The 72089-nt window shown below is 41.5% G+C and overlaps 1 protein-coding gene across 1 annotated transcript; it reads left to right on the top strand.

Annotated features, from left to right (window-relative positions):
- Positions 1-23125: 23125 nt before the first annotated feature.
- On the top strand, positions 23126-69463 carry LOC145036063 (AT-hook motif nuclear-localized protein 10-like). The gene is made up of 8 exons (XM_078984543.1): positions 23126-23245; positions 67634-67721; positions 67819-67927; positions 68041-68117; positions 68474-68526; positions 68602-68733; positions 68811-68972; positions 69095-69463. Exons 1-8 carry the CDS (start codon positions 23126-23128, stop codon positions 69275-69277), a joined length of 924 nt encoding a protein of 307 aa, XP_078840669.1. The 3' UTR covers positions 69278-69463.
- The last annotated feature ends 2626 nt before the right edge of the window (positions 69464-72089 follow it).

Raw genomic sequence — 72089 nt, 5'->3', positions numbered from 1 at the left:
TCATAAGCGGCTTAGTTTTTGAAAAGAATGAGTTCCCTTTTTGGTTTTCTGAAAAAGTTGTTATCCAAGAAAATCCCATATTTTCTTATGTAAAAATAGTTTAGTTATCATTTGTTACTAATTCGATTACGATTTATATGTTACCCCAGGAACATCCCATATTTTCCTAATAGTTTAATTAGCCTTTCGTTACTTAATTCGTAGTTTAGATTTCGATGTACTAGAAACTACCACACTTAGAGTATTAGTTAAGTATTCTGATATCTATCCTACATTCGAATGTTGATTATCTATTATACTTAGAAGTATTTTCGAATATTTGGATTCACTCAGAAAAGTATATTCACAGTATTTTCGAAGTTCTGGTGTTTTCCAACAGAGTACATTAGACTTATCTTCGAATCTCTATCGACATCCTAAGGCGTATGTATTTAAAACTCAGTCGATGTCCAGAGGCGTACTTTAAAATTTATTTTGAAACTCTGGTGACACTCAAGGCGTAGACTAGTTGTATATTCGAAGTCTTGGCATCATCCAAAGGCGTGCTTTTGTATTCGTATTCGTATACCTATTCGTATTCGTATTCGTATTCTTATTCATATTCGTATTCGTATTCATATTCGTATTCGTATTCGTATATCTATTCTATTCCTATTCATATTCGTATTCGTATTCATATTCGTATTCGTATTCGCATTCGTATTCGTATTCGTATTCGTATTTGTATTCGTATTCATATTCGTATTGGTATTGGTATTCGTATTCGTATTCATTCCTAGGTGTAATTTCGTATTATTATCTGATTCTAACTGTCCTTTCGTATCTACGGGAAGTTATATCAAGAACACTTTAATACTTTAAGATTCATGCTTTTAACAATAATGATATGGAACTTCATTTGTGAATTATAACATTTTAAAACGAGTTTCACAAATAACATGAAGGTTTACTCTGCATATTGAATGATCGGTTAATACAGTTTTCCATGTTAAAAGCATACGAAATATGAAATGGATCAAGTAAAATCATAGGTTTGAGTACAAGATTTCCTTGTACTTTTGCTTGTATTCCCCCCCCCCCCCCCTGAAAACATTGAAAAACATTGAAAAATGGTAGGGGTATGAACTCACCAGTCGAGAAGCGTGTCGGATTGGATGCTAAGTGTCGGTTCGGGGCTTGATAACGTGTGTGGTTCCTATATAATGTGAAATGATATACAATGGTATCTAATTAGACTTTAAATCACTAATTAAATATGATTATACACTCCAAGATGGGAAAACACTTCGAATCAAGTGTTTGGAGTGACCCGGGTCACATCTAGGGACGTATAAGGTTTGGATATGGAGTTTACTCCTCAAGAGTAAACACATAAGAGGGTTTACGGCCCTAATGACCCATTCCCCATGAGTTTATGGCCGTAAACTCATGGTGGGGTGATCTATGGTGCTAAATGGTCTTATTTCACTTGGAAACATTGGCTAGGATCAAATCTAGGGCATAGAAATGGATTAAACTCACATATGGACCATTTAATGGAGTTTACAGCCTAAGAAGATGTTCTTGGGAGGTTTACGGCCGTAAACATCCATGAAGGTGGTTTTGGCATGATTTAAGGTCCTTAACTTGATTGTGGTTGCTTCTAGACTCATTTCTAAGGCTTATGGTGTGTTTAAGTGGCATCTTAACACATAAAAATGAGTTTAAGGTCTAAGAAGATGAGTTTACGGTCCAAGAATGTTCTTGGGCCATAAACTCAAGCTTGTCCCCTTTGAGTAATTTTTGGAGCATTTCTTGAAGGGTTATCATGTTCTATACTCTCATGGAAGCTTGTTGGAGGTGTTTAGGGGCAAACTAACACATTAAAATGAGTTTACTCCTCATGCATTGGTGTTTACGGTCAAAGCATGTTCTTGGGCCGTAAACTCATGTTCATGCCCCAAATGATGAGTTTAAAGTGTTCTAAGTACATGCAACTAGGTCTTTAAGTCATATCTAAGCTCCAAATGAGGTTTGGAAGGGTTTTATGGCACAAAACCCCCCTTTTTCATGTGTTCACGGTCTAAGGAGGGTCCAAGACCGTAAACACTTGTTTATGGTCCCAATCCTCATATATTTCACGAATTTGAAGGCCAAAGGTGTTATACTAGGAGCTAGGATAGTTACCTTGATGTTTTGAAGCTTGATTTGGATGTTTTTGGCTCAAAATCGGATTTTAGAGAGAGAGTGGAGAGAGAAAGTAGAGAGAGAGTGGAAAAAAGCTTCAAATGAGGCTCTCTCAACTTTATATATGCTGAAAGTTTGGGACACGGTGGAATTCTACCCGATACTGTTGTCAAATGAGGCTTTTGGTCGTACCCGATTTAATTATTTTATAACTTGACGGAAATAAAACTAAAAATTTTCTAAATAAAATTTGGAAAGTTTCCACGAGTTTCTAATGCGTTTGGAAAATTATTAAATCATTTTAACAAACTCAAATAAATGACTTAATTTTTGAAACGAACGGAAACAATTCAAGACAAAGAATTTTTAACGATGGAACGGGTTACGACAACGGAACAAACTTCGGGTTGTCTCATGGGTTATCTTCTTGTTTTTGGTCATTCTTGAATTTGGTTCAAGACTTATAACTCTCCACATTGTTTGTTCAAGAACACTGACTTTTACCTGGTTTAGATTTCGATTGTACCATCAAAATACTTCAATTTGAAATTCGATCACAACTCTTAGTGAATCCAAGCAATCGAAACACCCAAATTTCTAACAAAGATCGAAACATTCTATGAAAATGGCAAACAAAAAATTCGTGAAGTATATGAATAGTAATTTCAATAATTTGATCAAGTTTGGAGGTTAAGATTTTCATAGATGGACGAAGAAAAGGAGTTTTCGTCTTACTACCATGAAAGTGGTGTACGTTCTGGATACCTATGCCTGAATACTAGCAGTGTTCATAACCAGATATCCAAAAATTCAGATATTCGAATTTCGGATATCCAAAATGTCAGACAGTTTGTTTTTGGTATCCCATTTCGTATCCTAAATTTCGAATATCCGAAATTTCGGATACATATTCGGGTATCAAAATTGGATATCCGAAGATTTGAAATGTTGATTAAAATGGAAAGGATTATGAATTTTTTAAATTGGAAAGACATATTTTTAAATTAGAAAGGCATATGAAGTAATATAGGTATTTAATTAAGGGTATTAGGAATACGTTTTAGTTACTAACATTCGTATCATAAGACATATGCAATTAAAATAACAAATAATGTATGAACTAAAATCAAAATTTCCTGATATCAGATATCTGAATTATCCGAAAAATCATAAAAACACTATCCAATTCTGATTCCAAAAAATTGGATATCCAAAAATTCAAATATCCAATTTTTTGGATAATTCAGATTCAGAATTTCAGATACAGATATTTTTGAACACCTCTACTGAATATACTGAATATCAAACCTTGGAAGTCTCTAGAAGGAGATCAAAATGGGAGAACTATGAACGCATATGCCGTGGCCACATCTTAAACAATTTGTTCGATTCTTTATTTGATGTTTACCAAAATGTCGAATCTACAAAGGAACCATGAGATTCACTGAAATCCAAGTTGGAAGATGGTACCCATAGCCACAAGTCGGTAATATTATTATAATAGAAGTGTCCTTTTAGTTTACACACAAGAACATATATAAGAAGCAGAAGAGAAAGATTAAATTATGGGGGTCAGTTTCTAAATTAATTAAATGAAACTTGGAGATTATGAAATGTTCCAAATAAAGGATTTAAATATCAAACAATAATCACTGTTAGAGATAATTATTTTGAGCCCTGATATTTATCTGTTTGGGTTTGAATCATTTCCCCACAAATGGAGAGGCATATACATGGTGTTAAGAGTTAGAGAAATCAGTTAAAAACCTAAGAAATCAAGTAGTAATTTTGGAGATCCTAAAAACCCTAACATTCGTCTGACGTGTTGGGTAGAGGGTTCTACATCTTGTGTTGATACAATCCATATTCAGAACAATCTGGTTTCAGGTTGCTTTCTGTTTGGGTGATTTCTATTCTTTTATTTGCTTCTTGGGTGGGATCACTAAAGGAGGATTCTATGTTGGATCCTCTAATTCCAATCAGCTGAAGAAATCAAAGAAACTGAAGAACGCAAATGTATGTTTTGCTATTCTTCTTGTTTTGTTATATATTAGTTACCTAGATCTGGTTGAACATAGTTACTATTTTGAGATATGAGTTTTTTCTTGTCTGTTTTATTTTACTGTCTCTTTTGTTTCCTAAAAGACTCTCTTAACCCAACGCAAGTATATGCTAGAATGTCACACCCCAAAACCGAGAATGGCGGAAACGTTCTGGGTGGAGGACTTCATGTAAAGTATCACAACACAGTATAACAGTAAATAAGAAAACAACATCATCCATTGCATTAAATATATAATTTTAATACAAGCGTGTTCTGTACAGTTACATACACCAAAAATAATGTAAATCAAAATAATAAGATGAGTCTTGGAAGCGCTCCATCTTCTCAAAAGCTGGTCTCGGTACCTGTCTACTGATGACCCGAGAATACAAGTTATTTTGAAAGCGTTTATCAGCATAAAGCTTGTGAGTTCATAAGTATTTTAGTGTCGGTGTTTATTATCAAAACGTTTGAACATGTCTCAAGTGTAAGTTTGTAAAATGTATGTAAATGTTTGTAAGTGTTTGTAAAAGTTTGAATCTCTCATAAAAACCTATATTTTCTATTAAAGTAGCCTTCTACTAAGGCTTAACTGTTTTGTATGATCGTTTGTTGTAAAAGTGTGTAATTTCCCCCAAGTGTAACTATCATTAACAAAATATAGTTTGTACGTTATTGTTTAAGTGAAATACTCACTAAGTATATGTAATGGGTAAATTATTGTAGTACTATAGTGTTGTATTATACGAACTATTGTTGTACTAACTACCTTAAACCGGATTTATATTAAGGTATCCTGTGATTAATTGGACCATACTATTGACTGGTAACAACGACATACGAATGGTCGTAAAACGGAATGACGTTTGGCACCCGCAGACCTGCAGGTCCAGCTGTAGCTAGCAACAAGGTGTAGGATAGTCAATCCAGTATAGATCTATACGCAAGCTCATGCTCTCCCTCCAAGAGAATTATGGCTACAACTCGGGCCATGACATTTAAGGCATGCTCTAATACCGTGGATCACAATTGTTAATGTATTCATGTATATGTAATGTAATGTTACTTGTTCTAGTAACGTTGTATATGTTATCTTCCTAGTATAGTTGTATATGTGCTTCTCTAGTATAGTTGTATATGTACTCATAGTAATAATTATTGACTCATGAATGAACTGACACATTGATCTAGAAATTGTAGTAGTATGAAACTGTGTTACCCCGATGGTAACTTAATAATGATGTAACTAATACGCATGAATATGGAAGTACTTTTATGTCTATATATGCATATATGATATATAATTAATATTGAAACGACCCTCGGATGGCTACCCGACATCCCACCAGACCACATCCAAATCGAGGAAAAGGAAATAGGGCGGATGGCCTTCCTAAGCCCTTTAAACACTTCTTATATATCTATACATATATGGGCATGCAATTTATAAGAAGTATAACAAAGTTTAAATAAAAGTATTTAGTAAGAAAAGAGTTTGTAAAACATTTTGAAGTAAAGCAGTTTGATAAATAGTTTGAACAGTGATAAAATCATTGGTTTTATAGTTATTAATCACATGTGATTGATGTAATAACAATAAGTATTTAACTTGTATTCCCCCCCCCCCCCCCAATAAAAGTATTTAAAACATTTAAAAGTATTTCAAAGGTTAATTAACAGGGGTATGAACTCACTTGTGGTGAGCAGATTGGATTGAAATTTCGGCTACTGTGCTAGGTGGAAAACGGAGACTTGTTCACACGCACGAGCCTAGTTATCATATAATGAGCATATATATAACTAATTAGCCAAATAATAACTAATGAAATAAGTTGGGACACTCTAGAACATGTAAACACTTTGTATAAGTGTTATAAGTCCTAATGGTTGCATCTAAGTGGTTGTGGGACAAGGCTAAAGGGGTTTAAAGTTCCAAAGGACCTTGTATGAGTGTTTACTCTTCAAATACCAACACACATGGAGTTTACGATTGTAAACTCTAGATTTTACGGCCGCAAACTCCCAACCATGGGGTTATTGTGTGTTTTGAAGTTCCAAATGATTCCTAGAATTATTTCAACTTGGTGGTTAAATTCTTGGAAGGGTTTAAGACCTAGAAACACTCCTTTGAGGAGTTTACGGCCTCAAGACCAATTCCCTTAGAGTTTACGGCTGTAAACTCTTAAGGGTGTTTGTTTTTGATGTTTACAAGTCTCATGCACAAGTGGGATAGCTTCTAGTCATTTGTTTTAAGCTAATGAAGGTCCTAGGCACACTCTGGTGCCCTTGTTTCTTGTTCACGGCCCAAGAACATTACCAAGGCCCTAAACTCACTTTGGGGAGGTGTATTTGATGTTTTAAAGTCCACAATTTAGCTAGGAACAAGTAGGGTTAAATGTCCAAGGCCTTAGGAGTGCTAAAAACACATTTTGGCCCTTGATTTTGGAGTTCACGGTCCAAGAACTTCTTGGGCCGTGAACAACCTAATCTTGGTGTTTTTGGATTGTTTTCTAGCCTAAATACACATACAATTAAGCCTAAGTCCATCACTTATCATGGGGAAAAGACTAGGCTTCGTTTCGGGAGTCTACCACCCAAGAACACCTTGGGGAGTAAACTCCTAAATCTAGTGATTTAGCCACCTAAATCATGTTATAACTACATATTAAGCATTATAAGACAACTAGAGAAGTGTACTCACGATTTGGGATGAAAACCCGAAGATCCGTGAGAGAGAAAATGGCTTTTCTCTCTAGCTGGAAATGTGAATAATGAATGAATTTGGTTCAGAAATCTATTTATAGTCCTGAGATATTTTTGACAGGAAATATTTTTATTCCTGAAATGATTTCTAATATAACCGAGTGTTGGAATAACAGTGTTGCACAAAACTGTAGTGCATCCACTCTCCTGATATTTACTGAAGTGTAAACCCTGAATTACTCCAACTTATACGAAAAAGTCTGAAAATTAACTATGACTGTTATAACTTCTATTGAAGTGGTATTATTTGTATAGAATGTAAATTTTGGGTTGTCACATCATCCCCCCATTAGAAGGAATTTCGTCCCAAAATTAGAATTTAAGCAAATAAGAAGTTACAAATAACTAAGCGAAAAGATGAGGGTATTTCAGTTTCATCTGATCCTCGCGTTCCCAAGTGAATTCCGGTCCTCGCTTGGCGTTCCAGCGAACCTTCACAATCGGGATACGGCTTTGCTTCGTCTGCTTGACCTCACGGTCCATGATCTCTACTGGTTCTTCCACGAAGTTGAGGCTCTCGTTGATCTCGATCTCATCGAGTGGAATTACAAGAGTCTCGTCAGAAAGACACTTTTTCAAGTTAGATACGTGGAATGTAGAATGTACGTTACGAAGTGTGTCGGTTAGGTCGAGTTTGTAAGATACGGGGCCGACTCTTGCGAGAATCTCGAAAGGCCTTATGTACCTTGGATTAAGCTTCTCACGCTTACCGAAGCGTATTAAGACTTTCCAGGGTGAGACTTTGAGAAGGACTCGGTCTCCCACCTGAAATTCCAAAGGTTTTCTTCGCTTATCAGTGTAGCTCTTCTGTCGGTCTCTAGAGGCTTTCAATCGTTCACGGATTTGAATGATGTTCTCTGTCGTTTCCCAAATTATCTCCGGACCGGTGAGAGTAATGTCAGAAGCCTGCCCCCTGGCTAATTGAGTATCACCCACCTCAGCCCAGCACAGAGGGGATCTGCACTTTCGGCCGTAGAGGGATTCAAATGGAGCAGCCTTGATGCTCGTGTGATAACTGTTATTATAAGAAAACTCGACAAGGGGTAAATGAGTATCCCATGCCTTTCCAAAGTCAATCACACAGGCTCTCAACATATCTTCCAGTGTTTGGATGGTGCTCTCACTTTGTCCGTCGGTCTGTGGATGGTAGGCTGTGCTCATGTCCAGCCTTGTTCCCAGGGAATGTTGTAGTGATTGCCAGAATCTCGAGGTGAACCTGCTATCTCTATCAGAGATAATGGATATAGGCACACCATGTAGCCGTACGATTTCCCTAATGTACGTTCTCGTAAGTTTCTCCATCTTGTCGGTTTCTTTGATAGGCAGGAAGTGTGCAGACTTGGTCAATCTATCAACGATGACCCATATGGTATCAAGTCCACCCGTTGTCTTGGGTAACTTGGTTATGAAATCCATAGTGATCCGCTCCCACTTCCATTCTGGAATCTCTGGTTGTTGCAGTAAACCGGAGGGCTTCTGGTACTCGACCTTAACCTTTGCGCAAGTAAGGCATTTACTTACGAAGGTAGCAATCTCTGCTTTCATATTAGGCCACCAGTATAGCTTTTTAAGATCCAGATACATCTTATCTGAACCTGGGTGGACGGAATACCGAGTGTTGTGCGCCTCGGTCATGACCAAGTCTCGGAAACCACCGTTTTTCGGTGTCTAGATCCGGTCTATGAAATATAGGACTCCATCACCGTTGGCTTCTAAATTCTTGTCCGTTCCTCTAAGGGATTCGCTTGTCACATTTTCAGGTTTCATGGCTTCAAGTTGGGCCGCCTGAATTTGTTTGGACAAGTGTGAATGGATGGTTATTGACAATGACTTGACCCTGCGACCAGAATATTCCTTCCGACTTAGAGCGTCTGCTACTACGTTGGCTTTACCCGGATGATAAGGAATATCACATTCGTAGTCACTGAGTAGCTTGACCCACCGTCGTTGTCTCATGTTGAGCTCCTTCTGATCGAATATGTGTTTTAAACTCTTGTGGTCGGTAAAGATAGTGCTTTTCGTCTTGTACAAGTAATGTCTCCAGATCTTCAGAGCAAACACCACTGCTCCTAGTTCTAGATCGTCGGTCATGTAGTTAACTTCGTGTGTCTTCAACTGTCTGGAGGCGTAGGCGATGACCTTACCTCGCTGCATCAGAACACACCCGAGTCCTTGGTTCGATGCATCGCAATATACTACGAAGTCTTCTATCCCTTCGGGGAGAGATAGTATTGGTGCAGTGCACAAGGCTTGCTTGAGCGTTTGGAACGCTCTTTCTTGTTTCTCTTCCCAGTTAAAGGCCACGCCTTTCTGGGTCAGGGTTGTAAGAGGTTTCGCTATTCGGGAGAAATTCTGTATGATTCTGCGGTAGTAGCCAGCGAGGCCTAGAAATTGACGAATTTCAGTAGGCGTCTTCAGTGCTGACCAGTTCTCAATGGCTTTAGTTTTGGATGGGTCCACGTGGATTCCCTCTTCGCTTACCACGTGTCCTAAGAATTCGACTCTTCGGATCCAAAATTCACATTTCGAGAACTTCGCATAGAGTTTCTCCGTTCGTAAAGTTCCTAGAACTTGTCGCAGGTGATCGCCATGCTCTTCCTTACTTCGGGAGTAGATTAGTATGTCATCCATGAAAACAATGACGAACTGATCCAAGTAAGGTCGGCATACTCTGTTCATCAGATCCATGAAAACTGCGGGCGCATTGGTTAATCCGAATGGCATCACCAGAAACTCGTAGTGTCCGTAACGAGTTCGGAAGGCTGTCTTTGGAACATCCTCCTCTAGTACTCGTAACTGGTGATATCCGGATCACAGATAAATTTTGGAGAAGTAACTCGCCCCTTGCAGTTGCTCAAATAGATCGTCTATGCGAGAAGCTTGGTCTTATGAAGCCCTTGTTGAGCAGTTCATTAAGTTGACCAGATAGTTCCTGCATCTCTGCTGGTACTAATCGGTAGGGTGACTTGGCTATTGGGACAGCTTCTGGGACTAAGTCGATTCTGAAATCGACCTGTCGTTGCGGAGGTAATCCTGGTAGCTCTTCTGGGAAAATGTCGGGGAAGTCGCTCACTACTGGAATGTTCTTTAGTTCTTTCGTTTCGAGGTTCGTGTCGACGATGTGAGCAAGGAATGCATGGTATTCTTTGCACAGATACTTCTATGCTTGAATACTCGATATAATACGAAGACTCGCACCGGGTTTGTCGCCGTAGATGATGAGAGTTTCATTAGACGGGAGGTTTAGACGGACTTCTTTCTCGTAGCACATGATGTAGGCGCAATGAAGAGTCAACCAATCCATGCCGATGATAATGTCGAAGCTTTTAATCGAGACCGACATAAGGTCGATTGGGAATGAATGTTTATCTAGAGTTAGGGTACATCCTAAGTATATGCTATTGGTGTTTTCTTTTTTTCCATTAGCCATTTCTACTGTGAATTGTTCTTTAAGTGCGTGTGGTTGTTGTTTAAGCATGCGAGCAAATTTATGGTTCACGAAGCTTCGCTCCGCTCCACTATCGAACAGAATGCATGCATAGGAGTTATCGAGGAGGAACGTACCAGTTACCACCGTTGGGTCAGCAACTGCTTCCCGATGGCCTGTTGCCAGTACCCTCCCTGCTCCGCCCACATTCTTCGCTTTGGGGTAGTCCCTCTTATAGTGGCCTGTTTCACCACATCCATAGCAGGTCGGGCTCACGCCAGAGCCGGGGACTTGGGTGATCGGTTGTGCCGGAGATTTACAGAAACAGACTGTGTGTCCCTTCCTGTTGCAGTTAGAGCACTGCATCTCACGGCAGGGGCTGTTGTGGTGGAAGTTGCATTTGTTGCACTTGGGAAAACTTCCAGCATACTGCCTCACCGGAGTAGCATCAGCAACAGGGGTTATCGCGGCATGAACAGCCACAACTCGCTGCTTTTTAGCAGCTCGCTATTTCTTCTTGTCTTCCCAGAACTTCCGCTTAGTGTCAGCGGGTTTGGAGGGTTCCGGGATGATTAGGGTGGTAGTTGTTGCAGGGGTTTTGACTCCATGGTCAATGAATCGTTGTGCCAATCGCTTGGCACTGTCGAAGGTAGCGGGGTTTGATAATAGGACATTCCCCTAATATGGAGGCACTAGTCCCCATATGTACCCTTCGATCTTTTTCCCTTCAGTGGGAACCATATTAGGGCAAAGGGCCACCAGTTTGCTGAATCTGGCGGTATAAGCGACAATGTTGGTGCCCTTCATGGTTAGGCTCCAAAGCTCTTGCTCCAATTTTTGGATTTCGCCCCTTGGGCAGTATTCCTCAATCATGAGGTCTTTCATCGTCTCCCAGCCTATGTCGTTGGCTATGGCGAGGGTTAGAGCTTTAACGTGGCCGTTCCACCACGTCAGGGCCTTTCCTTTAAAGGTGCATGCGGCATATTTGACTTTGCTCGCAGCAGGGCATGAAAAAATTTCGAAGACTGATTCAGTCTTCTCGAACTATTGCGAGAGGGCAATGACTCCGCCGGCCCCATGAAAGGACTTCGGCTTGCAGTTGGTGAAATCCTTGTAGGAGCACTCTCTCGAGCGCACAGGAGATTCCACTGGAATAGAGTTAACAGTGGTTCCACCTCTGCTAGCATCAGTAGAGTGATATTGTGCCATGGCAGTTGCCACTGCTGCAGCTACGGCAGCATTTAGGGCAGCATTTGCGAGGAGGCATCTTTCAGCTATAAGTTTATAAAGATAAGCAAAGTGGTAAGAATCAATTTGTAAGTAAGGTGAGAGTGACTCATGGACTAACTAACCATAGCCCAACAATTGAATGAGTGTTTGAGATCATAACAAGGAAGATTAGTAGGAAAACAAGAGTGTAAAGATTTTTCCCACAGATTAGATAGATGTCAATAATACTGGTATTACCGATGTAATAGGTTCAGGGAAAATCGACCTAACAGTAGGTCTTACATCATACCAGACGGAAAAGTTTGATAGTTCTTAGAATCCTAATTAGAGTACTGAAAGTTAGGAATATTTTATAGACAAGTGCTACTTAGAGCACATATGTTCAAGGCTAATCCTTAACCCAAAAGATAAAGATGTACTAGACATCTTCTAACGGCGATGAGTATTCCTCGGGAGAACCCTGAGGTCTCTCATTTGACGGATCACCTCTTGAAGGTGTCGTTCATGAGCCATTTGACGAGCTCGAAGTTCCATGACTTCGGCTTGAGAGGCAACCAGATGTTGCTGCAGGGTTTCATTGGTTCTCTGGGTCCGTTCCATGTCTTCTTCGAGACAGCGGATGCGGACTGTGTTGACACCAGAGTTGGAATCAATCTCCATGACTCGGTCGATGGCTGCTCGATCCTGCTCAACATTACGAGCTATTCTGCGGATAATGACGGGTAGAGCTCGATCAGCAGAACCACCTTCGCTGACGTTGTAAAAGCTTCAGTCCCCAAAGTATGGTAAGGGTTGACCCTGTTCGTCACTCTAGCGATTCAAGTTATTTACCCACAAGGGAGTGGGACCCGGAAAAGCTGGTCGAGGGTTGTTGTTCGGGGCTTGACCTACTGGAGGTAGGTTGTTGACTTCGGGCTCAGAGTCCGATCCATCCGAGAAGCCTTCAGCTTGATGATCATCCAATGGAATTTGGTGCTCATCATCGAACTCTGTTTCGAGCCATCCTGCGTTGCCTTCATTTGGAAAGTACGGGTCGCCGTGATGGAATCCATCCATTTAAATCTACGCGAGAAGAGAGGTATAAGGATATAGTATATATGCAGCTAGTACTACAAAATAAACCTATAGTATTTTAAGTTTCGGTTCTACTAGTCTTCTTGTGGTATTGTTGGTAAGTTTTTAGACTTGTTAACATATCACAACCATTCTAGGGCATATGCTAATCACTCCTCGGACCAGCATAGTTGATCAGGCTATGCCATTCCCAGGACTGACCATACATCCCCGAGCTTACCTGTGATATTTAACAATCGTAATACTTTTGTTCTTGTCATTGTGACACTGATTTTAGTATGAATGCAGACTAGTATACTTAATTAAATATCTTAGTATTTAAAGTATAGACTCTTGGTCAGAGTGTTTTAATCCCAAATGGGTTTATATATTAGTATATCTTTTATGGGTTGATATACTTGATTCACTATAAACAATGCTCTGATACCAATCTGTCACACCCCAAAACCGAGAATGGCGGAAACGTTCTTGGGTAGAGGACGTCATGTAAAGTATCACAACACAGTATAACAGTAAATAAGCAAACAACATCATCCATTGCATTAAATACATAATTTTAATACAAGCGTATTCTGTATAGTTACAAACACCAAAAATAATGTAAATCCACAAGGGCTTCATAATATAAAAGATGCCGTCTCGCAAGCATCCAAACAGAAACCCACCCGTAAATAAAACTCCACCACCACCACCTCCTCCGTAGTTCGATGCGGTGATGTTCCAAGCTGATGTGACTGCAGCTGTAACCGCAACCATGATGCAGGTGAATTCTGGTGGCGCCAGTGGAGCTGGAATAGATGCCAACTCTAATCATGGTGATAGCCAAACACGTACACGAGAGTGTACCTATAAAGACTTCATCAACTGCAAACCGATATTCTTCAACAGAACCGGAGGAATCATTGCATTTTCGCAGTGGTTCAAAAGAACGAAGTCGATCTTCAAGATCTGATCCTGCCCAGAAGGAAGCAAAGTAAAGTTTGCTGCCTGCACCTTCTCCAAAAGGGCCCTGGCATGGTGGAATGGCCATGCCAAGTCACTCACCCTGGTAGTGGCTAACGCAATGGGTTGGGAAACACTGAAGGACCTAATGGTAAAGGAGTATAGCTCCAGGGGCGAAGTTCAAAAACTTGAGGAAGAACTTTGGAGCCTTAGGATGAAAGGTTCCGATATTGTGGCTTATATAACCAGATTTAGCGATCTAGTGACTCTATGTCCCAATATGTTCCCTACCGAAAGCAGGAAGATCGAGAGATACATATGGGGTTTGATACCCCCATATCAGGGAAATGTCCTAGCATCGAACCTTGCAACCTTTGACAGTGCCAAGCAATTGGCCCAAAGGCTTATAGACCATGGGGTCCCTCCTCCAACAATAACTACAACTGTTGCCTTGGCACCAGCCAAATCAACCGACAACAAGAGGAAGCGCTAGTATAAAAAGAAGGATAAATCAGCTGAACCTTCTTCCAAGAACCAACAGGTTGTGGTTGTTCGTGCTGACATGACTCCTGTTGCCCCTGAACCATCAAAGCAATAGGCGGGGAGTTTACCCAAGTACGCCAAGTGCAATTTCCACCACAACGACCCCTGCTAGGAAATGCACTGCACTAACTGCGACAGGGAGGGCCATACTATCCGGTTTTGCAAAGCACCACCTAGACCAATCACCTAGGCCCCTGGTACAGGAGTAAGTCAGGCCTGGTATGGGTGTGGTGAGATGGGTCATTTCAAATAAAACTGCCCTAAGGCTGGGAATGTAGGCGGAGCAGGAAGAATACTTGCTATTTGTCACAATGAAGCCGTGGAAGACCCTACAGTGGTCGCACGTATGTTTCTCCTTGATAACTCATATATATGTGTCCTATTTGATAGTGGGGCGGAAAGGAGTTTCGTGAACCAAAAATTTAAACACTTACTTAATCAAGCACCGCAGGCACTAAAAGAAACCTTCATCGTAGAAATGGCTAACGGAAAGACCGAGAGTTCTAACGTGATTTACCTAGGTTGTACCCTCACGCTAGATAACTATTCGTTTCCGATCGACCTTGTGCTTGTGTCAATTAAGAGTTTCGATGTCATCGTGGGCTTGGAATGGTTGAATCTCCATCGTGCCGGTATTATATGTTTCGAGAAAGCAGTCCATCTAAATCTACCGAGTAGTGAAACCATAGTGATCTACGATGACAAACCAAGTGCGAACCTTCGTCTCATCTTGAGCATGCAAGCCCAAAAGTACCTACAAAAGGAATATCGTGCATTTCTTGCTCATATAGTCGATGTGAGACATGAAACTAAAGACCTAAAATACATTCCAGTAGTGCACGACTTTCCCGACATCTTTCCAGAAGGACTACCAGGATTACCACCTCAACGTCAAGTCGAGTTCAAAATCGACTTAGCTCCAGGGGCTACCCTAGTAGCCAAATCTCCCTATCATTTAGCACCAGCTGAGATGCAAGAGCTATCCGGCCAAATGAATGAACTACTCAGCAAGGGATTTATTAGATCGATTTTTTCACCTTAGGGAGCACCGATCTTGTTCGTGAAGAAGAAAGACGGATTGTTCCGAATGTGCATCAATTACAGAGAACTGAACAAGCTTAGTATCAGGAATCGTTTCCCTCTACCTCGCATAGACGACTTGTTCGATCAACTCCAAGGAGAGAGCTACTTTTCAAAATTTGATTTAAGATCCGGGTATCACCACTTGCAAGTGTTAGAGGAAGATGTTCCCAAAACAGCCTTCCGAACTCGCTATGGTCACTACGAGTTAGTATTGATGGCTTTCGGATTGACCAATGCACCCGCAATATTCACAGACTTATTGAATAGGGTGTGTCGTCCTTATTTAGATAAGTTCATAATCGTATTCATCAATGACATACTTGTTTATTCGTACAGTAAGGAGGAGCATACTCAACATCTACCACAAGTCTTGCAAACACTGCAAACAGAGAGACTTTACACGTTGTTCTCTAAATGCGAATTTTGGATCCGAAGAGGCAAATTCTTGGGTCATGTGGTTAGCAAAGAGGGAATTCACGTGGACCCTTCCAAAATTAAAGCCATTGAGAACGGGTCAGCACCGAAGGTGCCTACTGAAATTCATCAATTACTAGGCCTTGCTGGCTACTATCGCAGGTTTATTCTGAATTGCTCTAGGATCGCAAAACCGCTCATTTCATTGACCCAGAAAGGTGTGGCCTTTAACTGGGAAGAAAACAAGAAAAAGTGTTTCAAAAATTGAAACAAGCCTTATGCAGAGAACCGATACTATCCCTCCCAGAAAGGGATAGAAGACTTCGTGGTTTATTGCGATGCATCGAACCAAGGGCTTGGTTGTGTTCTTATGCAACGAGGTAAGGTGATCGTCTATGCCTCAAGACAGCTAAACACACACGAGGTCAACTACACCATGCATAATTTGGACTTAGGAGCAGTGGTATTTGCACCGAAGATCAGGAGACACTACCTGTATGGTAAAAAAAGCACTATCTTTATAGATCATAAGAGCCTTCAACATATATTCGACCAGAAGGAGCTCAATATGAGACAACGGCGGTGGGTAGAACTACTCAATGACTACGAATGCGAAATTTGTTATCATACGGGTAAAGCCAATGTAGTAGTGGACGCCCTGAGTTGGAAAGAATATTTTGATCGTAAAGTCAAATCATTGACTATGAATATCCACTCGCACCTATCCACACAATCAAGGAGGCCCAACTAGAATCCTTGAAACTTGAAAATATGGCGGGTGAATCTGTAAGAGGGATGGATAAAAACTTGGAAGTAAAGGGTGGCGGAGCCTTATATCTCATCGACCGGATCTGGACACTGAAGCACGGTGGTTTCAGAGACGTTGTCATGACTGAAGCACACAACACTCGATATTTTGTCCACCCAGGTCAGATAAGATGTATCTGGATCTCAAAAAGTTATACTGATGGCCTACATGAAAGAAGATATTGTTACCTTCATGAGTAAGTGTCTTACTTGCGCCAAAGTAAATGCCGAATAACAGAAATCCTCAGGTTTACTACAACAACCGGAAATACCGGAATGGAAGTGGGAGCATATCATGATGGACTTCATAACCAAGTTGCCCAAGACAACGGGTGGTCTCGATACCATTTGGGTTATCGTAGAGAGGTTAACAAAGTCCACACACTTCCTGCCTATCAAAGAGTGTGACAAGATGCAGAAACTAACGAGAATATACATTAGAGAGATTGTACGACTGCATGGTGTCCCAATATCCATTATTTATGATAGAGATAATAGATTCACTTCAAGGGTCTGACAGTCACTACAAAGTTCCCTAGGAACTAGGCTGGACATGAGTACAGCCTACCATCCGCAAATTGAAGGACAAAGTGAGAGGACTATTCAAACTTTGGAGGATATGTTGCGAGCCTATGTGATAGACTTTGGGAAGGCATTGGATACTCATTTATCCCTTGTCGGGTTCACCAACAATAAAAGTTATCAAACGAGCACAAAGGCTGTGTTGGGTTTTGAGCAATCTAACACTTCCTAAGTGTGCATGCAACCCTAATAAACCTTGGATCTATGTTTGTCTAAATACATGCAAAATAATAATTTTCCAAGGTTTATAACCTATCTAACATGGCATGGGGAACATTTCAACATAAAAAGAGTTAGAAGAGATTACATACCTTTTGGTGTGTTGGGTTCTTAGGAGTTTGAGGGCCAAGCACCAATAGTGTGAATGCCTCAAATGGAATCACAAACACCACAAACTCTTGGAAAACTTTGAGAGAGAATATACACCTTGTATTTTCGGCCACACACATGCACACACACACTAGATCACTAGCTTTCTCTTAGTGTTCTCTTTGTGTTCTCTTAGGCTACATTTCATGCTCCATAAGCATGCTTATATAGTATGCATGGTTAGGGTGAAACCCTAATAACCCATGTCTTTTCCTTTCCAAGGATCCATGGGTTAAAAGCTCCATGGATCATCCATGGACTTCCACATAAGCCTAGCCCATTAACAAATGAGTATTAGCCCACACTATATAAAACAAATAGCCCATAATTTAATTAGTATTCCTTTTAATCTCTAAATTAATCCATAATTAATTTAAGACTAAAACTAATTAAATAACGTAACTTCATATTAATATATTATAACTCATAATATATTAATAAACATATGTGTATAACTCTCATAAAATTATCCATAATAGTTTGGATGAGATGCAACCCAAATGGACCATGCCGGTCGGGTCAAGTATATACCAAATAAGTTATGGACTTAGACACCTTATCCAACAGGCTGCTCCATTTGAAGCCCTCTATAGCCGGAAGTGCAGATACCCTGTGTGTTGGGCTGAGGTGCATGACACACAATTAGCTAAAGGACACGTTCCTGACATCACTCTCACATGTCCATGAAATCATACGAGAAATGACAGAGAAGATCGTTCAAATTCAGGAATGATTGAAAGCCTATAAAGACCGAAAGAAAAGATACGCAGATAAGAGAAGGAAATCTTTGGAATTCTAGGTGGGTGACCGTGTTCTTTTGAAGGTCTCACCCTGGAAGGGTTTGATACGGTTCGGAAAGCGTGGAAAGCTAAATCCAAGATACGTAGGGCCTTTCGAGATTAACGCTAGAATCGTCCATGTAGCTTACAAACTCAAACTACCTCATGAACTTAGTAACGTACACCCTACTTTCCACGTATCGAACTTGAAAAAGTCTCTATCCGATGAGACCCTTGTAATCCCACTTAACAAGATCGAGATCAAAGAGAGCCTCAAATTTGTGGAAGAACCAGTAGAGATCATGGACTTAGAGGTCAAGCAAACAAAGCAAAGCCATATCCCGATAGTGAAGGTTCGCTAGAATGCCAAGCGCGGACCTGAATTTACTTAGGAGTGCGAGGATCAATTGAAAATAAAATATCCGTATCTTTTTACTTAGATATTTGTACTTTCTTAAACTCTAATTTCGGGACGAAACTCTCTCTAACGGGGGGATGATGTGACAACCCAAAATTTCTATCTTGTACAACATTCAATTCAATCAAATTCAAACTCGTTTTTGCTATCTTTTAGCGTTGTTTAGGGTCTGTTTGAGTGTTATAAGCCTAGTACAATCAAGTTTGAGTTTAGGGATGAGTTATCTTAAGTCATAAGTGTTTCATTTGGGCCAAACACTTCTTCAAGAGGAGTGTACGGCTATACATATGGGTGTACGGCCGTACACCCAAAATGGTCATGAACTCATGCCCATATATAGGCCAACCCTTCTTTTTCCTTCACTTTTCATACTTCCAACTCAAGAATACTCAATTCTCTCTCAACTATCATCAAGCATTTTACATTGATCTTCAAAAATGTAAGTATCCCTTCCATTGATTAGTTGATACATTGCACTATCTAGGGAAGATCTATGATTTCATCAATGAAAATTACCTCTTCGGACTAGATCTTCAAGAATCTCACCTTTCACCAAGAACACCAAGAAGACCAAGAACACAAACTAGTTCTTGGTGGCTGTGAACTCCATAGGGACCCTCAAAAGTGTAAGTATCCCTTCTATCTTCTAGTTAGGCTTGATAAACTCTTTATTTCTAGCCTTAAAGCATCATCTAATGCATGAACTCTAAGGGTGTACGATCGTACACTCCTCATATGGCCATAAACCCTTGTTTATTCCATGATTTGGCCTCAAACTCACTTTATGTCCCAACATACGATCATGAACACTTAATGGATGATAGATAGGACCATAAAACACCCCCTTTTCAAGTTTTTCCATAAGTGTATGGTCGTACACTCCATGACCACTCCATGGCCGAACACACATGGACCGTACACACCTTGGCCGTACACACCATTGTGTATCCGTAAACCCCTTTGATGTAATCATTTATGATTGTAACACTTCAATTTAAGTGTTTCCTAGTCCCTAAGGTGGTTTCCTTTCATGATTAGTTGTATATACACTAATTATATACATATATGTGTGTCATTATATGCTTAATAGGGTTCGTTTGTGCTCGAGACTTCACTTGAAACCTAGCATCCTATACCGATCTTACTTTCGAATCACTCACTACAGGTGAGTTCATACCCATGAAATCAACCTTTTAACTATTTTAAATGCTTTTTGGGAGGGGCGGGGGATACAAGTTGAACACAATTAAATTTGTGTTAGTATATACATTTATATAATTATCAAATATCTTGTTTTAACTCATTTTCAAGCTACTTTTAAACATTGTTAGACTTTATTGTAAAACCCTTTATGAACTACTTTTAAACTCTTTTTCAAATTCTTTTACTTTCAAAACCATATTCATTTATGTATTAGTGTATAAGTATGATTTAATGGACTTAGGACTATTACTGATAACCTTGACTCTTGTTCCTTGTTTGGTTGTGGGCTTAGTGTAGGATACACTAGTCCAACTGAAGATTAACTCATAGTTATACATGCTAAATATGTATAAGAATATAAAATTGTATCTTTAAAAGTTATACTTAACTTAATTGTTCAAGTTGAGAAATTGAGTCTTTTCTACAAGTCAAGAACATAACAAATATACTAGTAAACTATAATAGGTATAGTTTAGAGAACATATACAAGAATAGGAAAGAACTTATACATATACTTATACAAGAACAGGAAAGAACATATACAACTGCATATATATATATATATATATATATATATATATATATATACAAGAATAGGAAAGAACATATATATATATATATATACAAGTAAAGGAAGAACATGATAATTAGAATGTGAAATACTACTTCATGATACAATAATACATTGTTGTATCACATTTGTAACTGGAGTCTTCTGTAGGGAGAGCGGGCATTGTGTGTATAGATCTATACAGGGCAGACACTCCCACACCGTGACTGCTAGCTACAATCCTATCCGGTGAGGCCAAGGGGTGACAAAATGTCACCACACTATTTTCGACGTTGGAAGGTCGTCGTGTATTCAGCCGTTAATCAGCATGGTTACAACTACATCACATTTTAATCCTAAATTAACCAATTTTGGTTTTAAAGGCAATAAGACTCTCCAGAACGTATGGTACACTTAATATGGCTATGAGTCTTCATTTTTCCCTTTCATTATACAGCGGTGGTACCGCCAGGATAAAACATACTATTTTTCCTAATAAAAGATAGTAACAAATGGGAAAACATACTTTTATACAGACATAAAGTACTACTATATTTGTCCATAATATTTCAAGTGTATATATAAATATTACATATTTATATGAGAACAAACATGTAAACAGTCGGGCCTCAGGTAGAAGGCTACATTTCATTATGAGCAGGAAATATAGGATTTTTTGGGAAAACTTTACAAACATTTCAAGACTTTAAATACGAACATTTCGAGGTTTTTAATTACAAAAAATGACATTAAACACTTATGAAATTACCAACATTTATGCTGATACTCTCTTTCAAAATAACTTGTATTCTCAGGGAACCAGTAGACAGGTACACCCACGCAACTTTTGAAGGATGGAGTGGACTCAAGACTCATCATTATTTTGATTATACATTTTTGGTGTATTTAAACTTTACCAAAGAACACACATGTATTTAACTATTTATTTAATGCAATGGATGTTGTTGCTTGTTTTACTATTATGAATTGTTATGATACTGTACATGACGTCCTCCGCCCCCAAATGTTTCCACCACTTCGGTTTGGGGGTGTGACAGATTGGTATCAGAGCATTGTTTATAGTGAACTGAGTATATCAACCCATAAAAGATATACAACTATAAATACATTGGGATTAAAACACTCTGACCAGGAGTTATACTTTTAAAAATATATACAAGTATTTTTACTAAAAGTATACATACATGCATTCATACTAAGGTCAGTATCATACTAGAATAGAACAAAAATATTACGATTGTTGAACAACACAAGTAGGCTTGGGGTTGTATGGTCAGTTCTTGGAATGACATAGCCTGATCAACTATGTCGGTCAGAGAAAGTGATTAGCATATGCCCAAGCATGGTTGTGATGTTGCAACATGTCTAAAAACTTACCAACTATCAACAAAGACTCAGTTAGAACATAAAATAAACTTAAAATACTATAGGAGTATTTTGTGCTACTATTAACTTATGTGAAAAATAAAGACTCTTTTTAGTAGGTCTATGAGTATGGAGTGCATACGCTAAAGTTATATATAATTAAATATTCTATAGACTTAGAATTTATGACTATCGCTTTACTTCCTGTTCCTTGTTTGGTTGTGGACATAGAGTTGGGTCATTTATTTGAAGGTCTATCTTATCTCAGAAATTATATATAGCTGGGATGCACTAGTTGCTTATAGAAATAACTAATAAGGATGACTCCCCTATAAGTATCATTAGATTAAGACGCCTATTAACTATCTTTTATCCCTTTTCTAGCATAGATTCCATGGCTGGTTTGCATATTTTGGGAGACCCGTACTTTCCCAATCAGGGAGGTGTGGGATGGCCAGAGGATGTGCCTGAAGAAAACCATGAGACTCCCTAGACGATGACTTCGAAGAATAATTCCCCGAAGAGGCCGACTCAGAGCCTGAAGTCGAGAACCTAACTTAAGTGTCCCCGATACCAAATCCTAACCCCCAGCTTGAATTCCAAGGCCCAACGCCCATGTGGGTCGGGAGTCTGGATAGGTGGAGCCACGAGCAAGGCCAACACTGTCCGTACAATAGGGATCGCCGCTTCTACAATGTGAACGAAGGAAGCTCCGCAGCCAGAGCTCTTCCAATCATATTGCACCGAGTGGCACGCAATGTTTAGCTAAGCGTTGCGGCCATTCAGCGAACTATAGATCTTGAGGAAGATTTGGATGCCAACACAAACCACATTCGCAATCTCAAAGTTGCTTATGCGAGGGCTATGAGAGACAACGAGACCCTGCAGCAAGAGATAGTTGTAACTCGAGCTGATGTCATCGTGAAGCGGGCCCGTCTTATGGTGTATAACATACACCTTCTTGACGTGGAGCACCAGTTGGTTAACTTATGGTTCCGTCCGAGGGGTGCCCGCCGCCACTAAAAGATGTCCTATCGCCCATATCTTTTGGTTTAAGGAATAGCCTTAGTAGATGCTCTAATTAGCACTCTTTTATGTAAATATTCCTATCTATCAAGTACTGTCTCCACTAAATTTTATGCTGTCAAATTTTCCCACTGTTGGTATGTTGTAAGACCTGCTCCAAGGTCGAATTTTTAGAACTCTATGTAACTTCTATGCCAACTGTTATGATAGATATAGTTTCCGCTAAATGATCATCTCTAAAAAACTCTATTCTAACACTATATTTCTCTTGGTAATCCTAATGAAGTCTTATCATCAATTAATATTTTATAGCTAAAAGATGTCGCCTTGCAAGCGTCCAAACAGAAACCCACCCATAAATCAAACTCCACCGCCACCACCTCCTCCGCAGTTCGATGGGGTGATGTTCCAAGCTGTTATGACCGCAGCCATGATGCAGGTGAATTCTGGTGGCACCAGTGGAGCTAGAACAGGTTCCAAGTCTAATCATGGTGATAGCCAAACGCGTACATGGGAGTGTACCTATAAAGACTTTGATGAGATTAAATAACCTTTTAATCTTAGAAGATCGATAAGATCTTGAACAAGTTATGAAAACAATGACGATATAAACACAGTAAAATTATGGAACAAGAATGAATCAAACGTGTTGAATGATTAAAACAAAATCCTCAGAAGAGCTCGATTAAGAACATCAACTGTAGAGGATTGGAAGGTTACAAGTATGATTAAAGAAACCTTTAGTCGTCTGGAAAAATTGTATTCTCAGATCTCTAAAACCTTTTCCTAATATGCATGCAAGCATAAGCTTATATACAAAGCATAAAAGACACACGGTTGGACAGGCCCAAACCGTAATACAAAGAATTATAAACAAACGAGCCCAAAAGACGCAATCTTCTAAGCCCAACAATCTCCCCCTTTGCGTCAATTTGGGGCGAGATCTTCACTCTATCTTCAAAGCAGATGGCTTCTTTACCGTTTGAAAAATTTTCGGTATCAAAGCCAGAATATGATGTCTGAAGGTAATATACCAACGAAGCATATCTGTAAAGTTCTTCTTATCTGCTGTTGTGTTCTGTTTGCATCGGTGAATGATATTGATGATGTGCTCCAGACACTCTGTAGAGAACAGATGCTTGTCTACCAACGCAAACAGAAACTTGTGCTTATCCCCCCTTGTGAACATAACTGTCAGATTGGAAGAATCAATCTGCCCCAACTTCATTTTATGGACATCTCCGGTTTTGGAAGTGGGCTTGACAGTCGGTTTCTTATTCATCACCTTTGCTATTTCCTGATCCATAGTGGCTAGCTCATGGACATAGGAAGCCAACATTCTTTTAAGATGAGAAAGAATTGGTTCATATTCTCTCTGGTTGGAGAGAAGAATGTTGTATAGCAAGATCCAATCGTGGGGGTTCAGACTGGGAAGATCTGCCAGAGAAATAAGATGTTCGGTGTTGGCAGTTCCTCTGTTGATTTTGAAATTGACGTTTACAAATTTCCCAGCCTGGGTTGGTTTCAGTACCTTGACTCTAATAATTTTCTGGGCACTCTAAGTCAAGTACTGAGGTTGACCGAATTTCAGATAGAAATCGATAAGCTCCCTGTCAACCTTCGGGTTCGGATGAGGGACGTTTGCAGTGACATCAAAGCAGTGAAAAGTGAAGGCTTTACGCGTAATGGGCATGTCGAACTGCGAGTCTTTGGAATTTTCACACTCAAAAGATGCAATCGGTTCCAACCAATAAATAGAAGGAAACTCAATTGCTTGAGTGATGAGTGTGTCTCTGTCCCAATCTGGGAACAGAGTCTTTTTAGCTTGAATTGCCTCCTCATCCTCCCAGATTTTCCTTTCTCTGGCTTCTGCCTCACGAGCTATCTTCAATGTTTCATCAAGCTCTCTGTCCCGTTTCTTGCGTTGAAGAGCTTCAGTAATGGTTTCATCTGATTCTGATTCGCTCTCAACTTGGACATGTTTACCAGAACCCGAAGCTACATTACCCTTCGGTTCTGGTTTGGACATACCTTCCTCTCCCCCTTGTCTCGGAAGAACAGGCTTCTCCGAGACACCCTTCATTTCACTTAGGATAGTGATTGCCGGAAGGAGTTTCGCTTGGAGATGCTGACGAATAGTGAGGGTTAGGAAGGGATCATGGGAGTCAAGAACACCGGTTAACAGATTTTTAACGTCACCAGCGCAACTCTGAAGAACTGCCCGTTGAGTTTGAAGCAAAGTGATTTCTTGTTGTGCCTGGGCCAGTTGAACTTTCTGTAAGTCAATAGTTGCCTGGTGCTTGATAACTTCTTCCTTCAGGGTGCTCTCGGCTGCCAAAGAGGCAAAACGTGAATCCAAAGATTTGAGAATTGAAGTGGATTCAGTTTTGAGGTCAGCACGCAGAGCCTCAAATTTCCTGGTTTCTCCCTGAAGGGTGGCTGTGAACGAGTCTACTGACGCTTGAAATTTGGAAGCATTTGAGTCAGCATGAGCCTTGAGAGAATCAAGAAAGATCTGAGTTGTATGAAAAACCTCAGAAACTTCCTTAGTGGCTTTGGAGCATGAGGCCGCTGAATTCTCTACAGCGTCAGTAGAGCGATCCAAGGCTTCGGTGTAAGTCTGGATCGCTGACTCGATAAAAGCCTTCAGCACAGCACCCCCATATGCTTTACTGTCAGCCAGCAGACTGTCGAGTTTTGCGTGAATCTCTTGAAGTTGCTGACTTGACACCTTCTCTTTTTCTCCGTTTGGGGTGCGGGTTCCTTCATCTCAGCCTTCTCCTTTTTGCTCACTCTTTTGCCCCGGTTAGCAGGCTGATCCAGAGCCTCAAGAGCTGCACGTTGTTCCTCGGAAAGAACCCTAGGAGGCAGGGGGTTCTGGAGCTGTAGTCCGCCATAATCTTGCTGTGGGGCGTGACGCATCTGTATATGGACTCAGGGATTAGTCCATAGTGGAGGAACTTACTTGGATCTGAGAGAATGATTTTCTTGGTGTGGTATGTGGCAATTGAAGCCATAAGAACATCCTTCATGACAGGGATGTCAAGAGAATCAATGGCTCTCCTGGTGATGAGGGTCCAAAACCTGGCGCATGAAATTTCTGAGTGCCTTGCGGTAGAGTTGAGACTCTGAACCACTTGAGACCAGAGAATCGACCCATAGTCAAGATTGATTCCGTTGTAAAGCCCGTACAGCATTGTAAGAAATCCTTTGCTGGTGGTGTCGGAACCACCACATCGCTCCGCTAAACCCTTAATTAAAAGGGTAAGCAATCCATTCCACTGAGATGGAAGACATGATTTCTTCACTTTGCCAACAGATGTTAGAACATCTGTATACCCCATCTCGTACATCATCTTAAAGATCTGGGCGGTTGTGATGAAGTCTGGTGAAATGACAGAAGCATCCACGGCAAGCCCTAGAAGAGAGCAAAACCGTGTTTTGGAAACGGAAGTCTTCTTGTCGTGAATAGAGAAGTAGATACGGTCTTTGTTTCTGTCGTAGCTAGCGGTGGTGTAGACTTGAGATAGCAGGGACATAGGAACTGTCTCCACCTGCGTTAATGCCAATACCAATGGGGAATATTTGAGGCAATCCACCACGTAGAGCATATATGAGTCATAGACGAATGGAGACAACTCTATGATCATGTTCTAATTTGGTTTGATTGCAAGAAAAGAAGAAGAAGCAGATTGATCGTGAGCAGAAGAAGAAGTCGCCATTGTTGAGTTTTTGGAAGAAGATGAACAGTGGCAACTTTATCAGTGAGATAATGCTTTGAGAGGTAACTGCCAAAGAACACGATCACGTCTTATTTATACCGTTCTCAGGAGAGAGAAAATCGTGATGATGAGGAACCCAAAACGTCGCCTGAAAAAGCGCGATTAGAAGTTATGGTGTATTCAATGAAGACGTCAGCACACGTGGGGTTGAAACGAATCCTTTGCACGCGCCCAAATCTTTTTCGTACCGTTTGAAATCCCTTGTGCCCTTGTTTGGTTACAACTGAGACTTAGAACCATGTGCCAAACAGCAATTAGAATGTGGGAAAAGAATTCCGTGCATAAGAGTGTGAAAGACAAGGAAATAAATCAAATGTGTTTGGAAGTGCGTGTTGTCTAAATAAAAGACAGAAGGTAGAAGATTCCGGGCAAGAATCGCGTCCTTCAGAGTCAAGAGAGACCTGAAGTGTTTGTGTGGTTTCCCGAGAAATACGATCAGTTGTCTTTAGAGAAACAATGAAAGGCGTCTTCTGTTGATATCTAAGAGGTGGCTGAACTCAAACCAAACATTAAGTCTTGACATAAAACTAAGTGTTGGTAGAGTTACCTGTGAGACCGATGTGATCTGTTGAACAGGTAGGAGGGAAGTATTTCGTGATGGGAATGATATAGACAGAAATCTCAAAATAAATTAAACTGGATCTCTTTGGGAAGAAATGTCTTAGGACGAGACAGTTTCATAAAAGATCACTCATAAAGAAAATTTCCAAGTAAAAGCTTGAGTTAATTACTCACCGTCAATTCTATTTAGGTGTTGGATTTTGGGTTTCACTCAGAACGTGGTAATCGAATCTAAGATCATGAACTCAGATGTTGTGCAACCATAAGCCTCAGTGGTAAAGACCGAGAGCATCAAGGGTTACTTTGGGGAGCGAATGTAAGTGAAGAAGTTGAAGAGATGGTTAAGAGACCGAACGTACCTTCTGCTACATAAATGGGACAAAGCAGAGCAACTCATGTTTCAGATGAGTAAAAGAAGGTAGCTCTAGACCGAATATGAGAGAATAGCCTGATTGGGAAGAAACGATAGGTATTGATCGAATCATTAAGGCATGCTCGAGGTCATAGAGGCTTGAGACAACATACAGCAGCATGCTTCTAGGGACGTCTAACTAGTCTTATAAGAGAAAAACATACCTGGATGAACGTTCCATAAGGAGATACTTGTATTCACTTGAGCAAGAAGTACATTTACTAGAAATATAAAATATTTTTGAAATTTTGAAATTTACTTAGAGATAAATAAATACTGAAAGACAAAATATTTTTGTTAATTTTTAATTTTCTGAAAAAGAAATAAAAACATAAAGATAAAATATTTTTGTTAAATTTGAATTTTCTGAAAAAGAAATAAAAAAAAACAGAAAGATAAAATTTAGACAAAGAAAAGAAGCAGAGATTTGGAAGAACCGAGCGGTTTGATTGAATGAGCGCCTATATTGTAGAGACCGAGAGAGACCGAGCGATCTGGTTGATTTGGTTCCGTTATGTTACTAGAGCAGAGAGCAACAGAGCGTTCTGTTAGGTTCGGTTCTTTGATTTTACCAGAGCAGAGAGTAACCGAGCGGTCTGGTTGATTCGGTTCTTGAATTTTACCAGAGCAGAGAGTAACCGAGCAGTCTGTTAGGTTCGGTTCTTGAATTTTACCAGATTTTTTTTTTTTTTTTTTTTTTTTTTTTTTTTTTAAACAGAGACATGAGGATTTGGGACCGATTCTGCAACCATCATGCCTAAGCCTTGCAATATCTGATTGAATGATGCTTCAGGAAGAGCTTTTGTAAAGATGTCAGCCAGCTGATCAGTGGTTCTTACGAAGTGAACTTCGACATTTCCATCTTCCACATGATCTTTGATGAAGTGATACCTTAGTGCTATGTGTTTGGTTTTAGAGTGTTGCACTGGGTTATGATAGATCCTAATTGCACTTTCAGAGTCACAATATAGTGGGATCTTCTTCATATTGAGTCCATAGTCTCGAAGTTGACTTTGGATCCAAATCACTTGTGATGTGCATGATGCGGCTGCAATGTATTCTGCTTCGGCTGTGGATAGCGACACGCATGTCTGTTTCTTGGATTGCCAGCTAACTAACTTCCCATCAAGAAATTGACATCCACCGGTCATGCTTTTTCGGTCGAGTCCACATCCTCCAAGGTCAGCATCAGAATAGGCTTGAATGAAAAAGCCTGAGTTGGATGGATACCAAAGACCTAAGGAGGTGGTTCGCTTGAGATATCGTAGGATGTTCTTCACTGCAAGCATGTGAGGTTCACGAGGGTTTGCCTGAAATCGAGCACAATAACACACAGAAAACATGATATCAGGTCTGCTAGCAGTAAGATACATTAACGATCCAATCATTTGACGATAGAGCGTGATATCAACAGCTGGTTTGTCAAGAGATGGGGTAAGCTTAGTGCTGAATGCCATTGGGACTTTGACTTTTGAGTCTCCCATCATACCGAACTTTGCTAGGAGAGTCTTCGTGTAAGCTTCCTGATTAATAAAGATGCCTTCGGGTCCCTGTCTTATGTTTAAACCAAGGAAAAAGTTAATAGGACCCATTGAGCTCATTTCAAACTTAGTCTCCATCAGCTTTCTGAATTCAGCCGTTAAGCCTGGATTCGTGGAGCCAAAGATGATATCATCGACATAAATTTGAACTATCATAAGGTGGTTACCTTCCTTTTTGCGAAAGAAGGTTGGGTCAACCGAACCTTGTTTGAATTTAGACATCTTTAAAAATTTTGTAAGCGTTTCATACCAGGCTCTCGGAGCTTGTTTAAGGCCGTACACAGCTTTATCCAGAATATAGCAATGATTTGGATGCTTTTCGTTCACGAATCCAGGAGGTTGCTCTACGTACACTGTCTCTTCAAGTTCTCCATTGAGAAATGCACACTTGACGTCCATTTGGAAAACTTCAAAGTTCTTGTGAGCAGCATAAGCTAGAAATATTCTAACAGATTCTAGCCGAGCTACTGGAGCGAAAGTCTCTTCGTAGTCTATCCCTTCCTCCTGACAATATCCCTTTACAACCAGACGAGCCTTGTTCCTTATAACATTACCTTCCTTGTCCATTTTGTTCCTAAAAACCCATTTGAGACCAACAACCGAAGCATCTGGAGGAGTTGGAATTAGGCGCCAAACTTTGTTTCTTTCAAATTCGTTCAACTCGTCTTGCATTGCTTGAACCCAATCAGAGTGGTCGAGATCAGTGTTAACTGTCTTTGGTTCAACTTTTGATACGAAAGAATTGAACATGCAAAACTCTACCTTTGAAAATAAGGAAGTTTGTTTTTCCTTCAGTTGGGATCGAGTCAGAACCTTTTCAGATACATCCCCAACTACTTGAGAGACAGGATGATCTATGGTCCATTTGATAAGAGGAGGATAATTTGGATCAACGGTTGGGTCTAATTTGGCATTGATTATTTCTTCTAGTTCAGATTGGCTATCATAACCGAGTGTCACATCGTCAAGTTCTACCTCAGTTGGTGTACTTTGGAAGATATGAGGTTCGTGTGATTCTAGTGAGCCTGAGCTTGCTGGTGTTGAGATCCCGTCGGTTGAAGTTGTGGAATTTGGCTCCCCCTGGACTTGAGCGTTTGGCTCCCCCTCGACTTGTGTGCATGGCTCCCCCTCGACTTGCGTACATGGCTCCCCCTCGACTTGAGCACTTGGCTCCCCCTCGATTTGAGCTTTGTTGGAAGGAGAGTCGTTACAGATTGGTTCTTCTTCATACATTCTCCTTGCAGCATCTTCAACAATCTGCTCCATGTGATCAACTTTGTTATCTGCTGCACCAGCTTCAGAAAGTGAAGCATTCTCTGGTTCGTCAAAGAGCTCCAGAAATGTCTCGAATAGATTAGCAACCGAGACTGTAATCATGCCATTTGGAGGAAATATTTCCCCAGTGATATTTTCTTGATCCTGCAGCTTCTTGACATAGTTGTCGTCAAAGGTCACATAATATGTCTCTTCAATTTTTCTTGAACGCTTGTTTAGGACCTTGTATGCCTTGGATGTGAGAGAGTAACCCAGGAAAATTCCTTCGTCGGCTTTGACATCAAACTTGTTGCGGTGTTCTTTGGAGTTGAAGATGAAACACCTTGAGCCGAACACATGGAAAAATTTCACATTTGGCTTCCTGTTGTTCAATATCTCATATGGGGTGAGTGCGAACCTTTTGTTGAGATATGACCTGTTCTGTGTAAAACAAGCAGCACAAATAGCATCAGCCCAAAAATAAAGAGGTAAATAAGCAAAACTTAGCATAGTTCGGGCAGCTTCACACAAGGATCAGTTTCGTCTTTCGACTATTCCGTTCTGTTGTGGTGTGTAGGGAGCTGAGAAATTATGACTAATTCCCTTCTCTGCAAGAAACTCTTCAAACTCCCTGTTCTTGAATTCGAGACCATTGTCGCTTCGGATGTTGCGAACAACCTTTTTGAGCTGTACTTCAATTTGCGTAATAAACATTTTCGGCTTTTGAGTCGCTTCAGATTTGAGCTTTAGAAAGAACACCCATGTAAATCGAGAAAAGTCATCAACGATAACAAGAATGTACTTGCTACCACCGATGCTTTCGATAGATGAAGGACCACACAAATCAATATGAATTAATTCGAGTGGTTCAACAACTTTTGTGTTGATAATAGATGGATGACTTTGACGACTCTGCTTTCCCATTTCGCATGCAGCACATAGATGATCCCTGTCGAACTTGAGTAATGGAAGGCCCCTTACATGACCTCCTGTAACAAGACGATTGATATCTTTGAAGTTAAGATGAGATAATCTTCGGTGCCACAACCAGCTTTCATTGGATTGCGCTTTTGACAATAAGCATACAGCTGGGTTTCCTTTGATGGGTTTCATGTTTAAGGGAAACATTTCACCCTTTCGCTCTGACTTGAGAATTATTTTATTTGACTTTTTCTCTATAATTTCTGAACCTTCATCATCGAATGAGACTTTGAGACCTGTACCTCCAACCAGTTGAGATACACTAATGAGGTTGTGTTGGAGTCCTTCCACATAAGCCACCTTCCTTATAGAGAAGTCCCCATTGGTTATCATCCCGTATCCCTTTATGGTGCCGAAAGAATTGTTTCCGAACTTGACGTTGCCACCATTTGCAAGCGATCTGTACTCCCTAAGCTCTTCTTTCCTCCCTGTCATGTGATGTGAGCAGCCACTATCAATGTACCATTCTTCGTCAAACTGCTCATCACTTATAATCTGCAAAATTTAGAGAGATTTAGGAACCCAAAGTTTCTTGGGTCCACGTGAGCTTTGCATGGAAACAGGAGCAATGAGAGAGATATCAACAAGATAAGTTCTTTTTACAAGAGTTGTTTTATCTTTCCTTTTAATGGTGTACACTTTTATTTTGTTAAGATTAGTAGTGTTAGATTCGGTCTTTGGTGTGGATTTATTGACCTTCTGCTTCCACTTTTGCTCAGTTGATGAATGAGATTTAGAACGAGATCGATATGAAACAGAGGGTGAAGAAGAATTAGAAGAATGAGAAGAATCAGACTTAGAAGGAGACTTTAGGTGACCCTTTTGTTTTTGATCATTGGAGGGACCGACCTTAGAGTTTTGTACTCTTTTGTCTTCAGAACCGAACCTTTGTGTTCGGTTGGAGCCACCTTTGGAACAGAACCTTTGGTTCTGGTTGATATCCTTTTCAGAACCGAACTTCTGCTTTCGGTTGTTATCCTTTTGTGAACCGAACCTCGGCTTTCGGTTTTTGGGACTTTCAAGCTTTTCTGCAGGAATGTTTTCATACTTTAGATTCTTGTCTTGATGAGTGAAGTATGCATTCTGGGAACGCCAAAATTGTTTCCTTTCAGAAAGGTTCTTCCGGTATCTATTGTTCCTTTCTATCTTCCTGTTCCGCATCTGAGATGGTTGATGATGAACATTTGCTTTCGTTTTTGCTGACTCCTTGATCGGTTCCATTTGAACTGCGGTAGAATTACTTTGAGCTGAAGAAGCCGAAGGAATGGTTTCTTTTGGTGAGTGAACATCCTTCTGAGGAGTATCTTTTGTACCACTAGTGCTCGGCTCACTGAAGTTATTTGGCTTATTCAATGGTTCGGGTATGTATCTTCCTTTGCTCTTCCAGGAAGTTCGTTCAGATAAACCAATGGTTTCGTCTGCATTATCAATAGGAGCTTCCCAGAAGTATTCATCACAGCCATCAGCATTGTCTTTGTTTACAATGGCTGCAAGTTCAGCTGTTTGATGTTCAGTTACTCCTGTTACCTTGTATACTTGATTTGGAGTAGTCCTGACCTTTTGATACACAACAGCTTTCTCAACTAATTTCGGCGACTTTTTATGGGACATCCGAGCGAACTCTACTGAATTTTCAGAAATAAGATTCTTGTGATTTTCTGGCTCGGTTTTAATAAATTCTGAGCAGTCAACCGTGTCCTCTACAGAAATTTCACTCATATTGTCGTCCTCGTTAAGCTCAGATGCATTTTCAACATCAATTTTGTTTTCTGAGCTTACTTTGGCGTTTAAAGAGTCAAATTTTAGCATGGTTTCGGTCCTCAGTTTAAGTCTGTCATTTTCATCCAAAAGATTTTTAAGCATGAGCTTATGGTCTTTAGATTTAATGAAGGACTCAATTTTGTCCAGTCCATACATGTAGGTGGGATTTATGTCATCAGACGATATCACACTTTCACAGTTATAGGCTTCGGCATCGATTTCATCTTCCTTAAATTCTAGGAAGGGCAAAATCATGCGGTGAATTCTTTGGCCTATTTCACAATCCAAGTGGAGCTGAGTAATATTAGAATACAGACGTTTAGCAATTAAACAAAAAACATTTTGTTGTTTTAACAATTTCAAATTGTCTCTTTGCAAATAAATGTTTTCATCTTTAACTCTGACTAATTCCGATTCCTTTAACTCTATCCACATTCTCCGCTCCTCACTCTTCGACGCTGCCCTGCTCAATTGATCAGTTAGGTTAGAATTTGTGACCCGAGTTTGAGTTAAGCTACTATCTAGATGAGATATTCTTGAATTGACATTTTTTAGTTCTTTCTCATAAGAGGATGATGGTACTTTGCATGAAATAAAAACAGATTGTACCTTCTTTATCAGTTCATCCAGCTCATTGAACTGTTGGCTGAGTGGTTTGGCTGTGAAGCACATGTCCTCCTTTGCATTCTGTCCATCATGACCTCCATCGGTGTTGTATCCCCTCAATTGAGATACACCAGAAACCATAAGGCATTTACCACCACTGCCTTCTTCCTTAGACACGAACGCCTTTCCATGAGTAGGCTGTCTCACTTCCTCGTCTTCTGAGTCGGTAGACCAAACTTCCGTGCTACCGAACTCACCACCTGGAACAGAATCCTGCACAATAAGAGCATTACTAGGCGGGTTAGTAGCAGACTTCTTCTTTCTTAACTCATCTAGCCTTTTCTGCAACACAGTTTCCTCATTGTTTCCATCATCTTTCTCAGCCATTTTCTTGAGGACACAGTCCTTAGCATAATGATTTTTCCCACCACAGTAGAAACAGCTCACTCCAGAGTCGCTGTAACTTCCCTGCCAGTTTCGGTTTTTGTTGCTGGGAAATTTCTTCTTTATGAACCTTTTGGGATTGGATACCATCAAGGCATAATCTTCTGATGTGAGATCATATTCTTCCAGGCTGAGGTCTTCATCCTCCATAACGGCTTTACTTTTTGACAAGAGAGCCAACGAACCGAGACCGGAAACGACATTCTTTTCTTGCACCACGTTTTTCTCTTGAGACTTGAGAATTCCCACCAGTTTCGCCAAAGAGGATGATTTAAATTGCTCATGGGCTTTAACTGTGGAAACTACTGCTCTCCACTCAGACCTTAGACCATTCAGGAATGTAACTTTCTGTTCGATGAGCTTCCTTTCGATATCATGTTTGATCATCTTGCTGAGAAGATGATTGAAGCGATCGAATGTCTGGGTCACAGATTCTTCAACCCCTTGTCTGAATTCACCAAACTCAGATAGAAGCAGAGTTTGAATAGAATGTTCGAGATCTTCGTCTGTAGAATACAATTCACGAAGTCTGTCCCAAACATCCTTCGCCGTCGTGCAAGAGCTAACCAATCTGAAGGTATCGGACTGAAGGGCGAACCGGATCAATCTTAGTGCTTTGATATTGCATTGGAACTTGTCCTTTTCATCTTGTGCAATGTCTTTCACGTCCTTAAGCAGATCATTGTATTCTTTTTGAGTTTTAATGATTCTGGACGTTGCAGAATGAGAGAACGGTCCGTTTGTGATGGCTTCCCAAATCAAATACCCATTTTCCTCCGACCCAATAACGTAGTCTTCGAAATGATGTGCCCATACTTCATAATCGTTGGTGTATAAGATCGGAATCCTTGTCGTCGAACCAATGTTGGTTGAAATATTAATAACGTTTGATTGTGTCGCGTCCATTATGATCGTAAAAACCTGTTCAAAGATCAGACTTGTAATAAAGCAGATCAGGGCAAAATAATAAATATCAAGATACGTCAATAAAGAGATGACGGCTCAATAAATATTGATGATTGCGGAAAAACCCTAATGAAAATCTTTTTCACAGAAAAGATGTGTATCAATTACACAGCCTCCTGCTCTGATACCAATTGATGAGATTAAATAACCTTTTAATCTTAGAAGATCGATAAGATCTTGAACAAGTTATGAAAACAATGACGATATAAACACAGTAAAATTATGGAACAAGAATGAATCAAACGTGTTGAATGATTAAAACAAAATCCTCAGAAGAGCTCGATTAAGAACATCAACTGTAGAGGATTGGAAGGTTACAAGTATGATTAAAGAAACCTTTAGTCGTCTGGAAAAATTGTATTCTCAGATCTCTAAAACCTTTTCCTAATATGCATGCAAGCATAAGCTCATATACAAAGCATAAAAGACACACGGTTGGACAGGCCCAAACCGTAATACAAAGAATTATAAACAAACGAGCCCAAAAGACGCAATCTTCTAAGCCCAACAGACTTCATCAACTGCAAACCGATATTTTTCAACAGAACGTGAGGAATCATTGAGCTGTCGTAGTGATTCGAAAGAACGGAGTCGATCTTCGAGATCTGCTCCTGCTTAGAAGGAAGCAAAGTAAAGTTTGTTGCCTGTACCTTCTTAGAAAGGGCCCTGACATGGTGGAATGGCCATGTCAAGTCACTCACCCTGGTAGTGGCTAATGCAATGGGCTGGGAAACAATGAAGGACCTGATGGCGAAGGAGTACAGCCCCAGGGGCGAAGCTCAAAAACTCGAGGAAGAATCTTAGGGTCTTAAGATGAAAGGTTCCGATATTGTGGCTTATACAACCAGATTCAGCGATCTGGTGACTCTATGTCCCAATATGGTCCCTATCGAAAGCAGGAAGATCGAGAGATACATCTGGGTTTTGGTACCCCAATATCAGGGAAATGTCCTAGCATCGAACCTTGCAACCTTTGACATAGCCAAGCAATTGGCCCAAAGGCTTATCGACCACAGGGTCCCTCCTCCAACAACAATTATAACTGTTGTCTCGGCACCAGCCAGATCAACCGACAACAAGAGGAAGCGTTGGGACAGAAATAAGGATAAATCAGCTCAACCTTCTTCCAAGAACCAACAGTTTGTGGCTGTTCGTGCTACCACGACCCCTGTTGCCCCTGCACCAGCAAATCAATATGCGAGGAGTTTACAAAAGCGCACGAAGTGCAATTTCCACCAAAACGGCCCCTGCTGGGAAATACGCTGTATCAACTGTGACAGGAAGGGCCACACTACCTGGTTTTGCAAAGCACCACATCGACCAAGGCTGGTACAGGAGTAAGTTAGGCCTACTATAGGTGTGGTGAGATGGGGAATTTTCAAACAAACTGCCATAAGGCTGGGAATGTAGGAGGAGTAGGAAGACTACTTGTAATTGGTCACAATGAAGTTGTGGCAGACCCTACGGTGCTCACGGGTACGTTGATCACCTATGCCTCAACCAAGGGCTTGGTTGTGTTCTTATGCAACGAGGTAAAGTGATTGCCTATGCCTCAAGACAGCTAAAGAAACATGAGGTCAACTACACCACGCATGATCTAGAGTTAGGAGCTGTGGTATTTGCACTGAAGATCTGGAGACATTACCTGTATGGTAAAAAAAAAGCACTATCTTTACAAATCACAAGAGCCTTTAACATATATTCGACCAGAAGGAGCACAATATGAGACAACGACAGTGTGTAGAGCTACTCAATGACTACGAATGTGAAATTTGTTATCATCCGGGTAAAGCCAATGTGGTAGCGGACGCCCTAAGTCGGAAAGAATATTTTGGTCTTAAAGTCAAATCATTGACTATGATTATCCATTCGCACCTATCTACATAAATCAAGGAGGCCCAGCTAGAATCCTTGAAACCGAAAAATGTGGCAGGTGAATCCCTAAGAGGGATGGATAAAAACTTGGAAGTTAAGGGTGGCGGAGCCTTATATCTCATGGACCGGATCTGGACACCGAAGTACGGCTGTTTCAAAGACGTGGTCATGACTGAAGCAAACAATACTCGGTATTCCATCCACCCGGGTTCAGATAAGATGTAGCTGGATCTAAAAAAGTTATATTGGTGGCCTAACTTGAAAGCAGAGATTGCTACCTTCGTGAGTAAGTGTCTTACTTGCGCCAAAGTGAAGGTCGAATAACAGAAATCCTCAGGTTTACTACAACAACCGGAAATACCGGAATGGAAGTGGGAGCAGATCACGATGGACTTCATAACGAAGTTGCCTAAGACAACGGGTGGTCTCAATACCATTTAGGTTATCATAGATAGGTTAACAAAGTCCGCACACTTCCTACCTATCAAAGAGTGTGACAAGATGGAGAAACAAACGAGAACATACATTAGGGAGATTGTACGAATGCATGGTGTCCAATATCCATTATCTCTGATAGAGATAGTAGATTCACTTCAAGGTTCTGGCCGTCGCTATAAAGTTCCCTAGGAACAAGGATGGACATGAGTAAAATCTACCATCCGCAAACCAACGGACTAAGTGAGAGGACTATTCAAACTTTAGAGGATATGTTGTGAGCCTATGTGATAGATTTTGGGAAGGCATTGGATACTCATTTACCCCTTGTCGAGTTCTCCAACAATAAAAGTTATCAAACGAGCATAAAGGTTGCTCCATTTGAAGCCCTCTATAGTCGGAAGTGCAGATACCCTTTGTGTTGGGCTGAGGTGCATGACACACAATTAGCTAAAGGACAAGTTCCTACCATCACTATCACATGTTCGGAAATCATACAAGAAATGACAGAGAAGATCGTTCAAATTCGGGAATGATTCAAAGCCTCTAGAGACTGACAGAAAAACTACGCAGATAAGAGAAGGAATCCTTTGGAATTCCAGGTGGGTGACCGTGTTCCTTTGAAGGTCTCACTTTGGAAGGGCTTGATACAGTTCGAAAAGCGTGGAAAGCAAAATCCAAGATACGTAGGGCCTTTCAAGATTATCGCTAGAATCGTCCATGTAGCTTACAAACTCAAACTACCTCATGAACTTAGTAATGTACATCCTACTTTCCATGTCTCGAACTTGAAAAAGTGTTTATCCGATGAGACCCTTGTAATCCCACTCGATGAGATCGAGATGAACGAGAGCCTCAACTTCATGGAGGAACCAGTAGAGATCATGGACCAAGAGGTCAAGCAAACGAAGCAAAGTTGTATCCCGATAGTGAAGGTTCGTTGGAATGCCAAGCGGGGACCTGAATTCACTTGGGAGCGCAGTATATGTTCTCTGAACTATACCTATTGCAAATGTGATACATGACGTCCTCCGCCCCCGAATGTTTCCGCCAATTCAGTTTGGGGGTGTGACAGATTACATCTCAATGTTCATGACTCCAAGTCATTTGTCAGATTCAAGATCTAATATAGCATTTTTGTAGTTGATGGTTTAACTAGAAATCATCAAGAACTTATCAATGAGAGATTCCACATTTCTCATGTAATAGATGAGTTCTACCATTATTGTGAACAATTTGTGTTTATGAATAGGTACTATTCATTTTTAACAATTCCTTGTTGAAACTAGTGCCAACAATTGTTACATCTGGCTATGGTTCTTGAGCCGCTTCAAGTTCCACGTGCCTCCCACTTGGTTTGTCATTAGAAGCTTGCTTTCTTCTAATTTAGCTTTCAAAGGAACAAATGAACTTATTCTTGGTGGCTTTGTATATAATAATCTAAATACCCTTTTAGAATATTCTACAATTATGTAATTAGTTGGTGTTTGAATTCTAGATACAATTAATAGTGATTGAACTATAATACCAAAAAGGTTAAAGGTAGGACATTTCTACCGACTAGAAAGTAAACTATATCAAGTAAAGTTTAATTCACCCTTTATCATCACGAAGGCTTTAGTTGGTACTATTGGGTTGTATCTTATGCTCAATCATAAACATTCATTAGAAAGGAAGCCATACACCAAAGTGTGTAGTTCCTTAATAGTTATTTTCTCTACACTGTACTTGAGTGTTACATGAAAAGTATGAGTTCTGTCCAGTAGATACTTGAAGTACTAGTCTCTTCCAAACTTTCTTTCTTTCCTCTACCAGTGTCCAATTTCTTCACAAACGAAACAAGATCCATCTATGTGGGACTTATTGGATTTTTTGGGCTTAAATGTGTTCGTTCCATAAAACATGGGCCTCCTGGATCACACAAGGTGATTCTTTTAGCCTTGCACTATTCCAATGTTTAAAATAGCTTTAAATAAAATATCACTATATTTATTGGAATATTGCTTGACCTGTCATATCATCGGATATATGTTTAAGTTATCCAAGACTTCAAAGAAGTCATGAATAACTATTCCTAGTATGATGTTAGAAGAATCTTGAGTATCATTGTGATGCCTTTACTAGGTATCATATTTAGGTCTATTACTCAAAGTAATTTGTATAGGATTAGGAACTTTAAGTGTATACAATTTCCAATCTCTCATAAGATTGTCTCATAAGACATGAACCTATTCATTTAAGTTGTATTATGAATGTTATTGTTTCATTAAGTCATTCATGGTTATGAGAGTGGATTATATATCTACAAAATTTTAACAAAATTCATTTAGTATTTTTGAGATTTAATTTTTAATAATTTATTAAAACCCCTTTTAGTTTCTAAAAACGTTAATTATCAAAGTCAAGGATTCAAGCTACAAAACAAATAAATGATCATGTATTCTTTATCATATTCACCCGTATTCAACCCGGTAGATATTGATTATCAATTATATACTACTACATAATTCCTAGATTTATGGGATCGCTAATAATAAATTTAATTAGACATGTTTGATCTCATCTATGCCTTAGAACTCTCTTGCTTAGGTATCATTTATCACAAGAGATTGCCGATCAAATCATCCAATTTGAAAAACTTGTGTAATCGGCCTATAACTTGGTTATAGAAATCTCGAAAACACCTCGTCCATCAAAGGATAACACTAAGCGGTTAGGTATCCTTTAGCCCACTAGTGCATACAAGAGACATGTATGTATGCACCAAGTTAAACGTCCTTTCGGAAAAGTATGTTTGTACTAGAAAATAGTAAGTTGTACTTGTATTTAGTGACTTGGCCCACACTTGTTTCAGCCAATGATTATGCAACAACGTAATTTCAAAAACATTTTTCACTTTTAAAATTTATAATTTTAATTCATAAACATCTCATATCCCAATGTATCACATATCAAATCCATAAAAACACATCCCAAGATCAAAATGTACAAAAACTCCAAGAGTGTGTACTAATCATGCTGACGCCTTCCTGCAATCCTCACTGGTACCTGATAAACATAACACAAAACACTGTAAGCATAAATGCTAAGTGAATTCCCCAAAATACCAAATTAACACATAATAGCCACTCAAGGCTGTAACTTTGTGAGCCCTCTAGCTCTAACTCTGTGGACCCTCTAGTCCTAACTTTGTGGACTTTCCGATCTTAAATTTGTAAACTCTGATATACACTCAACATAAATCACATAGAAATAATGTTGTGCAACACATAACACAAATAGCATGGAAGATCCTCAATCACATAGCTCTAGTTACCACTCAAGGTTAAGTATAGTGAGAAGACTCACCTCGGATAAATCGGTAAACCTCGAACTCTGAAACCCTGTACTAGCCTCCGCCTAATCACATAATAATTACTCTAATTAATACAACTTCTAAAGGGTAGGCTAACCCCTATCTCTAAGTCCTCTAAGAAGGGTAAAAGGCCATTCTACCCCTCTAATGGCTCATAACTCCAAATATTGACTAAATCCTAAAAGTCAACGAAGTCAACTGTCAAACTTTGACCGGACTCGTCGAGTGCACTCAGGCGACTTGGCGAGTCTGCACTAGTCCTCTGGATCCTTCCAATCTCCACTTGGCATGACGAGTCCCCTCTCCACTCGCCGGGTTACTCAGCAACGAATCGCGGGGTAATCCCGACTCGACTCGTCGAGACCACTTATGAACTCGGTGAGTTGCTTCCATGACAACACTTAAATGACCTTCTGAAATCAGATCTGCTTCCCTAATCTATAGATCTGATTTCTTCATAGCCAATAACCACGTAAAGGTCAAGTCTTGGTACACATGCAAGGCACTCTAATCTTATTTTGGTGAAATCCCTTCTAACATGGCAACCTATGTCCCTTTCCTCCATAGAACCACAAAAATCAAGGTGATTCAAGCTCCTTGGACCTCAAAAGGTCCGGATACAGAGTTTATTACTCAATGGAACACTAAATCTCAACCACACAAGCCATAAAAGATATAGAAAACCCTAAATTCAATGCTCTTAAGCAAAAACAGAGGAATAAGGTTGAATAGCTACCTCAAAATGAAGATCCAAGCTGAAAACCTCTTGAGATGAAGTCCTCTTGCCCCCTTCTTGCTGGAAACCCTTCCTCTTTAGCTAAATCACACCAAAAACGAACAAAGAAGCTCAAACTCTCTCATAAATCGCTCAAAATCGCTAGGGTACCTCTCTCTGGCCTGGTGGCCACAAATGGAGGCTATAAAGTCCTTTGAATAGGGCTTAGGCCTGGGCATTTAGGGTTTCAGTCGTTAGCACGGACTCGTCGAGTCCACCCTTACCGACTCGTCGAGTCCCCTCATTTATCAGTCAATAATATGCGATCCTACTCGACAAGTTTAGGTGTCAACTCGTCGAATCCCTCTCTTAACTCCAAAAATAATGATAAAATATAATACCTGGAAATCCGAATGTTAGAATTCTCCCCCACTATAATCAGACTTCGCCCTCGAAGTCTTACTCCGTAAACAACTCTAGATGCTGCTCACGCATCTCCGACTCCAGCTCACAAGTCAACTCGGACCCTCTCCGATGCTGCCACTGAACCTGCACCAGGGGCACCTCCTTGTTCCTCAGAACCTTGATCCTCTGATCCACAATCGCAACTAGCTTCTCAACATAATTAAGGCTGGCATCCACCTGAATATCCTCCAACAGTTCTACCGCCGACTCGTTGGCTATACATTTCCTCAACTAAGATATATGGAAAGTATCATGGATATGGCTTAATTCCGCTCGTAGCTCTAGACGGTATGCTACCCTACCCACCCTCGCAATCACCCTGAAGGGACCGATGTATTGGGGCCCCATCTTGCCCCTCTTCCTAAATCAGATCACTCCCTTCCAAGGAGATACCTTCAGGAGTATGAAGTCTCCCACCTGGAACTCAAGCTCGGACCGTCGCCTATCCACATAACTTTTCTAGAGACTTTGAGCTGTTAGGAGCCTCTGCCTGACCTGCTGTATCTGCTCTATCATCTTAAGAACTAACACAGTGTTTCCCATCACCAGCTACCCAACCTCTCCCCAGCATATGGGAGCCCGACACATTCTCCCGTACAACAACTCAAAGGGAGGCATGCCGATACATAAATGGTGGTTGTTGTTATATGAAAACTCAGCCAATGGTAGATACGTGTCCCAACTTCCTCCGAAGTCCATCACACACGCTCGCAGCATGCCTTCGAGTGTCTGAATCGTCTGCTCACTCTGACCATCTGTCTGTAGGTGGTATGCGGTACAAATATGTAGCCTCGCACCCAACTCCTCATTGAATTTCTTCCAGAATCTGGAAGTGAAACGTACATCTCGATCTGACACGATCGAGATTGGCACTCCATGCCTGGATACCACCTCTCTCACATATATCTCTTCCATCCTCTCAGCAGAAGAGCTCTTATTGATAGCAAGAAAGTGAGCGCTCTTCATTAGCTGGTCAACAATCACCCAAATTGCATTGACACCCATCGAAGTCCTCTACAATTTGGTGATAAAATCCATGGAAATTTGTTCCCACTTCCACTTGGGAACCTCAAGTGGCTATAACTTTCCATGCAGATGCTGATGCTCGGCCTTCACCCTGCGACAGGTCAAGCACCTTTCTACGAACCACGTGACATCCCTCTTTATACAAGGCACCAATACTCCCTCTTTAGGTCCAAATACATCTTAGTGGCCCCAGGGTGGATCAAGAACTTCTACCTATGCACCTCTTCCATCAGAATGGTACGTGCCCCGCCTTCAATCGGCAACCAAATCCGACCCTGAAAGGTCATAAGCCCATGGCTATCGGCAACGAAGTCATATGTATGACCGATCACCCGCTCTCTTTTGCGGTTTTCAGGTCTCATGGCCTCTATCTGGGCCTCCCGAATGTTTTCCAACACTAGAGTCATCACTATCAATCTCAAACAAACATCTCGTATCGAGGCACTCTCCGCTCTGTGACTCAGGGCATTAGCTATAACATTAGCCTTGCCCGGGTGGTACAGGATCTCACACTCATAATCCTTTACCACATCTAACCTTCTCCTATGGCACATATTCAGGTTGGGCTGATCCATCAGATACTTCAAGATCTTATGATCCGTGTATATGGTACACCGGACCCCATACATATAGTGATGCCAGATCTTGAGGGCGAACACCACAGCCCCCAACTCCAGATCGTGAGTGGGATATCTCATCTCATGAGGCTTCAACTGCCTCAATGCGTATGCTATCACATGACCTCTCTGCATCAATACTGCACCCAATCTTGATATCGACACATCACAATATACCACAAAATCCTCCATCCCCTCCGGAAGGGCCAATACTGGGGCTTCACATAATCTCTTGCGAAGTGTCTCAAATGAGGCCTACTGCTCTGGGCCCTAACTGAATGCTATGCCCTTACGGATTAACCTGGTGAGAGGAATCGCAATCTTGGAGAAATCTTTGATAAATCTCCGATAATAGCCGGCCAACCCCATAAAACTCCTGATCTCTAAGGGGGATCTCGGCACCTCCCAACTCATGACTGCCTCAATCTTGGTTGGGTCAACCAATATCCCGTTCTGGTTAACGAGATGCCCCAGGAACTGGACCTCTCGTAACCAGAAATCGCAGTTGGAGAATTTGGCGTAAAGCCTCTCCGATATCAAAACTCTGAGGATCCCCCTCAAATGCTCTTCATGCTGCTCTTTAGATCTCGAATATAACAATAGATCATCGATGAACATGATCAATGAACGATCCAACATCGGCCTGCACACTATGTTCATGAGGTCAATGAATATTGTCGGTGCATTGGTGAGCCCGAAATGCATCACCACAAACTTGTAATGCCCATAACGAGTCTTGAATGTTGTCTTTCGGATATCCTCATCGCGTACTCTCATCTGATGATATCCAGATCTCAGATCAATCTTTGAGAACCAAGACGCTCCCTGTAACTGATCAAACAAATCGTCGATCCTCGGCAAGGTTGTAACGGTTCTTGACCATCAACTTGTTCAACTCCCGGTAATCGATATAATCCGGTGAAAACCATCCTTTTTCTTGACAAAAAGGATCGGGGCTCCCCACGGAGAGCTACTCGGCCGAATAAATCCCTTCACCAGTAGCTTCTAAAGCTGCGAGGATAACTCATGCATCTGTGGAGGCGCAAGGCGATAGGGCGCCTTAGTGATAGGTGCTTCCCCCGGAACCAAATCGATACGAAACTCTACCTGCCTCTCGGGCGGCACACCCGACAACTCCTCGAGGAAAATGTCTGGGAACTCCCGCATAATCGGGACGCCATCGGTCGACCTTGGCCTCTCTGTATCTACTCTCATATCCACCACATACGCCATAAACCCACTACAGCCCTGCTGTAGGCTCTACCTCGCTCTAGCGGCCGAACACAATGTTGACCCTGGATGGGTACCCTCTCCATAAATCGTAAGAACTCCCCTACTAGGGTCTCATATGGTCACCAGCTGCCGCTCACAGTTGATAACCACTCCAAATCTGCTCAACCAGTCCATGCCCACTATGACACAAACATCCCCCATCACAATCGAAACCAAATCAAGCGGAAACTTGTGACAACCCGAAATTTCCATTCTGAACAAACCATATCAAGCCAATAGAAGTTAGAACAATTATAGTGAAATTTCAGACTTTAGGTATAAGTTTGAGTATTTCAGGTTTAGCACTTAAGGAGATATCAGGAGAGTGGATGCACTAGGGATTTGTGCAACACTGTTATTCCAATACTCTATGATATTAGAGTTAATTCCGGGAATAAAATATTTTTTGCCAAAAATCTCAGGACTATATTGTAACAGCCCGGAATTTCAGGTATTTCTTTAAATTATTTTTGGGGCATATTTAGGAGGGGACTCGGCGAGTTAGTGCCTGACTCGCCGAGTAGGACCACGGTCTTGGTCACAGATTCGCGACGGGACTCGACGAGTCCATTACGGACTCGGCGAGTCGATGCTGTTTAGCTGAAACCCTAGCCGTTTTGATTCTGAATCGTATATAATGTCTTTAGGGCCTTCATGTCTCGTCTTTTGGCCGATTGAAGATAACTTAGGAGTCTGTGGGCATCTGGAGCGAGGGTGAGGGCTAGTGGAAGCTTGAAGAGGTTGTTAGACAAGGAGAGGCAAGGTGGTGATCAAAGGAGGTTCAAGGGGTCGAGTTCTGAAGGTTGGGGACACAGGGAACACGTTTCCAGGTAATCTTCGGATCATATCTGTAGCTTTTACGTTGTATGCGAATCTAGGGTTTAGGAAACCCATTTAAGGATTTGATAGATTATAGTGTTGTTACAAGTGTTTAAACCCCTGAAATAGTATATGTGAAGGTCCAGGAAGCCCCATATCTATATATTATGGAAACATGCGAAGTACAGGAGGCAGTTGATTGATTGCATGGCGAGGACTCGCCGAGTCCAATGATCAGACTCGGCGAGTAGCTTGAAGATTCACTAGGACTCGCCGAGTTGTTCTTCAGACTCAGCGAGTAGCTTGAAGACCTACTGGAACTCGTCGAGTCGTTCTTTAGACTCGGCGAGTGGAGTCGGGGTGTCTAGACTCGCCGAGTTGCCTTTGCACTCGACGAGTCCGGTCAAGTTGACCGTTGACCTGTATGTAATTTAGTAGGGTCAGTTGTCTTATTTGATAAGATCATTAATAAAGGTATGTGGTATTATAGGGAGCCTGCAGATTAGCGGATCGAGTGCGAGTAGCTCGAAGGGTTTATAGCTTGCATACTACGAGGTGAGTCTTCTCACTATACTTCACTCGTAAGGGTTTGACTGCGTGACTGGAAGGTTGTATGTGTTATATTTATGCTACGTCTAGAGGGGTAGTTGCTTTATATGTGATGTATGCTTATATGTGAAGTATGCTTATACGGGCCGGAAGGCGTGACTTTATGTGATAGAAAGAACGGTATGATGTATGACTTATGTGCTATGTGTGATATGTTATATGTGTTATGTTTTATACTATTATGGGCCGGAAGGCAAAATACTATGGGCCGGAAGGCAATGTAATACGGGCCGGAAGGCGATATGTTATGGGCCGGAAGGCGATTATGTTACTGGCCGGAAGGCAATGTTATGTGGACCGAAAGGTCCGGGCCGGAAGGCGTATGTGGGTAAGTCGTATACTGGGGAACTCACTAAGCATTTATGCTTACTAGTTGTGTTTATGTTTTTCAGGTACTAGCGATGACCGTGGGAAGGCGCCGGCGTGACACGTACACACTGCCATTGTTGGAGATCTTGAGGATTTATTACTTATACTTTTGCAATAAACTGGGAATAAACTCTTTTGTCGAATAATGATGTTTTATTTTAAATGAAAAATTTATTTGAAAATCTGAGCTGTTACAATTAGTATCAGAGCCAGGTTTGAGGGATTCGGGTGTACTTTCGGGTGCAACTGAACTCAGACCGGGGATTTGAGGAAAAACCTTTTTAAATAATAAGGACACAACATTTCATAAATGGTAAGGCGGTAAAACAAGAATGGAGCAGTGTGTACGATCAGCTAGCGCCCGAATGGTAAAGATCCCCAGAATACCTTACAATGTTATATTATGCACTGAATTATGAATTGTTATGCATGCTAGAAGACTAGGTATACATGATAGGACTAGAATGGCCTGTTTTGTGATGCCTTGTCTAGGGAGATTGCTTATATGAGATATTTGGTAGCGTGCAAGTAGATAGTGCATACTAGAGGTAGAGTACTCATTATTCGGGATTTGGGGAGGAAGATTTGGGACGAATACTGATACGGTGTGGTCGGTAGTATTGGGCCCGTACTACCGAAGACACCGGATCAGTGGAAGACCCAAGTAATAATCCCTGGAAATCGGAGACTGAGTAGGGCGCGTATCGAGTACAATTGTACTTGGTGGAGTCTCTGATGATTTTATGTTGTATTTCAGAGACATCATGGTCATCACACGCAATGGGGCGAGTTCGAGCGGTGCGAGTGACGAGGAGATTCGTCAGATTATTCAGGAAGAGGTAGCTGCGGCGGTTCGGGCTGAGATCCCAGAGATGTTTGGGTCTATTAAGACCACTCTGATGGAGGAGTTTGAGGAGCGGTACGCCGCACTTACTGAAGCTGCAGTCGCTGCCGCTACCGCAGCTGTGGCTGCTGCTAGGCCACAAGGGGGTGATTCATTACTATTCAGGGAATTCAGCAACACGAAACCCCCTGAATTTGATGGGACGCAGGATCCGATTGCGGCTATGAGGTGGATCGCCGACATCGAGGGGTGCTTCTATACTTGCTCATGCCCGGAGCACTTGAGGGTACGGTTCGCCTTGAACCAGCTCCGTCTGGGAGCGAAGGATTGGTGGAAGTTCGTGACGGCGAACTTCACTCAGGCATAGATTTCGGCGGTGACATGGGAGAGGTTTACGGAGATGTTCAGGGACGAGTACGTTCCCCCGGTGGAGAGGGAGCGATTGATTCAGGAGTTCTTGACCCTTAAGCAGGGTACTGATTCTGTGGCAGTGATCACGCGGAAGTTTCATGAGAGGGCAATGTTCTGTCCTGAGCTGGTATCTACAGAGCAGTCGCGGATGAGCCGGTATTTGGGCGTCTTGAAGAGGGAGATCCGGGAGTTTGTGTCAAACTCCACTTATCGTACTTTCACTGAGCTTCAGGCGAACGCTAGGAAGCGCGGGATCGAGTTGGAGACTCAGGCGAGGGAGGAGGCTGAGTCTCGGCAGGTGGATCGACGGCCGGCTCAGTCTCAGCCGGCAGCCAAGCGGACTAAGTTCGCTGATTCGAGGATGGGAGGTCCGAAGGGTCGCACTTGCGTGAAGTGCGGCAGGAGTCACGAGGGGGTGCGTCGAGCTGGTGGTTGCTACAAGTGTGGCAAGGAGGGACATATTGCCAGGGATTGCCCTAAGGGGTTTATGGTTTGCTTTCACTGCAACCAGACAGGCCATCGGAAGGCCGAGTGTCCGCAGCTTCGTCAGGGAGCTACACCTACTACCAGGACTACTGAGACCCGACCGGCGAAGGTCGAGGCCCCGAGGGCTCGCGGGAGAGCCTTTCAGCTGACTGCGGAGGAGGTCCGCCCTGCGCCCGATGTTGTGGCAGGTATGTTATCATTCACGTATTTACTTAAAGGTCGAAATGCTATGCTTATGTTAATGTATGTGTAGGTACTTTCCTTGTGAACTCTATGCCTGCCCTAGTGTTATTTGATTCGGGTGCGAGTAGATCGTTTGTATCGTTAGCTTTTAGTCAGCACATCGGCATTAGTCGTGAGCCGTTAAGTCGGCCTTTGAGCGTTTCTATTGCGGCTGAGAGGGTGGTTTGTGCTACGGAGGTTCTTCGGGGATGTGTGCTGGAGATCTTCGGGGTCGCGTTCCCGATTGACCTAATTCCTATTGCGATGGGGGATGTCTGTGTCATCGTAGGCATGGACTGGTTGAGCCGATCCAGCGCTGTCATCGACTGTGAGCGTCAGCTGGTGACTATACGATACCCTAGTGGGGGAGTTCTTACGGTATACGGCGAGGGTACCCGTTCGGGATTAGCCTTTTGTTCGGCCGCTAGGGCGAGGCAATGCCTACAGCGGGGATGTAACGGTTTTGTGGCATATGTGATGGATACGCGGGAGATTTCCGAGAGACCGAAGACACTGAAGGAGGTCCCAGTGGTGCGCGAGTTTCCAGATGTTTTTCCCGAGGATTTGCCGGGAGTACCTCCTGCAAGGCAAGTGGAGTTTGGTATCGATCTAGTTCCAGCGGTTGCGCCTATTGCGAAGGTGCCTTATCGTCTTGCACCTCCAGAGATGCAAGAGTTGTCCTCGCAACTTCAAGAGTTGTTGGGGAAGGGATTTATTCGGCCGAGTAGCTCGCCGTGGGGAGCACCGATTCTGTTCGTCAAGAAGAAGGATGGTTCACACCGGATGTGTATCAATTACCGGGAGCTGAACAAGGTGACGGTCAAGAACCGCTATCCGTTGCCGAGGATCGATGATCTATTCGATCAGCTGCAAGGGGCATCTTGGTTTTCCAAGATTGATTTGAGATCAGGGTACCATCAGGTAAGAGTGCGGGATGAGGACGTCCAGAAGACAGCATTTAGGACGCGGTATGGGCATTACGAGTTCGTGGTGATGCCTTTTGGGCTCACCAATGCCCCAGCAGTGTTCATGGACCTCATGAACAGGGTATGCAGGCCGATGCTGGATCGGTCTGTGATTGTATTTATCGACGACATTCTGGTGTATTCGCGGTCTAGAGAGCAGCATGAGGGACATTTGAGGGAGGTCCTTGAGGTACTGAGGTCGGAAAAGCTATATGCAAAATTCTCCAAATGTGACTTCTGGTTACGGGAGGTCCAATTTCTGGGGCACGTTGTAAATCAGGCAGGGATATTGGTCGATCCGGCCAAGGTGGAAGCAGTGATGAGTTGGGAGGCACCGAAGTCACCTTCTGAGATCAGGAGTTTCCTTGGGTTGGCGGGGTACTATCGGAGGTTCATTAGGGACTTCTCCAAGATCGCGGTGCCGCTCACCAGATTGACCCGGAAGGGTGTTACATTTTCATGGGGACCCAAGCAGCAGACTTCCTTCGAGACACTTCGTCAGAGACTATGCGAAGCCCCAGTATTAGCTCTCCCGGAAGGGATGGAGGACTTTGTCGTATATTGCGACGCATCGATTTCAGGACTGGGTGCAGTGTTGATGCAGAGGGGCCATGTGATAGCCTACGCATCGAGGCAGCTGAAGCCTCACGAAGCGAGATATCCCACGCATGACTTAGAGTTGGGGGCAGTAGTGTTCGCCCTCAAAATTTGGCGTCACTACCTGTACGGGGTTCGTTGTACCATATACACGGACCATAAGAGTTTGAAGTATTTGATGGATCAACCCAACCTAAACATGCGTCAGAGGAGATGGTTAGACGTGGTTAAGGATTATGACTGTGAGATCCTATACCACCCAGGCAAGGCTAATGTGGTAGCCGATGTATTGAGTCGTAGGGCGGAGAGCACTCCATTGCGGGACGTATGTTTGAGATTGACGGTGATGACTCCGGTATTAGATGCTATTCGTGGGGCACAGCCCGAGGTTGTGAAATCTGGGATGCAGAAACAGGAGCGGGTCGTCGGGTTGATTTCAGAGTTCGTTATGGATGGACGGAGACTTCTGACGTTTCAGGGTTGGATCTAGGTACCATTCGTGGGCGGTACGCGTGTTACTTTGATGGAGGAGGCACACAGATCGAAATTCTCGATCCATCCCGGTGCTACGAAAATGTATTTGGATTTGAGAAAGGAGTATTGGTGGCCTTGCATGAAGAGAGACGTCGCCTGGTTCGTTGAGAGGTGTTTGACCTGCCGTAGGGTTAAGGCCGAGCACCAGAGACCGCACGGTAAATTGCAACCCTTAGAGATTCCTGAGTGGAAGTGGGAGCAGATCACGATGGATTTCATCACCAAATTGCCAAGAACTGCCAGGGGAGTCGATGCGATTTGGGTGATTGTGGATAGGCTAACAAAGAGTGCACACTTCCTTGCCATTAGCGAAAGTTCATCAGCAGAGAAGTTGGCAGAGTTATACGTGAGAGAGATAGTATCTCGGCATGGAGTGCCGACCTCGATTGTTTCGGACCGCGATGTACGTTTCACTTCCAGGTTCTGGAAGAAATTCCATGAGGAGTTGGGTACTAAGCTGCATTTTAGTACCGCATACCATCCCCAAACCGACGGTCAGAGCGAGCGGACGATTCAGACATTGGAAGACATGCTTAGAGCGTGTGTGTTAGACTTCGGGGGTAGCTGGGATGCGCATCTGCCGTTGGCTGAGTTTTCCTACAACAACAACCATCATTCGAGCATTGGTATGCCACCTTTTGAGTTGTTGTATGGTAGGAGGTGTCGGACTCCCATTTGCTGGGGAGAAGTGGGACAGAGAGTGATGGGCAGTACAGAGATCGTACTTCAGACGACCGAACAGATTCAACGGGTGAGGCAGAGGTTATTGACCGCCCAGAGCCGACAGAAGAGTTATGCGGACAGACGCCGGTCCGAGCTCGAATTCCAGGTTGGCGACTTCGTTCTCCTAAAGGTTTCTCCTTGGAAAGGAGTGATTCGGTTCAGAAAGAGGGGCAAATTGGGGCCCCGGTTCATAGGTCCATTCCGGGTAATTGCAAGGGTAGGTCGGGTAGCTTATCGGTTGGAGTTGCCAGCGGAGCTGAGTCAGATTCACAATACCTTTCACGTATCACAGTTGAGGAAGTGTATAGCCGATGAATCGGCAGTGGTTCCGTTAGGGGATATTCAGGTGGATGCAAGCCTGAATTACGCTGAGAGACCAGTAGCTATCAGGGATCGGAAGATCAAGGTTCTACGGAACAAGGAGATACCCCTGGTGTTGGTTCAGTGGCAACATCGGAAGGGATCGGAGATGACTTAGGAGCCGGAAAGTGAAATGCGGGAGCAACATCCGGAGTTATTCGCAGAATGAGACTTCGAGGGCGAAGTCTAGTTCTAGTGGGGGAGAGTTGTAACAGCCCGGAATTTCAGGTATTTCTTAAAATTATTTTTGGGGCATATTTAGGAGGGGACTCGGCGAGTTGGTGCCTGACTCGCCGAGTAGGACCACGGTCTTGGTCACAGATTCACGACGGGACTCGACGAGTCCATTAGGGACTCGGCGAGTCGACGCTGTTTAGCTAAAACCCTAGCCGTTTTGATTCTGAATCGTATATAATGTCTTTAGGGCCGTCATGTCTCGTCTTTTGGCCGATTGAAGATAACTTAGGAGTCTGTGGGCATCTGGAGCAAGGGTGAGGGCTAGTGGAAGCTTGAAGAGGTTGTTAGACAAGGAGAGGCAAGGTGGTGATCAAAGGAGGTTCAAGGGGTCGAGTTCTGAAGGTTGGGGACACAGGGAACACGTTTCCAGGTAATCTTCGGATCATATCTGTAGCTTTTACGTTGTATGCGAATCTAGGGTTTAGGAAACCCATTTAAGGATTTGATAGATTATAGTGTTGTTACAAGTGTTTAAACCCCTGAAATAGTATATGTGAAGGTCCAGGAAGCCCCATATCTATATATTATGGAAACATGCGAAGTACAGGAGGCAGTTGATTGATTGCATGGCGAGGACTCGCCGAGTCCAATGATCAGACTCGGCGAGTAGCCTGAAGATTCACTAGGACTCACCGAGTTGTTCTTCAGACTCGGCGAGTAGCTTGAAGACCTACTGGAACTCGTCGAGTCGTCCTTTAGACTCGGCGAGTGGAGTCGGGGTGTCTAGACTCGCCGAGTTGCCTTTGCACTCGACGAGTCCGGTCAAGTTGACCGTTGACCTGTATGTAATTTAGTAGGGTCAGTTGTCTTATTTGATAAGATCATTAATAAAGGTATGTGGTATTATAGGGAGCCTGCAGATTAGCGGATCGAGTGCGAGTAGCTCGAAGGGTTTATAGCTTGCATACTACGAGGTGAGTCTTCTCACTATACTTCACCCGTAAGGGTTTGACTGCGTGACTGGAAGGTTGTATGTGTTATATTTATGCTACGTCTAGAGGGGTAGTTGCTTTATATGTGATGTATGCTTATATGTGAAGTATGCTTATACGGGCCGGAAGGCGTGACTTTATGTGATAGAAAGAACGGTATGATGTATGACTTATGTGCTATGTGTGATATGTTATATGTGTTATGTTTTATACTATTATGGGCCGGAAGGCAAAATACTATGGGCCGGAAGGCGATTATGTTACGGGCCGGAAGGCAATGTTATGTGGACCGAAAGGTCCGGGCCGGAAGGCGTATGTGGGTAAGTCGTATACTGGGGAACTCACTAAGCATTTATGCTTACTAGTTGTGTTTATGTTTTTCAGGTACTAGCGATGACCGTGGGAAGGCGCCGGCGTGACACGTACACACTGCCATTGTTGGAGATCTTGAGGATTTATTACTTATACTTTTGCAATAAACTGGGAATAAACTCTTTTGTCGAATAATGATGTTTTATTTTAAATGAAAATTTTATTTGAAAATCTGAGCTGTTACATATATATAGAAATCTGAACCATATTCATTCATTAGTTGCATTTCCAACTAGAGAAAAGCCGAATTCTCTCTCACGGATCTTCGGGATTTTATCCCAAATCGTGAGTACTTTTATCTAGTTATATTATATAGCTTAGATTGTGTGTTATAACATCAAAATCGGATCAAAACCCCAAGATTTGGAAGTTTACCTCCCAAGAACACTTGGAGAGTAAACTCCTTTTTAAGGGCCAAAAGAGTGACCAATGTCCCACAAAGCCTTGGAACTCAAACTAGAAGACACCATTACATGTTTAGACCACAAAATCAATTAAGAATCAAGGGTGAAAGTGAGTTCACGGCCAAGGAAGTTCTTGGGCCGTGAACTCCATTTTAGGTTGCCAAAATGCCCTAAATGCCTTCATTGAGCCAAGAGACTAGCATATCACATTACCTTGATGTATCTAGGACCCAAAACAATCAAAATACCAACACCTATGGGTGTTCACGGCCGCAAACACATGACCAATTGGTCCATGGACCGAAAACTCAAGTTAGGGGTGTTTTGATGCCACAAACACTTCCTTAAGGCATGAGACTAATTTAGACATGTACCCTAAAGTGTTTATAGCCTAGAAAACATAAGGAATCACAAGGATAAAGGAGTTTACGTCCAAGACAAGTTCCTGGGCCGTAAACCCCTATAAATGAGACAAATGACACCCTAACTCCTTCCTTATGCCAAGAACCCAACATAGATCATATCCTTGAAGTGTTAGGAATCTCAAAACATCAAATGGTACTCCTTACCATGAGTTTACGGCCGTAAACTCATAGGGGAGTGGTCCCAGGGCCGTGAACATCAAGCAAGGCCATTTTAAGGCCATAAACCCACCCAAACACTTGTTTAATCCTAGAAGCACTTCACCACTTGAGTTGTAATAATGTTAAGCTTCATTTAGGGGCGCTATATAGAGTTTACGGCCAGGAGTTTACTCCCCTGGGCTGTAAACTCCAACACACTTGGTCTATTGACCATAAAGTCCCATAAGAGGTCTTGCACTCCTTTGTTGCAACCCTTTAGCCTCCTAGCACTTGACCAAAGTGTTTTCCTCGCATTAGGATATTTATACATGTTTAAAGAGTGTTATAATCAGTAATTGTTTATATACATATGTCTTCATATGTAATTAGGACCATTGTGTGTGTCAAAAGTCTTCACTTGACACCTAGCAGTCCTACCTCTTCAGTTCATCCGTATCACCCACAACAGGTGAGTTCATACCCCTTAATCAATGTTTTAACTATTTTTAAATGTTTTATGGGGGAATACAAGTAGAATCATGTTAGTTACTATATCAATCACATGTGATTAGTAAATAGCATTCAAATGATTGGCTACTCATTAGTCGTTTTACCAAACAGTTTCCTTCAAATGTTTTTCATAAGCATTTTATGTATTTAAAACTCCTTATTAAACTGTACATTTTACTCTGTATGTTTCATTTCAAACTCATTTACAATTGTGTTTCAAACAAATGTTCTTTATACTAAACTGTTTTATCAAACCCATGCCTTCAAACCGTTCTCTAGATTGACAACAAGTCAATCTTTTCTTAGATAATAATTATGTTCAAAGGTTTTACAAAACTTACTTTATGCTTTTATATTATAAATTGCATGCCTGTACATGTATATTTATATAAGGAATGTTTAAAAGATTTAGGAAGGCTATCCACCCTATTTCCTTTTCGCGCTTGAGATGTGGTCTGGTGGGATATTAGGTACCCGTCCGAAGGTCGTTTAAATATTCGTTATATATCATATGTACATATATAGTCATAAAGGTCCTTCCAGTTCATCCAATGCCCTTGGGTAGCAAGGGTATACATCCATGTCCATACGTACTAGTTAGATTACTAGTAAACTACCATAGGGGCAGTTTAGGAAGATACTAGAACTACTACTAGAATGCGATATCATACAATGAGTCAGTTCATTCATGAGTCAATACTTGCTAGATAGAGAGCACATACATTACAGCTAGAACATTACAGTACATTACTATACATGCTAGATAGAGAGCACATACATTACAGCTAGAACATTACAGTACATTACTATACTTGCTAGATAGAGAGAACATACATTACAGCTAGCACACGTAGAACATTTCAGTACATTACATATACATGAATACGTTGACATAATTGTGATCCACTGTATCAGAGCATGTCTTCAATGGCATGGCCCGAGTTTTAGCCAGAGTCTCTTGGAGGGAGAGCGTGAGTTTGTGTATAGATCTATACTGGATTGACTATCCTACACCTTGCTGCTAGCTACAGCCGGACCTGCAGGTCTGCGAGTGCCAAACATCATACCTTTTTATGACCTACATTTAATTGTCGTTGTTAACCAGTCGATAGTATGGTACAATAAATCACATGATGCTTTAATATAAATCCGGTTTAAAGTAGTTAGTACAGCAGTAGTTCTTATAACACTACATTACAGTACTACATTAATTTTTCCTTTTACATATATCTAGTGATTCTTTTCACTTAAACATTAAATGTAAAAACTATATTTTGTTAATGATCATTACACTTGGGAAAATTACAGACTTTTACAAGAAATGAACATTTAGAACAGTTAAGTCTTGGTAGAAGGCTACATTCAAAGCAGTTAGGTCTTGGTAGAAGACACCTTTATATACTAGTAGGAATCATAGGGATTTATAGGGTTTCTCAAACATTTATAGTTGTTTTAAACATTTTCAAACTTACAGTTCATATACATTTTCAATACTTACAGTTCATATACGTACAAATACTTACATACAAATTAAGACACTAAAATACTGATGATCTCACCAGCTTCAAAGCTGATACTCTCTTTCAAAATAACTTGTATCCTCAGGTCAAACATAGACAGGTACCGATGCAAGGTTTAGAGAAGATGGAGTTCGTTCAAGACTCATCTTTCATTTTGTTTATACTTTAGTGTCTATTATAATTTGACAGAACACACTTGTATTAAAATTATATTATTAATGCAATGGATGATGTTGTTGCTTGTTTACTACTTTTCATTGTTGTGATACTGTACATGACGTCCTCTGCCCCAGAACGTTTCCTCCGTTCTTGGTTTTGGGGTGTGACAAAACTCAACACCGAATATTTCAAGCACACATCCCTGAATCACATCGGTGGGATACACTGCTCGCTCGTCAAGTATGGAAACTCACAGAGGTCGACTCAACACCTCTCGATGAATACTGGTGTGCTGACTAAAGGCTAATGACACAAAAGATTGACTCGAACCTGAGTCAAATAACACCAAGGCAGGCACAAAACACACAAGGACAGTACCTGCACATAACATAATATAAACACCATATCTCAAACATCATAGTAAATATGTGAAAGAATACATACTAGCAACAACATCGGGCGCCGTGTGGACCTCCTCCGTGGTCAACTGGAAAGCTCTCCCTCATGCCTTTGATGCCTCGGCCTTCACCGGCCGGCTCTCGGTAGCTCGAAAAGCAGCAGGGGCCGATCCCTATGATGCTCCCTGTGTTGATCCCCGCAGCTGCGGACACTTGGCATTGCTGGTGTCTGGTTTGGTTGTAATGAAAACAGACTGCAAAACCCTTGGGGCAATCCTTGGCCATATGCCCCTCCCTTCCACACTTGTAGCAAGACCCTACTCTACACAGCCCCTCATGACACTTGTCGCACTTGCCACAAGTAGGGCCCTTCTGGTTCCCTGATCTCGAATTGGCCGGCTACCGGCTGGGACTGAGTCGGTCGCCAATCCCTCCCCTGAGACTCTGCCTCCTCCCTAACTTGAGTCTCCATCTCTATCTCCCTCTTCCGAGAATTTTCCTGAAGCTCGACAAATGTTCGGTATGACGAGTTCTCCATGAACTCTCGTATGTCCTGCCTTAGAATACTTAGATACCGACTCATACGTGCCTGCTCGGTAGACACGTGCCCAGGGCAGAACATCTCCTTCTCATGGAACATCCTGGTGATCACAGTAACAGACTCAATACCCTGCTTGAGGGTCAGAAACTCCTGGGCCAAACATTCCCTCTCCACCGGGGGGACGTACTCATCACGAAATATAGCAGTGAACCTCTCCCAGGTCACTGTGGCAAGCTCAACAGACGAAAAGTGCGCCGTCACAAACTTCCACCAGTCCTTCGCTCCCAAGCGAAGCTGGTTTAGCGCGAACCGAACCCTCAAATGCTTTGGACATGAACACGTATAGAAACATCCCTCAAAATCAGAAACCCATCTCGTCGTAGCAATCGGATTCTGCGTCCCATCAAATTCTGGTGGCTTCGTGTTGTTGAACTCCCGGAACAGCAACGAATCGCCACCCTGAGGTCTGGCAGCAGCAACAGTTGCGGTAGCTGCAGCCTCAGTAACCACTGTGTATCTCTAATCGAAAGTCTCAATCAGAATGGTCTTAATAGACCCAAACATCTTGTGAGTCTCTGCACGGATAGCCGTAGCCACCTCCTCATGGATCATCTGGTGGAGCTCCTCATCACTCACCCCGCTGGTTCGTGGTCTGTGGTGTGTCCCAACCATGATGTCTCTGAAATACAACATAAAGATATCAGATACTTGCTCGAGCATACTCGCACTCGATAACTCGACCCTACTCGTTCCCTGGTACCCCAAGGATTCTTACTTGGGCTGTACACTGCTCCGTTGTCTTCAGTAGTACGGGCCCAATACTACCGTCCACACCGCATCAGTATTCATCCCAAGTCCTCCTCCTAGGATCCCAAATCTCAAGTACTCTACTCTCGCTATGCATATTCTACTCTCTAGCAGATCTCTCACAAGCTCCTCGCTGCTATCTATTCACTCTTAAGCATCTCCTAGCAGCAAAACCCCTAGGCTAAGGCATCACAAATCAGACCACCCTAGTCCTAATAGGAATACCTAGCCTACTCTAGCATGAATAACATATTATCTCATATCACATAACACATAATATAAGGATATTTTGGGAAATCATCGTTTGGGCGCTGGTTGATCGTACACACTGCTCTGCTCTGTTCTTATCAAAACCTTTTTACTCTTTTAGAAAAATTTTGTTTTACTTCGAAAAATTCCTCAAATCCTCAGTTTGAGTTCAAATGCGCTCGAAGGTGGATCTGAATCCCTCAAACCAAAGCTCTGATACCAACTTGTAACAACGTAATTTCAAGACAATTTTTCACTTTTAAAATTTATAATTTTAATTCATAAACATCTCATATCCTAATGTATCACATATCAAATCCTTAAGAACACATCCCAAGCTCAAAATGTATAAAAACTCCAAGAGTGTGTACTGATCATGCCGGCGCCTTCCCGCGATCCTCACTGGTACCTGAAACACATAACACAAAACATTGTAAGCATAAATGCTTAGTGAGTTCCCCAAATTACCACATTAATACATAATAGCCACTCAAGTCTATAACTTTGTGAGCCCTCTGGTTCTAACTCTGTGGACCCTCTGGTCCTAACTCTATGGACTTTCCAGTCCTAAATTTGTAAACTCTGATATACACTCAACATAAATCACATAGAAATAATGTTATGCAACACATCACACAAATAGCATGGAAGATACTCAATCACATAGCTCTAATTACCACTCAAGGTAAAGTATAGTGAGAAGAATCACCTCAGATAAATCGGTAAACCTCGAATTCTGAAACCATGTACCAACCTCTGCCTAATCACATCATAATTACTCTAATTAATACAACTTCTAAAGGGTACGCTAACCCCTATCTCTAAGTCCTCTAAGAAGGGTAAAAGGCCATTCTACCCCTCTAATGGCTCAATAGTCCAAACATTGACTAAATCCTAAAAGTCAACGAAGTCAACTGTCAAACTTTGACCAGACTCATCGAGTGCACTCAGGCGACTCGGCGAGTCCGCACTAGTCCTCTGGATCCTTCCAATCCCCACTTGCCATGACGAGTCCCCTTTCCACTCATCGGGTTACTCAGCAACGAATCGCGGGGAAATCCCGACTCGAATCGTCGAGACCACTTATGAACTCGGCGAGTTGCTCCCATGAAAACACTCAAATGACCTTCTGAATCAGATCTGCTTCCCTAATCTATAGATCTGGCTTCTCCATAGCTAATAACCACGTAAAGGTCAAATATTGGTACACATGCAAGGCACTCTAATCTTATTTTGGTGAAATCCCTTCTTGCATGGCAACCTATGTCCCTTTCCTCCATAGAACCACAAAAAGCAAGGTGATTCAAGTTCCTTGGAGCTCAAAAGGTCTGGATCCAGAGTTTATTACTCAATGGGACACTAAATCTCAACCACACAAGCCATAAAAGATATAGAAAACCCTAAATTCAATGCTCTTAAGCAAAAACAGAGGAATAAGGTCGAATAGCTACCTCAAAATGAAGATCGAAGCTGAAAACCTCCGGAGATGAAGTCCTCTTGCCCCCTTCTTGCTAGAAACCCTTCCTCGTTGGCTAAATCACACCAAAAATGAACAAAGAAGATTAAACTCTCTCACAACTCGCTCCAAATCGCTAGGGTACCTCTCTGTGGACTGGTAGCCGCAAATGAAGGCTATAAAGTCCTTTAAATAAGGCTCAGGCCCGGGGAATTAGGGTTTCAGTCGTCAGCATGGACTCACCGAGTCCTCCCTTACCACCTCGTCGAGTCCCCTTATTTATCAGTCAGCAATACGTGATCCTACTCGATGTGTCTAGGCGTCAACTTGTCGAGTCCCTCTTTTAACTCCAAACATAATGATAAAATATAATACCTTGAAATCCGGATGTTATAATTCTCCTCCACTAGAATCAGACTTCGCCCTCAAAGTCTTACTCCGCAAACAACTCTGGATACTTCTCATGCATCTCCGATTTCGGCTCCCAAGTCAACTCAGACCCTCTCCGATGTTGCCACTGAACCTGCACCAGGGCCACCTCCTTGTTCCTCAGAACCTTGATCCTTCGATCCACAATCGCAACTGACCTCTCATCATAATTCAGGATGGCATCCACTAGAATCTCCTCCAATGGTACTACCACCGACTCGTCGGCTATACACTTCCTTAACTAAGATACGTAGAAGGTATCACGGATCTGGCTCAATTCCACAGGTAGCTCTAGATGGTATGCTACCCTGCCCACCCTCACAGTCACCCTGAACAGACCGATGTACCGGTGGCCTAGATTGCCCCTCTTCCAGAATCGGATCACTCTTTTCCAAGGAGATACCTTCAGGAGTACGAAGTCTCCCACCTAGAACTCAAGCTTGGACCGTCGCCTATCCGCATAACTTTTTTGGTGACTCTAAGCTATCAGTAGCTTCTGCCTGACCTGCTGTATTTGCTTTGTTGTCTGAAGCACTAAGTCAGTGCTGCCCATCACCCGCTGCCCAACCTTTCCCCACCATATGGGAGTCCGACACCTTCTCCCATACAACAACTCAAAGGGAGGCATGCCTATACTTGAATGGTGGCTATTGTTATATGAAAACTCAGCCAACGGCATATGTGTGTCCCAACTTCCTCTGAAGTCCATCACACACGCTCGCAGCATGTCTTCGAGCATCTGAATCGTCCGCTCACTCTGACCATCCGTCTGTGGGTGGTATGCAGTACTAAAATGCAGCCTCGTACCCAACTCCTCATGGAATTTCTTCCAAAATCTGGAAGTGAAACGTACATCTCGATCTGACACGATTGATATTGGCACTCCATGTCATGCTACCACCTTTCTAACATATATCTCTGCCAGCCTCTCAGCAGAAGACCTCTCATTGATAGCAAGAAAGGGAGCACTCTTCATCAGCTGGTTAACAATCACCCAAATTGCATCGACACCCCTCGCAGTCCTCGATAATTTGGTGATAAAATCCATGGAAATATGTTCCCACTTCCAATCGGGAACCTCAAGTTGCTGTAACTTGCCATATGGATGCAGATGCTCGGCCTTCACCCTGCGATAGGTCAAACACCTCTCTACGAACCACACGACATCCCTCTTCATACAGGGCCACCAATACTCCCTCTTTAGGTCCAAATACATCTTTGTGTCCCCGGGATGGATCAAGAACTTCGACCTATGTTCCTCTTCCATCATAATGGTACGTGCCCCGCCTTCCAACGACACCCAAATCTGACCCTGAAAGGACATAAGCCCACGGCTATCGGAAACGAACTCAGATGTCTGACCGATCACCCGCTCTCTTTTGCGATTTTCAGGTCTCATGGCCTCTATCCGGGCCTCCCAAATGGTGTCCAACACCGGATTCATCACTATCAATCTCAAACAAACATCTCGTATCGGGGCACTCTCCGCCCTGCGACTCAGGGCATCGGCTACAACATTAGCCTTGCCCGGGTGGTACAGGATCTCACACTCATAATCCTTTACCACATCCAACCATCTCCTCTGGTGCATATTCTGGTTGGACTGATCCATCAGATACTTCAAGCTCTTATGATCCGTGTATATGCAACATCGGACCCTATACAAATAGCAATGCCAGCTCTTGAGGGCGAACACCACAGCCCCCAACTCCAGATCGTGAGTGGGATATCTCGTCTCATGAGGCTTCAACTGCCTCGATGCGTATGGTATCACATGACCTCTTTGCATCAATACTGCACCCAATCCTGATATCGACGCGTCACAATATACCACAAAATCCTCCATCCCCTCCGGAAGGGCCAATACTGGGGCTTCACATAATCTCTGGCGAAGTGTCTCGAATGAGACTTGCTGCTCTGGATCCCAACTGAATGCTATGCCCTTATGGGTCAACTTTGTGAGAGGAATCGCAATCTTGGAGAAATCTTTGATAAATCTCCGATAATAGCCGACCAACCCTAAAAAACTATTGATCTCTGAAGGGGATCTCGACACCTCCCAACTCATCACCGCCTCAATCTTTGCTGTATCAACCAATATCCCATTCTGGTTAACGAGATGCCCCAGGAACTGGACCTCTCGTCACCAGAAACCGCACTTGGAGAATTTGGTGTAAAGCCTCTCTGATTGCAGAACTTCGAGGATCTCCCTCAAATGCTCTTCATGTTGTTCTCTTGATCTCGAATATAACAATAGATCATCGATGAACATGATCAATGAACGATCCAACATCGGCCTGCACACTATGTTCATGAGGTCAATGAATGTCGCTAGTGCATTGGTGAGCCCGAAATGCATCACCACAAACTCGTAATGCCCATAACGAGTCCTGAATGTTGTCTTTCGGATATCCTCATTGCGTACTCTCATCTGATGATATCCAGATCTCAGATCAATCTTGGAGAACCAAGACGCTCCCTGTAACTGATCAAACAAATCGTCGATCCTCGGCAAGGTTGTAACGGTTCTTGACCATCAACTTGTTCAACTCCTGATAATCGATATAATCCGGTGCAAACCATCCTTTTTCTTGACAAAAAGGATCGGCGCTCCGCACGGCAAGCTACTCAGTCGAATAAATCCCTTCCCCAGCAGCTCCTGAAGCTATGAGGATAACTCCTGCATCTCTGGAGGCACAAGGTGAAAGGGAGCCTTAGCGATAGGTGCGGCCCCCAGTACCAAATCGATACGGAACTCTACCTGGATCTCGAGCGGCACACCCGACAACACCTCGCGGAAAACATCTAGGAACACCCACACTATCGGGACCTCATCGGTCGAACTCAGCCTCTTTACATCTGCTCTCATATCCACCACATACGCCATAAACCCACTACAGCCCTGTTGTAGGCTCTGCCTCGCTCTAGCAACCGAACAAAATGCTGACCCAGGACGGGTACCCTTGCCATAAATCTTCCCCAAAAGGGATCTTCCCTAAAAAGGGATCTAATAAATAAACAAGCAAGGTATAGACTTTATACCTTTCAAAGACTGCAAATGATGAACCAAACTCGAATCCTTCAACCTCTTCTTGATCCTTCTATGCTCTTCCTTCTTCCTTGAGGTCAAAACCCACAAAAATCACTCAAAAGCCTTAGATCTTGCACCAAAACACTTAGGGTTTGCTATGGAGGGTCTTTAGGAGTATTAGGGACGAGTGGTGGCTGAAAGAGATGATTAAATAGGGTGCAAACCCTCAAATTAAGGTTTTGTCCAGTCAGAGCCTACTCGTCGGGTCTGGTCGCGGATTCTATGAGTCCATCACTTAAGTCATGTGTCTAATCCCACTCCTACTCGACGAGTTGGGCCTTCAACTCACCGAGTCCCAAGCTAAAAATGCAAAATACCACAATATAAATTACATACCAGGAACCGAGTGTTACAAATCTCCTCCACTTATTTCAGACTTTGTCCTCGAAGTCTATAGCTTTTTCATGGAAAAGTTCTGGGTAATGCTCCATCATCTCATCCACTAGCTCCCAAGTCCACTCTGAGCCCTTCCGGTGCTACCATTGCACCTTCACTACCTCCACCCTCTTGTTCCTCAGATCCTTCGACTTCCGGTCGAGGATCGCCACTAGCTGCTCAATATAATTCAGACTATCATCGACCTGAATATCCTCTAAGGGTACCACTGCTGAGTTGTGACAACCCGAAATTTCCATTCTGAACAAACCATTTGAAGCCAATAGAAGTAGAACAGTTACAGTGAAAACTCAGATTTCGAGTATAAGTTTGGCAGTTTTCAGGATTTTACACTTAAGGAGATATTAGGAGAGTGGATGCACTAGGGTTTTGTGCAAAACTGTTATTCCAAGACTCTAGGACATTAGAGTTCGTTCCATGAATAAAAATATTTTCTGCCAAAAATATCTCAGGACTAAAAATAGAATTCTGAACCAAATTGGTTCATTTGTTGAATTCCATTTAGAGAAAAGTCAATATTCTCTCTCACGGATCTTCGGGTTTTCATCCCAAATCGTGAGTATACTTCTCTAGTTGTTTTATAATACTTGTTATAAGCTTAATAACATGGATTACATGTCAAATATGTGAGATCCGGGAGTTTACCGCCCAAGAACGTTCTTGGGGAGTAAACTCCCTTTTAAGGTCCTAAAGGGTTCTAATGACCCTCAAAGCTTTAGAACTCGAACTGGAAGCCTCCAATTCATGCTTTAGACCACAAAACAATTAGGAACCATGGCTAGAAGTGAGTTCACGGCCAAGGAGCTTCTTAGGCCGTGAACTCCAAGTCTTAAGTGCCAAAATGCTTTGAAACACTTCCTAAGGCTTAGACTTAAATTAGGACATGTACCCTAAAGTTTTTATAGCCTAGCAAACATAAGAAATCACAAGGAAAAAGGAGTTTACGGCCAAGACAAACTCTTGGGCCGTAAACACCCATAAAGGGGTCAAATGACACCCTAACTCCTTCCTTAAGCCAAGAGACAAATTAGGACAAGTACCTTAGTGTGTTTGGGGCCGGGCTAGCAAACACCACTAAAACACCAAGAAAAGAGAGTTTACGGCCCAAGATATTTTAGGGCCGCGAACTCCAATATATGGTCCCAAATGGTGCCATAATTCCTCCTAAAGCCTTGAACAATTGCCTAGAACATATCCTATGTGAGTATGGGACTTGAAAGCATCTTAAACACCCTCCCAAGGGAGTTTACATCTGTAAACTCCAAGGGATTATGGTCCCATGGCCGTAAACTCCTTAAAGGAGTTAATATGGCACCCAAACACTTGATTTAGCCTTGAAACAATTCACCACATGAGTTGTATAATTGATAGACTTCATTTAGGGGCTTGTTGAGAGTTTACGACCAGGAGCTTACTCCCCTGGGCCGTAAACTCCAAGACATATGGTCTTTAGACCATAAACTCCCATTAGGGGCATTGCACTCCTTTGTTGCAACCCTTTAGCCTCCTAGCACTTGACCAAAAGTGTTTTCCTAGCGTTTAAATGGCTATACTTGTATAATTAGTGTTTTAATCACTAATTATTTATATATACATATGTTTTCATATGTAATTAGGATCATTGTGTGTGTCTAAGTCTTCACTTGACACCAAGCACGTGTCTGATCCTTCCGTACGATAACAGTCCGTTCAATTCCAGTTACTTACTACAGGTGAGTTCATACCCCTTAAAGAATGTTTTAAACTATTTTTAAATGTTTTATGGTGGGGGATACAAGTAGGATCATGCTACTTATTATGTCAATCACATGTGATTAGTAAGTAGAATTATGCTACTTATTACATCAATCACATGTGATTAATATACAGCATTCAAATGATTTGGCTACTCATTAGCCGTTTTACCAAACAGTTTCCTTCAAATGATTTTTATAAACATTTTATATGTTTTAAACTCCTTATTACACTGTACCTCTTACTCTGTATATCACATTTCAAACCTATTTACAACTGTGTTTCAAACAAATGTTTCCATATACTAAACTGTTTTATCAAACCCATGCCTTCAAACTGTTTTATAGATTGACATCAAGTCGATCATTTCTTAAAATAATATTTATGTTCCAATGTTTTACAAAACTTATTTATGCTTTTATATTATAAATTGCATGCCTTTATATGTATAGTTATATAAGAAATGTTTAAAAGACTTAGGAAGGCTATCCAGCCTTTCCTTTTCGAGCTTGAGATGTGGTCTGGTGGGATATCGGGTACTCGTCCGAAGGTCGTTTAAATATTAGTTATATATCGTGCACTACTAGAAAAAAGACCTTTAATGACGCACTTTTTACGACACGCGATAATTAAAGATACGCAAAAGGACGTGCCCTTAAAATAGTGTCATCTCTCCAAAAAATTTAAGGATTTACGTCACGCTTTATTGTGTGCCCTTAATTTAGTGTCTCAAGAAAAAAAATTAAAAACACGGAGGGCGCTTTATCTTAAACGCGCGTCGTCTGTACCTGTCGCTTTATAATTTTAATGAAACGCGCTTTTAGTAGACAAGGGGGGAAATGAAATCCCCAAAATTTTGAAAACCAGCCTTTTTTTTCTATCTTCTATCTATCTTTCATCTTCAACCTAACAAGGACGAGCATTGCACTCTTGATTTCCCTAACTGTTTTCTCATTTTCTGATTCAAACTTGAAAGAATAAAAAAAATCTATCAATTTTGAAGCCTAAAAAAAATCTAACAAGGACGAGTATCCATCGATCCGACTTCCAAAAATAGAGGGCATCGATTCCACGTTTTCCGGGGTTGGGAGGAAGGAAAAACTGTTGGTCCCGTGTTGGTTTTGTGATGTTCAATCGAAGAAAAGGAAATCAGAATCGACGATCGCTGATTTCGCTAATATCCACTCCGACCTCTTATGAACGCAAATGGTAAAGATCTGCTTCGATTTCCCGATTGGTCTTCCTTTTTTTTCTTCTTTCCCTCTTGCCCTAATTATCGACTCCTCATTTTTCTCTCAGATTTGAGTCTCCTCTTTCATAAAAAATAAGAGGTATCAAGGTAAATTTTCTGAGATTCGAAACTATATGACTCGAATTAGAGGTTGAAGATCATAAATTGATGGTTTATTCTGTCTTGGAACACATGGCTCTACGAACCCTCGCGTTTGCTAAAACCCTAGTTGCGATATCCAGGTTTTAGCAACATCTGCTTCGATTTCCCGATTGGTCTTCCTTTTTTTCTTCTTTCCCTCTTGCCCTAATTATCGACTCCTCATTTTTCTCTCAGATTTGAGTCTCCTCTTTCATAAAAAATAAGAGGTATCAAGGTAAATTTTCTGAGATTCGAAACTATATGACTCGAATTAGAGGTTGAAGATCCTAAATCGAAGGTTTATTCTGTCTTGGAACACATGGCTCTACGAACCCTCGCGTTTGCTAAAACCCTAGTTGCGATATCCAGGTTTTATCCCTCTAAATCATCCAATTTCATTTCTCTTTCCTAACATTCATCTCCCTCTCTGGTTAATCCTACTCTTTAGGACCTCGTGACTATCACTAGTCCATTACATAGTCGAAAAAAAAGCCCCCTAAAACATAGCAACGACCAGTAGTTCTAACAGGATTCATCATGAGTATGTGTTGGATTTTTTGCCTTGTGGTTCTGGTAATTATTGTATCTTCAAAATTTTCTGATTCAAAATTTTGAATATAAAATTTGAATAATTAACATCTATTTTGTAGGAATTGTCACTCGTCCTCTTGTTCTACTTCTTTATAAGATTAAAGAAGGAAAAGAATATGCAGAGTTTGCTCACATTCTATGAAAGTGGTTCACTGATTTTGGTATTATGACTAAAAAGCTTATGATCCTTTTGTAATTCTCGATCTCTCTGCATAATCTTCTTATATATTATATACTTTTGTAGTTGCTTTGAGGAAGGAGTTTGCTGATGCAACTGACAGAGTGACAAGTCATACCAAACATATTTCATATGTTCCTATGTATCTCAGTATCTATTCTCCAAATGGTAATATGTAATTATAAACAAAAGATGTTTCATGCATATCAAATGTTAGAAAACATAATAAGTTATTAATAAATCTATTATGTCTAAATTTTTGATCTTTTATAATAAGTTACCAAACAGATTTCATCCGGATGAAGATAACAGGCCTGCTAATTTATTTGATATAACATCGGATTTATCATTGGTGTGTAAAGCTTGTTCTTCATTTTACTAAAGTACACCTTTAAGTTTACTATCTGGATTCTCTCTGATTCTATCCATGCCATCTTTGAGCAGATTATTGCTTTAGGCCCTTACACCACGACTGACAACTTATTCTTTGAGCCACTATCTGATCTTCTTGCATATGCGTAAAGAAAGCAGCCTCAGTTGCTTCTACTGGTGAGAATTTACAATTTTAAACCTGTATAATAAGATTAGCATTCTATCTTGGGATTTCCATTCCCCAGTTTATCTTTACTCAATTCGTTATATCATAATCCATAAAAACATACAAAACATGAAATTTCTTACAACTTTTTCCATATTTCATTCAAACATAAACCATTTTCAGGTTCACCAGGAGTGGGGTTCATGCCGCATATCCTTGATGTTAAAGCTGGAGAGGTGCAATCATTATTCTTTTTATGTTTCTGAAAATTTTTAATTTACCAAAATTCATAATTTCTTATCTAAATGCAGGATGTGTTGGGAAAATTGATGTGGTTTTCTCAAAACAGCACTCGAGCTGTGTGCATTCTATCAGCTAATGGCGCCATATCTAATGTTACACTTCAGCAGTCTGCAACATCTGGTGGAACTGTCACATACGAGGTTTTTTTTCTTGAAAATTCATTATTTATTTATTTTTGATGTATAAAAAATATTTAATTTATTTATAAAAAATACAGGGACGATTTGAGATCTTATCTCTTTGTGGTTCATTTATGGTTTGTGAGAGTGATGGGCAAAGAAGCAGGACTGGTGGTTTAAGCGTGTCACTTTCAGGGCCAGATGGTCGTGTTTTAGGTGGTAATGTGGCTGACCTTCTCACTGCTGCATCACCCGTTCAGGTTTTTTTTCTTTCTTTCCATAAATATGGAATGGAATCAACCATTCCATTCCTGATTCCTGATTCCTGTCTCCTGATTCCAAACCCTAAGAAACTTTGTTTTTATCTTGGTAACTTTTACAGATGATTGTTGGTAGCTTTGTTCCTGCAAGTCAGAAACAAAGAAAAACAGAGGCGAAAATAGTCAACACTACTCCCGTCAATGTGGGGACCACAAGCGGATCTTCAGGTGGAGGGATCGGGAGCCCGCTAGTCCACAGTAACAACAGTAATCCACAAGGTATGGCTAATATGCCTTGGAGGTAACTAAATGTCTAAATCCCATTTGTTTGTGTTGTAAGCAACATAACATAACTCTCTATTAGGAAGGAGAAGGAACCTTGTCTTTTTTTGGTTAAGTTTCTAAATTAGTGTGTAAGGGTAGTTGTATGCCAACAAATGTGATGATGGGTTAATTATGAGTTGTTGGTTTTATTGAAAATGTTAATAATATTGTGTGCGTATTTTTAGAAATTTTTATATATATGACATGTGGTGTTCGTATTTAATTATCCAAGAGTAATAATGTCTTTGGAATTAATGTGGAAATGGAAGAAATAGTTCCATCATGATGTCAATATTTTGTCTTCTTCTCTTGCTGATAGGTCCAAGAAATCTTGTACGTAGAATGGACCTTTGTCTCTCTTTCGTGGCTTTTCTGTGATCTTCTTTTATGGTAAAAGTCCACATGATAATGTGTGATAAGAAGAAGTTTTATTACATCTATAAGACTTTTAGTTGCATAATTGCTTTTTTTTTCTTTGTCTATATCTTGACATCCTGGATCAGTTTGCGTCATGATGAAAACTTTTTTGTCTTGTTTTCTTGCTATTAGGTCTGGATTGGACCTTTTTTCTATTGTGACTTCTTTTGCAAATCCTTAATTCGGTGATCTTTTCATGGTAAAAGGTAAAAGCCTCATGCCAGTTTCACATAAAACTTTCTGAAAAGATGAGGTTTATTTAACTTGTTGGTTTCTTATTTGTGCATATGGAATAAAAAAATACAACCATATCAGATTCACATAATAGTTTGTGATAAAGATAAAAAGGAGTAAATTTTGCATTTTTTGTAGCATAGTCAGTCACCTTACTGTCTTATTTAATTCGGAAATATGTGGTGTAATTTGCAGAAAGAACAGCACATGGATGATCCTTCAGCTCGGTAAGTCCATATGATTTCCTAAAAACTTTTCATCCTTTTCTTGTTATTTTGTAGTTATTTAACCCATCTTCACACTTATTTTGTACTTATGTTTTTTGTGCAGGCAATATAGATACTGTGAGCAAGTTCATAGATTTAGAGTCCTTAAGTGGTGTTATTAAGGAAGAGTGGAGACAAGTGAGGCACACATTTAAAAAAATCAACACAAATCTTGTTTACAGTGAGCCACACATTAGGTTATTAGAGCTATTAGTTTGTATATTTTTGTTACAACTTTTATTGATTTGTTTTATTTTTCTATGGAACAATTATTTGTATGACATTAAATTTTATGTAATGGATTATATTTTTTGTATATGATATATTATTTTCTATTATTGGACATTAAATGCAAATTTAATTTGAAAATTAGTAAATCCATAAATAATTTTTTTTAAAATTTAAAATTATGATACGCAAAAATGTGTGTCATCTTTATTTATGACATGGCCTTTCTTGACATGAGCTTTCTTGATACGCATTGCGTGTCATAAACACGCGCGTCGTAAGGTTACGACACGCGAATGCGTGTCGTCTTCCTTGATCACAGGGCCTTCCTTGATACGCATTGCGCATCGTAAACGCGCGTCGTAATTGCGCGTCATAAATGCGCGTCGTCTCTCTTTATGACAGGGCCTTCCTTGACACGCATTTGCGCGTCGTCTGAGCATTTTACGACGCGCAATGAGCGTCGTAAAAGGCCTTTTTTCTAGTAGTGGTGTGTATATATATAGTCATAAAAGGTCCTTCCAGTTCATCCTATGCCCTTGGGTAGCAAGGGTATACATCCATGTCCATACGTACCAGTTAGATTACTAGTAAACTACCATATGGGTAGTTTAGGAAGATACTAGAACCATTACTAGAACGCGATATCATACAATGAGTCAGTTCATTCATGAGTCAATACTTTCTAGAACATTACAGTACAGAACATATACGACTATAATAGGAAGAGAACATATAAAACTATACTAGAATGATTACATTACTATACTTTCTAGGTAGAGAGCACGTACATAACAGCTAGAACAGTTCATTTCATTACATATACAAAAATACGTTAATTATTGTGATTTAAATCGGAGCATGACTTAAATGTCATGGCTCGAGTTGTAGCCAGAATTCTCTTGGAGGGAGAGTGTGAGTTTGCGTATAGATCTATACTGGATTGACAATCCTACACCTTGCTGCTAGCTACAGCCGGACCAACAGGTCTGCGAGTGCCAAACGTCATTCCGTTATTACGACCATTCATTATGTCATTGTTACTAGTCGATAGTATGGTGCAATTTATCACATAATGCCTTAATATAAATCTGGTTTAAGGTAGTTAGTACGGCAGTAGTTCTTATAGCACTACACCATAGTACTATTTCATTTTCCCATTACATTCACTTCGTGAACATTCACACGACGCACGATAATGTAGAAACTATATTTTTGGATAATGATAGTTATATTTGGGAATTTACATACTCTTACAAGAGACACACATTCAGAGCAGTTAGGTCTTGGTAGAAGACTACATTCAGAACAGTTAGGTCTTGGTAGAAGACACCTTCATAAACTAGTAGGAATCATAGGGATTTCTAGGGTTTTTCAAACACTTATAGTTCATATACACTTTCAATACTTACAATACATATACTTAAAAATTCTTACATACAAATTAAGACACTAAAATACTTATGATCTCACCAGCTTCAAAGCTGATACTCGCTTTCAAAATTACTTGTATCCTCAGGTCATCATAGACAGGTACCGATGCAAGGAGAAAGGAAGATGGAGCTTGTTCAAGACTTATCTTTCATTTTGATTTATGCTTTAGTGTTTATCAAAATTTGACAGAACACATTTGTATAATAATTATATT

This window comes from Lactuca saligna, chromosome 3, assembly GCF_052625555.1.
Source record: "Lactuca saligna cultivar CGN05327 chromosome 3, ASM5262555v1, whole genome shotgun sequence".
Lineage (NCBI taxonomy): Eukaryota > Viridiplantae > Streptophyta > Magnoliopsida > Asterales > Asteraceae > Lactuca > Lactuca saligna.
The sequence above is the reverse complement of the archived record's forward strand: the minus strand, read 5'-3'. Positions and strand labels throughout refer to the sequence as shown.

Excerpts from the sequence above, each read along its gene's own strand:
- LOC145036063 (XM_078984543.1), top strand. The coding sequence starts at position 23,126 with ATGTCGCCTTGCAAGCGTCCAAACAGAAACCCACCCATAAATCAAACT. Across the intron at positions 68,527-68,601 it reads TTGATGTTAAAGCTGGAGAG|GATGTGTTGGGAAAATTGAT; the intron begins GTGCAATCATTA and ends ATCTAAATGCAG. Across the intron at positions 68,734-68,810 it reads GTGGAACTGTCACATACGAG|GGACGATTTGAGATCTTATC; the intron begins GTTTTTTTTCTT and ends TAAAAAATACAG.